Here is a 72,089-nt window from a genome sequence, read left to right on the forward strand (position 1 = left end):
TCCTTTCAAATACAGGTCCCCTTGTGTTGTAGCTTTATTGGAGCTAACCCGTTTAAAGTCAGGGATTTGAGGAATACTTAGACATTTTAACATACTTTATAGCATACTATACTGCGAATCCTGAAAAGTTACATGTATGTTAAAGATGAGGCAACAGAGACTGTAGCTTGGCACAAAATTTAGATAGCTGTGTTAGCTTACACTTGTGTAAATATGAAAATGCTAACTTAGCTTAGCGGCTGACAGCAGAGCAAACAGCTCTCAGCTGGTGCTCCCTGATTTGTTTAAAGCCAACTGTCAGAGCAGGCTTCCTCTGCTAACGGTGCCCTGTGTGGAGCTCATCTTTAGCATAGACCCGGGTCAGTCTTTGAGACCGACACATTAAAAATACAACGGACCTTAGGCCTGACCTAAAGGCTCAGTCTGGGACTGAAAGTGCTCACACTTTACAAGTGAAACAGCAATAGCCTCATCGCTAACACTTGGTCACTGGTCAGGGCCCGGACCCCCCTCTGTGGGGGAAGTGTGACTATGTCGTTGAGACAGGTCCCTTTGAGGCCGACACAGTGACACTAAACTGAAGCACATTGTGAGGCTCGTATAAAGTGGCAGCGTCACAACAGTAATAGGAGGTTCAGGATGATGGAAGTGGCTGCTGTACGTGAAGTGTGCGACACAGGCCTGCTGTAGGAACACACCAAAGGAGTCCAGCACTTTGGACACGCTGAGCTCGGCTCTGAAGACTCCTCACAAAGTCCTGTTACTACGGTCTTTCCTTTGGCATGAACAGCATTAAGCAAAGCACAAACCCCATCCTTATACAACTTAAATTAGCTTGATTATCACATTGACCCTAAATCGGTTTCCAAAGTACTTTACAATAGTATAACTGGGAAGCTAAATACCAAGGCAAAATGATTGTACGTCCAATCTCCATCTGGACTCAGCATCAGGAGGACTGTGCTGCCGGCTGCAAACCACAAAGTCACCTTTACTTTGTTTCACTAGTTTTGTGATTGAATCGTGACTTAGGCAAATATCTTAAAATTTCATACGTTTTAAGGGTCACTTATGATGAAACCTTAGGTTTGCGGCCGGCTGCAGCTTCACTTTCAAACCCAAGCAGCTCTTTTTTCTGGAGTGGAATGATGAGAGGTCCATGTTTGGAGAAACAGTCAGCGCTGCGTTGATGAGGAGTTGAGGAGAGCAGGTAGAGTAAAGTAGGTAGGTCGTTGTGAGTGAGACTGAGAACCTTAGTTATTGGAAATATTTACAGTTACAGCTATTTCTGAGGTCTACTGAGGTGTGTCTCTGAGGACTGGCTCAGACTGAGGGACAAGAGGTATCCGGTGAGCAGGAGAGGACGAGCAGGCTGCGCTCCTTGGCTTGTCTCGAGGTTACGTCCACACGAACTAATGCGCTTTCACTCAATTTACCAACATCCATCTTTTCACACGCGGACACTTCTGTAACAGGCCAATCTGGGACGTTCTGCTTTTGATTCAGAGCTTTTAATGGTGTCCAGTCCAGAATTAATATGTTAATAACACCAGATTTAATAAACAGTGTATGCAGAGGAAAAAGGGCTTAGCTTTACATTATTCCCTCTTGCTTGTATTGAAGTTGGGAAAGGGAGACATGTTTAACAACAGTCTCACATTTCACATCAGATTTTCAGGGGCTTTCCAGGATAAAAATAAGTGTCGCACTGTAAAGAGCAAGTGCTTTTTTAGAAGATGTAAACACACAGACTTAATTCATTAACATGTACTGTCCCTACTAGGGAGGCACCGATACCGCTTTTTCTAAAACCGATACGAGTACGAGTACTTTGATTTAAGTACTCGCCGATACCGAATACTGATACGAGTACAAGGCATTTTCTTCAACGTTCTTACTTTTTTCACAGCAGATTGGTTTGTAATTAGTTCATTTACTCATTTACATTTCCTTAAGTAAAGTAGGCGACACATTTAAGAGCAGTTATATTAGAATTGTGCTGATGCCATTTATTTATTTATTTTATTCTCATTCAAAATAATATTTTATTTTTATGTCTCTGTCCATCATAGACAGAAAAGCCCATGTCCTAAAGCTCCCAATGCCTGAGCTTTATTCATGTATGTGTTTTTATTTAACAATAGTATTGAGATGTTTCTTAAATGGTCTCTTTTCGTCTTTACTTCAGCTCCTGTAGATTTTCTCGTGTGTTTGTAGTAACTTAGCGAGTAGCTACAGCGTTTTCATTGTTCTGCTGCAGCTCATTTTCCCTCAATATAAACATGCTGTATGTCTTTAATTTGGATTTTCTGAGGACTTTTTAGTCGCTGGGTTAGTTTTTCAGATGAATAAACCCCTGGGCTTAAATCGGCGTCAGAATGGCCAAAACTGTTAGCCGCGAATTAGCAACGTTAGCCTGTATGTTGTAAACACTGCAGACGCTGCAGCACGAACAACATTAAGCTCTGGTTAAATCCAGCTCAGACTCTGGTTTAGAGAGCGCAGTCTGTAATAAAGTCAGCTCTATGTGGATTATTGTGTTTACACTAAACTATTCTCCAGTTTGTTGCTTCTTCCTCGTAGGTGCGCTGGCCACACGTCAAATGGTATCGGTTTCTGGTATCGGGACCTCATGAATGAGTACGAGTATGTGGTATCGGCCCGATATCCGATACTGGTAACGGTATCAGTGCATCCCTAGTCCCTACCAAAATAAATCAATAAACAAATAAACAAAAACAAGTAACAAGTGAAAAGCTGACATGTATGATATGGTTTGATTCTCAGAGATGTTGTGTTATTGTATTGAAGGTATTAACAGTGAGCTGCAGATTTGAATGCTTAGTTATTCAGAGAAGTAACAAAAGGCTACAAAAATGTGAATCTGGACTGTGCTCGACAGTTTGAAGTTAAAGATGTCGGTCTCCTCATTCAGAAATCTGGAAAATGAAAACTTTTCACCATTCTCACGAAGCACCCATCCAGACAACACATACACAAGCTTTGGTTTTCGCTTGGCTAATAAATAAATAATGTAAAAACGACCCCTCGCTCATGAGGAAACGTAAAAGTTCATGAAAGCGCATTCGTGTGGACGCAGCCTCGGACTGAACCCGCCGTTTGGAATCGTCCAGTGAGAACCAGAGCGTGTGTGCAGAGAGAGGGAGGTAGAGACGAGAGGGGGAGGAGAGAGAGGTAATCCCGTGGATGAGGAGTAGCGTTGGTTTTTTTTGGACAGTCCCGTTGTGGTGATATCATGACTTGGAGATGTGACTGTTTACATGGGAGTCTGTGGGGCTGGAGCGCTCGCTATTCGTTTACTAAGAGTGGATGAGTCCGTCTCGGAGCCCCCGGGGGATTCGGGCCGAGGTCCTCATTCGTCCTCCAGGGCCTCGGTCTTGATGTCGCCGGGCACGCCTCCGCCCCGGGACAGCGCCAGGATGGTGTGGTTGACGGCTGCCATCTCCACGGCCAGAGAGATGGGGTCCTGATGCTCCGTGTGCGCCGCGTTCTCCTCCTGGGACAGACGGCAGGGTTAGCGACAGTTTTCAAAGCAAAGATACATACAGTAAATGCTCTAATACAGGCCCGGGCCTTTATTTACTCAAGGGCATCTAGGACCAGGCCTTTATTGGAACCAGGCCACAATTAGAGACAGGCCTTTATTTCTATTTGAGCAAAACGGACGACCAGGAAAATGAAGAAAAACGAGACTTGTGTCCATTTGCACCTAAAATATTAGGTTCATTTATTAATTAACATTTCAAACCCTCTCCCAGCGGCTGGAACATTGACGCCTTTTATTTTGTCGGGACAACAGGAAGTGTTTCGTTGCTGTTAGCGGAGCTTTGACATCAGTGTCACTGCAGGTTTCTGTTTCGTTTTTACCGTGGACCGGATTATTTGTTGTTCTCTTGTGTAAAAGGCGAGTTTAGACGGAGCGTTTGTGTTTGTGATTGATCATGAGACTGACCCGAGAGAAGACGAGACGCTCGCGCTGATGGGAGGAGTTATTTTGAGGCGTGGGACTGACCTGCACACGGAGCAGCTGGACGTGCTTTGAAGACGCCATGGAGACTTTATTAAAACCCTGGAGGGTCACACAACATTTGTTGCCCTGTTTCCAAATACAGTCACAGGAGGTTTGAAAAGTGGCTAAATCTGTGTCAAAGTTACGCTCGGATCAGCTCCTCCGCAGCGTCCCCCTCGGCCCGGGTTCCCGTTTGTTACTTCCTGCACGTGAGTTTTCATTTACACCAGTATGAGACAAATTCCTAACATGGGGAATATTTCTACCACTATAGTTTCTGATAAAAGCCCCGGCCTGTTTTAGAGACCGGCTTTAATTTGCCTCCGTCAGCCGCGAACCCGGCCTCTGTCAGAGACCCGGCCACTAATGGAATACAGGCCAGTGTTAGAGAATTTACGGTATTTAACATCCCAGGAACATTTGCTGAATCCGTGTGATTTGAATTTTACTAGTTGTGATACTTTTTAGTTGAAATCTGTGTGTAAGGATGATGGATATGGAAGCACTTTGCCGCACACATGAAGAGAAGCCCAAATGTCAAAAGTAAGTCTGACATTTATACATTTTATCTGTGAAGATAGTCAGACATTTGAGGCTGAAAATGCGAAAGTACTTTATATTTCTGTCTGTATTGTACGTAAACTTAAACTTACAGGCCTTATACCTGATATATCATGATTTCTTACAAACAATGAAAGAAGAAATCACTAAGTTGTATCCAAACACATTCTTAGCATTATTGTAGCATCCCAATTCTTCACAGGAAAGACTTCACTTTACTTTTTGCTAGCTTGCAAGTTCATGAAATGTATCAAAATTCTTTATCTTTAGATGCACAGTGTGGGTTGACAAAATACCGGTACTACCTTTAAGGCGAGACGCTACAGGTGAATAGGAAAAAAAAAAAAAAAAGTAGAGATATCAATTTGAAACTTTTGCTGAACAGATATAAATATGAGAAAAAAAAGGTATTGCATTTTTTCTGTCATTTTATGTTTTCACATAAAAGATAAGGCATTTTGAGCAATAAAATGGCCAAAATTGCCTATATTTTGGGAAACGAAATCAAAATAATGAATTGAGCCAGATTAATGGTTTTATTTTATTGACATATTAGTAACTAAGATTTCTTCAGAGGGGATTTTGGATATTTTGTTTAGTTTTTCAATGAACTAATCGTCAGTGAAAAAATCTGTAAAAACTCAAATTCCGCCTGTTTTTTTGGTTTCAAAGCTGAATAAATCAGGCTTGGAATTAGATATTAAAAAATCCCTCTGAAAAAACCTTCAAAATATTGCTGTACAGTCTCAGACTGTAAAGTTTGGAGACTGTGGGAGCTTCTATAAGGGCTCAGGCTCTGCCCGAGTGCGGCTTCTCTCATTCAGAGAAAACCAGCCCTGAAGTTTTGTAGCGAGTGCGCATGCTCGGCCCGTTCTTCCACTTTTCCGCTCCAGCGTCTCGTAGGAGGAAAAACACCATATTTGGGTGAAAGCGTCATCACGGGGCCCCTTAGCAGGACACGTGGATGTCAAATCTGTCAATATTTATGAATGAAAACCCGCGGGAAAGACGGCCTTTCTACGCGGCGCAGCAGCTACTTCCGGGTTACCTCCACCTCGCAGACAAAACATCATAAAATAAACATCATCATTTTTATATCTGACATGAAAACTAAGATGTAAAGGGAGGAAAATAGATAAAAATCTCCACTTCGACAACTGCGTGAAAAATCAATACTTTCACCTGCCGTGTCTCGCCTTAACTTAAGTTTCCAGTCAAACTTACGGTCTTTTGGTGAGTAGTGACTGATAAAGGCTTGTACCTGTGTTGGTGAAGTGGGCTCCAGTCGGTAGATGCCAAACGGTCGGCTCAGAGGTCTCTTGTCAAAGTATGGCAGGTCACAGGCCTAAAACAGCAGAGACAGTGAGCAGGGTTTACATAAAAAGATCCTACATGTGCCGTTTGCAGACGACATTCAACAACTAAATGATTTCAGCCTTTGTGATTTGCTGATTGAGAACATTCAAAGCCTGATTCTCTGTGCTGTCAAAAACCATCAAACACACTGGAAAGCAGTGAAAGGGCCTGCGGAGGAGGCCGTACTGACATGTTCGGAGAAGTCGTTCCCGTCGATGTCGTCGCTGTTGGAGTGGCCTCCTGGACTCTGGACATCGATCCCATGGCTCTCCAGGATTGTGGCTTCTTGGAGGAACAGAATGGATTATTAGATGCCTCATGGCACCAAAATAAAACACGATCCATACAAGTGTGCAGGCTTTCTTCATACACAGCTTTTCACATTGAGCTGTCTCTTAAAGGAGTGAGAGTGGAGAGGAATGAAGCAGCATTACCAATATTGGCGCGTCTTTTGATCTCTTTGCGGCGGTTGGCAAACCAGTTGTAAACCTTTAGAGAGGTGACCCTCTCCAGATCAGACAGCTTCTTTCCTGAAACACAGAAAATGAGCAAATGTACTCACTTCGTGCACAGTATCAGCAGCCTGAACATAGATACATTTCAACACTATCACTTGACGGTCAAAACCAGAGCGACGCACCGTGAAAACTGCTACATCACAGCTTCACAACTCAAGAATAATCTAATCGTAAATATTACATTCATCGGTTTTTCAAAGTAAAGAGTGACTGTGACTTTAAGGCAGACGCACGTTACACACAGCTAATGCTAGTTTGCTTCTGGATTTGATTTCATTTGATACAACTTTGATACAACTCGTGAAGAGGGTTTTTTCTAAAGGTACAAAACAGCACATGGCTTTTCTGAGTCACTTCATTATGAGGTTAAAGGAATAGGCCACGGTTTTTCCATACTGAGATATGTTCTTACCTTAGCTTTGACGAGTTCTTTAGGACCTGTCTGATCTTCCCCCGTGCCTTCAGTCACGTAAACACAGCGCAGACGGCGTTAGCATTTAGCCTCTCCCTCTCTCCTCTATAGCTCCAGAACAGGTCAAGATAGAAGCTACCGAGCTCTTCCACGTTTTCCCTATTTAAATATGGTTACGTGAAGTGTTCCACTACAAAGTATAATTACACAAAATTAAACAATGTGGATTTTCTAAGCGGATAAAAGGGGGAACTATATTGTAAGGCGTAATAATACCAGGAGTAGTTTGGCATCCGCACAATAAAGTAAAGATTACTGCGCGGATTTCGAACTACTCCTGGTATTATTACGCCTTACAATATAGTTCCCCCTTTTATCCGCTTAGAAAATCCACATTGTTTAATTTTGTGTAATTATGCTTTGTAGTGGAACACTTCACGTAACCATATTTAAATAGGGAAAACGTGGAAGAGCTTGGTAGCTTCTATCTTGACCTGTTTTGGAGCTATAGAGGAGAGAGGGAGAGGCTAAATGCTAACGGCGTCTGCGCTGTGTTTACGTGACTGAAGGCACGGGGGAAGATCAGACAGGTCCTAAAGAACTCGTCAAAGCTAAGGTAAAAACGGTGGCCTGTTTCTTTAAGTAAAAACAAATCTGGTGGACAATGTGAGCAAACAGTGCTAGATACATTACAGTGATTTGTCCAAAAACACAAATAGGTTACTTCACAGATACTTTTTGCATCGTGATGAATTAACTCTAAAGCTAAAGCTCCTCCCGCTGTGCTAACTCGCTGAGGTGTTACCTGGTTTCTGGATCACAGCGTTGCAGGCGTTGGCGATCTCCTCCCTCTTGGCCTCGTCCGGATACTGGTTGTCATTGAAGTAGCTATAAATACCAACAGAGCAACACACATTTAATTAAATATCACAGTGTCCTCGGGCGGCTTTGCTTTATGTGTGTCGTTTTCTAGGACAGTGAATCTCAAAGCAAGTGTTTTCAAGAAGTCCATTCCTTAAATGTGTGGAATTATGACACAAAATCGGGAATAAAGAAGGGCCAACGCAAGGACAGAAGCAAGAAGATTTCATCAGATCACAGTTATGTTTACAGCTCACCTCTCCATGACGGCCAGACACTCCTTCCTCCAGGTGAAGCGGCTGCCCCGGCGCAGGCGGAAGGTGCCGGGGCCCGTGGTGAGGGGCGGCGGGGTCTGTCTCCACTCCATGTCCTCCAGGGCCAGGGGGGCGGGACGCATGTTGAGAGTGGCGCCTGCACACAGGACACGAGTGTATTCCATCAATTCAATAAACTGACTTATATTTGTACAGCCGGATATCACAGTAGCAACGGACTCCGAGCACCTTCCAAATATTACTGATTTGATCTGAGAACAGCAAAGAAAGGGATCAAAAGTAAATGTCAAATGTCCCACAGTCGATAAGTGTCCCCGGGCGTCCCCTGTCCTTAAGACTCTTTCTTGACAAGGACTCAAAAAGAATTCAGATAAGTGGACGGGCTATAGATGTGTCCAAGGCTGACAGGAGTCCATCTTCAGATCAGATATGAGGCCGGGGACTGTGACATCATAATCAGTGTAGAATATTTGACATTTGAAAGGTTTGATCCCCAAATAATTTTTGATTTATTTTGAGTGGAACAAAAAAACAACATGGGGGTTTCTAATTCAAAATAAATCCCTTGAAAAAGGAGTGGAATCAGGATAAAGTATCACATCCCTATTTCATATTAAACCTTCACAAACTATTATAGGATTGGATATTTTAACGGTACCACAGATTTCTCAGGTATTCGTGAGCACCTAACCCGAAACCATATAGTGTTTCTGTAAAGGAAGACCCGGTACTGATACAAGCTGGAGCAGTGTACTGTACATCAGTAACATCAGTAATATACATCCGTGTCACCTTTTAATTGCCTTCCATTCCTACAGGAGCAGAACACTGGCGTAACTCACACGGCACTCATCTTGTTTACGATGCACAGAGTCATGCGCTCAGGGCTTCGCTGTTGTTTTTCAGTATTTCTCAGAAGTGGTGAATACTCTGAGCATCGCCTTTGTAGAAGGTTCATATTGTCTTCTTAGGTTTAGTCTATTACAGTTGTGTTTCTTTTAGTAAGACAGAAGGTTTAGTTTACCTGCTTGACTAGTTTCCATCACTTCCTGTGATCTTCCTCAGAAGCGACACCTGGTGGTGGAGGTGTCGTGTCGTAGCAGCTTACATGGATGTTCCAGTCAGTAGGGAGAGCTTACCCCCCTACTGACCGGCGCCTTCTCCAGGACGGCCTCCCAGGCGTGGGATAAGGTGTAGCTCCCTCGTCCCGGTTCATAGATGTTGATGTTTCCTGATCTCGATGGCTTCTCTGATCCAGCGGTGGTACTTGTTACTTTCGGCACAGGTGACCCTGGCATTGTCCCAGTTCATGATGTGGTTTTCCCTCTTACAACGATCTGATATGGCTGATTTGAGATTTTCTTGCTTGTTCTTTTATTGCTCTTGTTTGTCTGTTGGCCGTCTCCTTTTCGCATTCCTTCTGGTGTTCTTTCTTTCGTGTGCTGAGTGATCGCCCCGTCTCCCCCACATACAGTGGCGAAAAAAAGTATTTGGTCAGTTTCACATAGACATTCTATTGGATTTTGGCCAAATACTTTTTTTTCCCCACTGTATGTTTTATTGCATGATAGGCATGGGATTTCGTAAATGGATCAGAGAAGCCATCGAGATCAGGAAACGTGCACCAACATCTATGAACCGGGACGAGGGAGCCTACACCTTATCCCACACCTGGGATGCCGTCCTGGAGAAGGCGCCAGTAGGGGGGGTAAGCTCTCCCTACTGACTGGAAAATCCATGTGCGCTGCCTACGACACGGCACCTCCACCACCAGGTGTCGCTTCTGAGGAAGATCACAGGAAGTGATACTAGTCAAGCAGGTAAAATAAACCTTATGTCTTACTAAAAGAAACAAAACTGTAATAGACTCTGAGTATCGGTTTGAATCAGAAAAAAATGGTGGATTGATGTCTTTTTTACATGATATGCCTGCCTCTGGTTCAGCCACAGCAGAACTGATTTAGGCGTACACAGTTAGAGCCTGCACTGACAGTAATCACTTGTGCAGTAAGTCCCAGAATATAAATATATGAACCCTACACAGCATTTACAGCATGTGCGTAAAACAGATATGGAGAACTGCGAGAGGAACCCGACGCAGAAAGACGAAGGAAAGTTGCCAACACACGCAAACCGCGGCAGACGGGGGCTCGTGCGTTATTGAAAAAGCTTTGCGATGCCTGATCTGTCCATTCTGAACCAAAATGATGAAATTAACAAACGCACTGACTGTGCAGGAGGCTTGTCCCCGCAGGAGAAATTTATGCGAGAAATGCGCGTCACTTCTTGCAGATCTCACAATAAATCCTGATTATAAACTTAGTGCTGACAAGGACTCGGCCGCCTCTCCCTAAATCATGAGCGCAGCAAAAGACGCCGCACAGAACGGAGAGGCTCCACCTGTGCGTGAGCATCGCACAGCAACACATTTACAAGGACGACAGCGGCGGGCGAACAAGCACTCAGATTGTTTACTAAAAGCCAGACTGCGGAACATTCACAAGAGCAAACAAACCGTCATGAAACTCAAAATGCTCAGCGAGACACAGGCGATGCTGTTTTTAATGTGGTTTAACCTCCGCTTTAACCCAGCGCCTTCTCTCCAGTTCAGCTTTAAGTTTCGCAACTGGAGCTTACAGCCTATAGGCCAGTGTAACGCCTCATTTGAAAGCTAAGGCCTATAAAACTGATCCAAGATTTTTCCTTGCGTTGTTGCCGTCACATTCTTGTCACATTCTTGTTGCTCTTTTGAAGCTTTTTCGCTGCGTTTCCAGCCTTATTTACGTCTCATTTTTGACACTATTTTGATGCTTTTTTTTTGCTGTGTTTTCATCCTCATTCACATCTCGCCTTTGTCACAATTTCGACGCTTTTCCCGAGAAACGCTTAGATTTGGATAGAGCCACAGTGGAGAAAATGTGCTCAATTAAAGGGATGTTTCAGGGTTTTTGACATAGGGCCTCATTTCTTAGTTATCCAGAGTGTTGCTGGTACCTGGAGATATTCTTTTTGTAATTCATGCAGTTCTTCTGTTTCGTGGCGCTAGGCTAGTGCAAAGCTAGTGCATGTCTATGGTATCAGCTAGCCTGCACCTGAGGCAAATCACTTATAACACCAGACTAACCATATAAATGTCTGTGTCCATAGAATCATTTTAACCATTTTGCATTTAAAATAACTTATATTTGAGCAGCATCAGCTTCGAGGTTGTATCATTGGTTGTATAAGCTACTAGGAATGGGCGGATCGATACCAAAGTATCGATATATCGATGCCAAACGGCTATTTTTAAAGTATCGATATTGGGCAAAAAGTATCAATACTAATTTGCATATGTAAAAGAAGGCGGGGCAGCAATTATCAACACAAAAGGATGATTAATTTCTTTGTTCTGAGCCAAAACAGTCACAACAACAAAGGATTGAACTGAGCCAGGCTGATCATTCTGGTTTAGGTTCTGTTTGTCATTTAAGTATTAATTTTAAATGTTGTTTATGTATTTAATTGATTGACTGCGGAATTCTTCCGCAGTCAATTATTGGTTTTCATGTTCTTTATTATTATTCCTCTTCCATCTTTTTCCCGATTTTCTAGAGCTTTCAGCACCTTCATGCTTTGTGCAATTAATGCAAGTTATGCATCAAAATGTTCCGCATGTTGAGGAGAAGGTGCTGTTACTTTTGGGACTTCTGCAACTTACGGTTTTTCCGCAATCGGCCAAAATGTCGGAGATTTTTCCCATTGACTTATAATGGGGCTGCTGCAAATCCATGCTTTTCTGCACTTTTTTCTGCATTTTATGCAATTTCTGCACTTTGTGCATGTTCAGCTTATGCAACTTGTGGGTTTTGAGAAAAAATGGTCCTTCTGCAGTTTTCCAGTTTTTTTATACGGGAGTTTGAAATGTTTGCATTGGTGTGTATGTGGGAATCCAGCCAATGGGGAGACTCCAGGCCTTTCAGCCATTTGTGCAGCTTCTGCAAATCAAGCACTTTCAACAGTTTGACCAGTTTATGGAATATAAAAGTTTATGCAATATTAACAATTTATACAAAGTAACCACTTTATGCATTTTAAAGCGTTTATGCAACTCAAGAGTTTATGCCATTTAGGATTTAGGAATTTTAAAGAGTTTATGCAATTTACATAATTTATGCAAATTAACCCATTCATGCATTTTACCATTTTATGCATTTTACCAGTTTATGCAAATTAGATCATGCAAATTAAGCAATTTATGCAATTTGAACAGTTTATGCAATTTCTGCATTCGCTTCCCGCATTTCCGCAGTCAATCGCAATGGCGCAGCCATTGCATTTCTAGTTTCACATTAGTATTGTTTAATTAACCAGTTAAAGTACATTCACCCATATGAAATGACCGGTATCGGTATCGATATCGACAAAAATGACCCCAAGAGTATCAGTATCGATTCCAAAAAATGTGGTATCGCCCATCCCTATAAGCTACACAGCAGCGGAGTGATCTGCTAGAAAATAGTCCCTCAAAATGCGATCATTCATGTGATGCAGGTCAGTTATATTCCAAACATGATTCTATGGACACAGACGTTTATATGGTCAGTCTGGTGTTATAAGTGATCTGCCTCAGGTGCTCTGTGGAGTCAGACTGTCTTTAATGCAGGCTAGCTGATACCATAGACATGCGCTAGCCTTGCACTAGCCTAGCACCACGAAACTCTTCAAACAGCAAACCAATAGCAATAGCTAGCAAAACTACGTGTATGTTTTTCTCTAAGTCGGCCAAAGAGAGCGACCCAATAGTTCTGGTGGATGAGCAAGCACTACAAGTGGTGCAAGAATACAAGTGTTTAGGCGTCACCATGGATTCACAATTATCATTTAAAAAATATGTTAAGAAATTAAGGAACGACTGATGCTTCAAAATTGTACCTAAATGCCACAATTCTCTCGCATATTAATGAGTGTTTGACGAGCTGGTCTCAGGCCAACGAGACCACACTGTGCCTGTAGACTTTATAAGCAGTAAAAACATTAGACAAAAAGAACAATTCTTATCATTACTGTAAAGTCAAACATAATTTTTTAAAGTGGGAAAATTTGTTAATGTATTCAGATTTAATTATGGTCTATAAAACCCTAAATGGACTAGCCCCGCCCCCATTACAGGAGTTTATACAGCTGAATGTAAATACAAGCAGAGGAGACTGTAAAATCCCATTCAGAAAGACTTCTTTTGCCTTCTCAGTACGAGCACTTCTTTTGGACAATCTGCCTCCTCAGTACGAGCAGCTCACTCCTGGAACTTGATCCCAACAGAACTGAGGAACTGTCCCAATTCAAATAAAGATATAAAAAAAATATATATACATAAGAACTGAAATCAGCAACACTCTGGATAACTAGGAAATGAGGCCCTATGTCAAAAATCCTGAAACATCCCTTTAAGGCGGGGATTATTCATGTTTTGCCACTTCTAGTCTCGGCCAAGAAGAAGCAACAACTAGATGGAGACGAGCTGGTGATGTCCCGCTCCCAGAAAAGTCAAAGTATCGGACATTAAACCACAGGAAGACTCACTTTCTTATTAAGAGGAAAAGGCAACATTTCAATTCAGTCAGATATCGATTCTACGTGTTGAGAGAGAAACATTATTTTCATTCTTAAGGTTATCCAGCTATGGGACAGTGCTTCCGTCTCCCCTTTACGGCCGACACGCGGATGATGCTGAGCCCGTTTTATGCAGACACAGTCACCATGTAAATCAGCGAAACAAAAAGCAGCCTGCGCTCTGCCATTTCGGCGTGTTTGCAGTACTGTAGAATAAAGGCTGCTCATTTTAATGGCGCCCCAAACCTCACGGTAATTTTACATCCGTTGTCATGGCAACAATAAAGGGCGATGTATTTCTCTCTTTTTGTTTTTTTTTAAGGGGAAGAAAAAAAATGATTCTTCGCAAAAAGGTTTAGATTGTGAATATCAAGTGGGCGCCGCCGCAGCGTTTTTCTTTGTCTGAAGTCGACTCTACACGTCCAGTATACGTGTGTGTGTGTGCGTTTTTAAAAGACGTTGGGGAGGAAAAGACAGGGCAAAGCTGGGCGTGACTTAAACCTATTTGTAGATTTCAAACATAGCTGTGATTTGTATGTGTGAAAGCGCGCAAAGACACAAAAGCTTTCAGTGTTTTGCCGGAATGCGTTACGTGTGACGTCGTGCCTGGATGTCAGCGTTCTCCTCAAGGGCAAATTTAAATAACACTTGCCTTTAGGTCAGGTTTTTCCAAAGGATTACAAAGTGATGAAACTACAAATATGCATATGCTCACACAGACGCCTCTTTGAATAAACGGCTCATGTTAAGGACATTCTGTACAATTTTTGGAAACTTTACCAGATCATTTCTACAGCTCTCCACGTAAGGACTTGATGAGCGATAAACATTTAAAGCCAGGACGTGCACTTAAAGCCAGAGTATGCAGGATGTGCTGCACAGATTAAAGGGATATTTCAGGGTTTTTGACATAGGGCCTCATTTCCTAGTTATCCAGAGTGTTGCTGATTTCTGGAGATAGTTTTTTTTGTAATTCATGCAGTTCTTATGTTTGAAGTTTTTCGTGGTGCTAGGCTAGTGCAAGGCTAGCGCATGTCTATGGTATCAGCTAGCCTGCATTAAAAACAGTCTGACCCGCTCCACAGAGCACCTGAGGCAAATCACTTATAACACCAGACTAACCATATACATGTCTGTGTCCATAGAATCATTTTAACCATCCATCCATCTTCTCCAGTTCAGCTTTAAGTTTCTCGACTGGAGCTTACAGCCTATAGGCCAGTGTAACGCCCTTATAGAAGCTCCCACAGACTCCAAACTTTACAGTCTGAGACCTAACAATATTTTGAAGGTTTTTTCAGAGGGATTTTTTAATATCTAATTCCGAGCCTGATTTATTCAGCTTTGAAACCAAAAAAACAGGCGGAATTTGAGTTTTTACAGATTTTTTCACTGATGATTAGTTTATTGGAAAACTAAACAAAATATCCCAAATCCCCTCTGAAAAAATCTTAGTTACTAATATGTCAATAAAATAAAACCATAACATTTAATCTGGCTCAATTCATTATTTTGATTTCGTTGCCCAAAATATAGGCAATTTTGGCAATTTTAATGCTCAAAATGCCTTATCTTTATGTCCATCCATCCATCCATTTTCTTCCGCTTTATCCGGGGCCGGGTCGCGGGGGCAGCGTCTCAGCAGAGATGCCCAAACTTCCCGATCCACACACACCTCCTCCAGCTGTTCTGACCCCGAGGCGACACCAGGCCAGCTCGGAGACATAGTCCCACCAGCGTGTCCCGGGTCTTACACGAGGCCTTGTCCCACTAGGACATGCCTGGAACACCTCCCGCGGGAGGCGACCAGGAGGCATCCGGAACAGATGCCCGAGCCACCTCAGCTGCTCCTTTCGACGTGAAGGAGCAGCGACTCTACTCCGAGCTCCTCTCGGGTAACTGAGCTCCTCAACCCCAGCCACCCTGCGAAGGAAACTCATTTCGGCCGCTTGTATTCGCGATCTTGTGCTTTCGGTCATGACCCAAATCTCATGACCATAGGTGAGGGTGGGAACGTAGATCGATCGGTAAATCGATAGCTTTGCCCCGACTCAGCTCCCTCTTCACCACGACAGACCGATACAGTGACCGCATCACTGCTGACGCCGCACCGATCAGTCTGTCGAATTTTTATGTGAAAACATAAAATGACAGAAAAAATGCAATACATTTTTTTCTCATATTTATATCTGTGATGTTCAGCAAAAGTTTCAAATTGACATCTCTACATTTATTTATTTCCCCTATTCACCTGCAGTGTCTCGCCTTAAGTCCAAACCCTTTTTGGAGTTTTGGTGAATGTCTGGCTGCGGCGGCGCAGTTTGCAAGAACGACAGCGGAGAACGAGGAGGAGCAACACACAGATGGACACAACGACCAAGTGCAGAGCAGAAACAGAAGCACCAGACTGCACCCCCACAACAACCCTGCACCAGAGACCACTGTGAACGAGGAAGGCAAGTCAGGGCATGACCGAGCTGAGGGGAAGAAGCACCAGCGCAAGAGGTTTGGGACAAGAGAGATTTTGCAAACACACATTAGAGTTCACAGAGGAGCGTAAGGTCTCTTTACAGTTACTCAAACGGCAAGAACACATTTAGACACCACTGTGACCTTATCAGAGACAACTCACACTGGAGAGGAACCTTTCAAATGCCCAACCTGTGACCAAGCATAACCAATTTCCCTAAAAAAATACACTTAATCATAGAAGCTTTTCCTTGAATCTCGTTCACCAAAGAACAGCAGCATTTGCACTTTTTAAAACGGACTATCTGCTCGGGATTAAACGCTTTTCATTTTCATTCATGGGTCGGTGGATAAACGTCTACAAACTTATCTCCCGTGTCCCTGTGCGCCTTTTCGCAGTCAGACCCCCTCCGTAATGAACCGGGATCTGCATGTTGTCCTGATATCCTTCGTCGCAAATAGCTGAAGGCTGATTACCTGCCTAATAGGTCTGTTATTAGCGGGTGATTGCTCCGACAGCGGCGCGTTACATTGGGGGCAGAGGACTGGTTCAGGTACAGCGGCGGCGCGCATGTATCGCTTCTATCTCTCAGACACTTCTAATTAACAGTCTGACGGGAAGTAGCAGGTAGACGAGTGAGCGCTCTCCTATTTTTAAGCGATCTAAACATCTATTTTAACACTCAGGTTTTGGCTGCGTCTCCCAAGGCTTTCAAAGTACGGCAATCGAAGCTAACACAATAACAATGTGTTAAATCGCACTTAAAGCTGGGTGTAAAACTTCCTCGGAGTATTTTTATCGGGTCCATAATCTGCTTAACTGACTTTAAGGCGAGACACTGCAGGTGAATAGGGAAAAAAAATAAATGTAGAGATATATCAATTTGAAACTTTTGCTGAACAGATACAAATATGAGAAAAAAATGTATTGCATTTTTTCTGTCATTTCATGTTTTCACAAAAAAATAAGGCAATTTGAGCATTAAAATGGCCAAAATCAACGAAATCAAAATAATGAATTGAGCCAGATTAAATGTTATGGTTTTATTTTATTGACATATTAGTAACTAAGAATTTTTCAGAGGGGATTTTGGATATTTTGTTTAGTTTTTCAATAAACTAATCATCAGTGAAAAAATCTGTAAAAACTCAATTTCCGCCTGTTTTTTTGGTTTCAAAGCTGAATAAATCAGGCCAGGAATTAGATATTAAAAAATCCCTCTGAAAAAACCTTCAAAATCTTGTTGTGTCTCAGACTGTAAAGTTTGGAGTCTGTGGGAGCTTCTATAAGGGCTCAGGCTCTGCCCGAGTGCGGCTTCTCTCATTCAGAGAAAACCAGCCCTGAAGTTTTGTAGCGAGTGCTCATGCTCGGCCCGTTCTTCCACTTTTCCGCTCCAGCGTCTCGTAGGAGGAAAAACACCATATTTGGGTGAAAGCGTCATCACGGGGCCCCTTAGCAGGACACGAGGATGCAACTAATTTTTTTTTTTGTCACTTTTTTTTCATTTTTTGTCAATTTTTTGTAATTTTTTGTCAATTTTTTATCACATTTTTGTCGCATTTTTGTCACATTTTTGTCATTTTTTCGTCATTTTTTAATACAATTTTTGTCATTTTTTTGGTAATTTTTTTGTCAATTTTTTGTCTTTTTTTTTTTATTTTTTTTTTCAAATTTGTGTCACATTTTTTTCAATTTTTTGCACATTTTTTTCATTTTTTCGTCATTTTTTTAATCCAATTTTTGTTATTTTTTTGTCATGCTCGGCCCGTTCTTCGACTTTTCCGCACCAGCGTCTCGTAGGAGGAAAAACACCATATTTGGGTGAAAGCGTCATCACGGGGCCCCTTAGCAGGACACGTGGATGTAAAATCTGTCAATATTTATGAATGAAAACCCGCGGGAAAGACGGACTTTCTACGCGGCGCAGCAGCTACTTCCGGGTCGCCCCCACCTCGCAGACAAAACATCATAAAATAAACATCATCATTTTTATATCTGACATGAAAACTAAGATGTAAAGGGAGGAAAACAGATAAAAATCTCTGCGTGAAAAATCAATACTTTCCCCTGCCGTGTCTCGCCTTAAAGAGCTTCAGGCAGACAGTCATGAGAGAATGGACCCGGTGAGGCTCTGTACCTGGAGTGGTCTTCTCCAGGATGTACCAGCGATAGAAAGCCCTCTTCTTCTGCTCACTCAGGTCCGAGCCGTGCTGCAGCAGCCAATGAGAGATCCTGCTCTGGCTGATGCCTGTGCAGAGCAAAACGGGAACTTAGCTGCAGCTCAGTAGAGACGTTACACCACACGGCAATGCAGACATGTTGCTCAGAAAAACATGTGGGTTTATACAGGTAGCAGCACGTAAATGTAAAAAGAAGGTCTGCAAAATCCCATCATTATTAAAAATTCTAATTGTACACAACTAAAATAATCAAGCCATGCCATTATTTTTACAAGACACTTATATTTAATGCCTGGAATCCAATTTAATTGAATTGAATGCTTTTTAATAACCTCCAAGGCCAGAATAAGACAAACACTAATTGACTCGGTTTTGATAATTGCGAGCTGAACGCTGACCAGTGTTAATTTCGTCGACTAAAATATTTAGTCTTAATTTTAGTCAAAGTGATATTTTTGTGACTAAAATTGGACTAAAACTATATTAAAAGTTTCTCATGAGACTAAAACTGTGACTAAAATGTCCAGATGTTTTAGTCGACTAAAATAAGACTAAATAAAAATGTAAAGGAGAGACTAAAATCAGCCAAACTTCTATTGACTGAGTCTGAAAGAGCCTCAGATCATTTAAATTCTCTGCCAAAGGATCAGCTCTGAGCTTTGTTCATGTGGAGCAGCTCCATCAAGCAGAGGAACAAGATTAAATATGATTATAATGAATATTATCAATGCAAAATCGACTAAATTAGTCTTAAATTTAGTCGACTAAATTTACTTGCAATTTTTGTCGACTAAAACTAGACTAAAATTGAAACTTTTTTTTTTGACTAAATCTCGACTAAAATTAAATTACATTTTAGTCAAAAGACTAAGACTAAAACTAAAATAAAATATGTTGTCAAAATTAACACTGATGCTGACACAATCCACAATTCAACAAAGGAAAAAAAAACTGTGTGTGTACTTTTGTGAGCTCTTTTTACAGCCTCTTTTGTGTAATTATATTCAGTAATTACTCTGCTTCTCAGCTCTACAGAGAAGTCATCCCCAAAAACACAGTCGGGCTGGAAATGTCAGGCCTTCACTTGTCTTACTGCTGTTGGTGGTTATCGAGTTCACAGTGGGATGATCGAGATCTCAGCCCTTCAAGGCTTCATTCCAACACTGGTTTATCCAAAACGAGCCAATACTCGTTTTATATTTATGTTTTACAGGGGATCTGCAGAGTTGGACAAGTCAAATTTAAGACCTTTTAAGACCTTTGTAAGACGACAAAATCTCAAAAATAAGACCTGTTTTTGAACGCACGATATATAAATGGACTGTATAGAAAATCACTGTCACAAAAATCCAAGAGTCAAACTGTTGTTTCTGATTTCACAGTGGGATGTACAAATGTAAGAACTTCATTTTTCACATTTTAACAACCGTTCAAGTTTTAACAACCTTATCCCATAATAAGAATATTGAGATTGAATAATTACTCACAATTATCGACTGAATGAAAGAAAACAACGCTTTGTAATACTTGAGCTGGTTAAACATTCACTGTTTCTAAAAATAAAAGCAGCTTTTCCACTCGTTTGCAAAGAACAAAACACTGTCAACTTTACAACTAATTAATGATCATGATTATTTTAATGATATTATTATTAGGCCAGAATCTAGTCTAGGTTTTCTGTTTTCTAAACTTGTTTGTCAGATGTTTTGATGAACAAAGTGAGAAACGTGTTTCTAAAGTAACAGGACTTTGTCTTTCCTTCTGTCCCTGAGCAGAGGAGCGTTCGCTTTGTGTTTCCCAACATTCGGACAAACTTTATTGTGAATGATGCCGTTCATGACCTTGAGTTGGATATTTACAGTGAAGGATTATCTCCACGTTGTTTCATATTGGACGCATCTTTCCACCGACAGCAGCGTTACGGATCCATCAGCGACACCTCGGTCATGTTTTGGATTCCTAAACTCTGCTGTGGTTTGTTTGGGCGGATAAAGCTCTGAAGTCCTTCTGCCTCGTTGTTTGTGGCGGCGGCCAGTGCGTCAGCGTCGCTTCGCCCTCTCGGACCATGAGCGGCACCGGGCGGCTCCTCATCGCTGCTTCTGCACATTTATTTGTCTGCTTTTTAAACTAAATTGTGCGCAAATAATTGGGGCGTTGAACGTTTATTTTTAAGACCAGTTTACCCTGGATTTAAGACCAAACAGGCCCAATTTAAGACTTTTTAAGACCCCGCGGACACCCTGGTTTTATGTGTGCACTCATCAAACATAATAAGTTGAAAGAATTGACACATTCAGAGAGAGCGAGAGGGACTCACCGGTGACCTGTGCCACTACGGCCTGAGAGATTCTCCGGTTCCCCAGGAAGCCCTTGATCTCCTCCTTCACCAGACTGCTCTCCCTCCTGCAACACAACAACGAGACAAACTTCATTCATGGATTTTTTTTTTTCCTCTGTCGTGTTAATTCGCCCACGTTCTGTAAAACAATTAGCGTTCTTGAACTTTTTATCTGTGAAAAGCACAAATAAACGTACGACTTTCTTACAAAGTGCAATTATGGACGATAGATGACGATGCTGTGCTAAATATATCGTAGTGGATATATACCGTCATGGAGTATGTGACAATTATACTCTTATATGTATCGAGGCAGCTGTATTGTGAAAAGCAGAGGTGGGAGTAAGTCACTAAATGCAAGTCTCGAGTCAAGTCCAAGTCGTGAAGGTCCAAGTCCCAAGCAAGTCCAAGTCAATCGGTCATGGGCTCAAGTCAAGTCAAGTCAAGTCAAGTCTTGCTTTAGCCGACAAGTCACCTCAAGTCAAAAACGCCAGCGTGTCTACTTTTCAAAATGTGTTCAATATTGAAAATAACAAGTGCTTTCTCAAGATATAGCAATTTTGAATTTAGGCTAAAATCCAACTTTTTAAAATCTCATGGATTCGGATTGGTTTTTGGTTGGTTTTTGACTTTAAGCTACACGCTGAGCTTATTCAGCATAATAAAAACTTCCATTTTGTGCACCTATATCCTCCTTTTTGTCTTAAAATTCAGAATATAAATGTATTATGGACACTCTATCATATACACATGAATCGCGATACCAATCGTATTGTGAACCTTGGATTGGGATGCGTATCATATTGTGAAGTTGTAGGCCAGGGGTCGGCAAGTTTGCGTTGAGTCGGGCCGATTTTCATAATCGCCAAAACACCAAGGGCCGAACCTCAACATTGTCGCCTAAAGTAAAGAACTTTTATGTGCAAATGCCAAAGTTTTACATCAGTGGTTCCCAAGTCGGGCCCCAACGTTACCCTTGGATGACCGGCCCAAATAACCCAAATAAAACCTTCATTTGTCATATATCGTACAAAATGTTTTCCCACAAAAGTTTTTATTGAAAAAGCAGTAGATATGCCTTTAAATCTGTAATTCCATGCAGTTTCAGATGGAACATGTTGAATAAAAGTTTCCCATAGACTCGCGACCCACTGAAAAAGGTTCCGGGATCCACCAGTTGAGATTTCCTGTTTTACTGTAGGACTGTTAAAACACTGACACTATTTCTTGCATGTTTAGAGAACTGTAAAAGGAATTTGATCTCTTTGCATAATAATGTTTCTCAAAATCATCTTGGGGGCCAGAGGTTCTGTGCTGGAGGGCCGGATTTGGCCCCCGGGCCTGACGTTGCCTACCCCTGTTGTAGGCAATACAGAGCCCTCACAGCTGATTTGGTGATGCCACGTTTAAGATTTTAGATTAAATAAGTGTTTGATTTTGGCTTTGTCCGTTTTAAAAGGAAAAGAAAAAACTAACATACAAACATAGGGAATAACTAAATAATTTTGTGTCGGTTTGCAAACTAAGAAGATCCCGGCTAAGAGAAGAACAATACAAATATAAATATAATATAAATATATAATATAATATAATATAAATCGAAAACTATTCCAAACCACAATACTCCTGACTTCTTTATTTTCTTGTCATTATCAACAGCAGGTCGGACATTTTGGAAAGCTATCACTTACTCTGCTGCAACTAACGATTATTTTGGTAATCGATTAATCTACTGATTATTTTAACGATTAAACGATTAATCGCTTGGCTGTGAAAGGTGCATGGAAATTGTATTTTTTCATTTTTTTAAACACATAGAGCTAAAGCGGCGCCGCTTGACGACATGTTGATGGAGTAAACTTAAAGTAAACGTTTGTAGGAGGCTCTTTGTGCTAATTCTGCTTTCTGATTGGACGAGACAAAGACATTTATTTATGAAATTTACAATGTACAGAACACTGCAGACCCTAACTTTAAAAACAAAGTAGGTTTTCATCCAAAATACATAATTGTCATGTCTTTTTTGCTCTATTTTAGTCTGTGTTCACTAGAAAACGATTAATCGATTACTGAAACAGTTGACAACTATTTTAGTAATCGATTAGTTGTTGATTAATCGATTAGTTGTTTCAGCCCTAAACTCTGCCCTCCTTAAAATTCACAGAGAAAGCCACAAACCATCAGGGCGATAATATTTCAGACGAACCAAGGCCTCAGCATGTGCATATTTGGGCTGCAGGCACAATACCAAATATTTAAGTGATTTTCCCTAAATCGACCCCTATAATTATAACGGTCCAGACATCGGTCCAGATCAGAGTCGGGCAATCAAACGTCAAAACAAAAAGCATTCTCTTGCTTCTGAATCCCCCTCATTGTGTCTTTCTGCTTTCAGCATCGCGCCTGCATTTCAATAGAAACATTTCCGTGCTGTTTTTTGCTGAGGCGCCGGTGTAATCACGGCGACACAAAAGGCGAAGATTCAAATCAGCCGTAATCATGCGTTTGTCATTTTCCTAAACGCATGTACAATGTGTCGAGGCTGTGCTCCGCTCTCGGGGGCGCGCATGTAAAAAAAAAAAAAGAAAAAGCCGAGAACATGCCTAGACTCGCAGAAACAGTCACATAGTGTACCCGCCCAGCTTTCTGGCACGGCGCCCGCTCCTCTCCCCCTATACATCTATAATAACACCGAGGCGAAACAAACACAACGCACTTATTACAAATCTCGCGTCGCTCCTCGGCCTCTCGTGCAAAGAGCTGGCAGACTGTACAGCTGTCGCACGCAGACGGCTGCTGCTTTTGTCAACGCGCCTTTCACCCCGGTACGAGACGTTTCCACAGGGGGCGAATACGATCCAGACAAGCCCAGTATGGAAACAGGCAAAGTATTGTGTGTTGAGACTCAAAAAACGATGAGATAAAATCAAAAACAAGACGAGAAAGCGATTTTTTCACCCTCCTATTGTGTGGTGCTAAATAAACATGGCTTTCACTCATTTGGTTCACTGCAAAAAAGTAATTAACTAGATCAGTATAAACATCTCAATTTGAGCACAATAATCCAATTTTTTGTTGTTTTGACGGTTAAGATGTTGTTGGGCATTTGTCCTGGATTATTTCATCTGTTCTGAGATGTTTCTGACTCGTTTCGATACATTTCGTCCTTATTTCAGGTCATTTTCTTTGCCAATGGGGTAAGAAAATTGTTCTCATCTCATTGGCAATTTTACTTTCTTATTTCAAGCGAGATTTACCCTAGAACTGGTCTGAAATGTCCTCAAACAAGCAAAGTAAACTTGGTCCGATCAGGAAAAGTGTCTAAATGAGTGAAAACCGCTCAAAACAAGATACATTTCCTCAATTCCAGTCATTTAAGCCAATGCCTGATATTTACTTTTTACAGTGTTCAAGAAAATAGACGTTTGGAAATAAACCTGAGCTTAATGTTTGCCACAGGAAACATTACAGGAAAAACGTTTACTAACTAGTACAGATAAAAACACAGCATTATACTGTAGTCACGGTATTTCTATCCAGTGTTAATTTTGACAACATATTTTATTTTAACTTTAGTTTTAGTCTTTTGACTAAAATGTATTTTAATTTTAGTCAAGATTTAGTCGAAAAAAACGTTTAAATTTTAGTCGACTAAAATTAAGACGAATTTAGTCGACTTTGCATTTATAATATTAATTATAATCATGTTTAATGTTGTTCCTCTGCTTCATGGAGCTGCTCCACATGAACAAAGCTCAGAGCTGATCCTTTGGCAGAGAATTTACATGATCTGAGGCTCTTTCAGACGGTCAATAGAAGTTTGGATGATTTTAGTCTCTGCCTTTCATTTTTATTTAGTCTTATTTTAGTCGACTAAAATATCTGGACATTTTAGTCATAGTTTTAGTCTCATGAGAAACTTTTAATTTAGTTTTAATCCAATTTTAGTCGTCAAAAATATCACTTTGACTAAAATTAAGACTGAATATTTTAGTCGACAAAATTAACACTGTTTCCAGGCGACACGACACACACCGCTCTCAGGAAACCTCCACCTGGCATTACCCAAATCTAAAAGCTTCTTGAAAAAAGGGCGATAAAAAAGAGATGAAAATGCTACACAAAAACGGGTCAAAAATGCAACAAAAGAGCGACGAAAACACTAAACTGACGATAAAACTGGTTAAAAAAAGAGTGACAAAGCAACACAGCAACAACGAGAGGAAAAAGATCTGTTTAGCTCCATTTTGAAGCTTTCAAATGAGGCGTTACACTGGCCTATAACCTTTTAGATTTGTGTAAAGCCGAAGTGGAGAAAAGGCACTCAGTGAAGGTGGGGGTTAAGAGGTTAAAAACATACACTCACAGCCCTCGGCCCAAACCCAATGTATATTTTCCCCAAATGGAAACTACGGTGTGTGTTGCTAAAATCCAAACTATCTCTGAGCAGATATTGATACGATATGAGTAGAGTTGCTTTAGAATAAGATTACTCAAGTGAAAAATCAAAAGCAATGACACAATTAAAGTTAAATTAACTTAAGAAGGTTTGTAGCAACAGGTGTAACAAAATATAACGTCAAAAATACTGTAGCATAAAATAAAATGAAGCTTTTGGTGGAAAGAGTAACCCCGTGTTTTACCCAAGAGTCTGGAGACAAAAAGACTGCAGGGATGCGGCAATTAATCGATCGCCACATTTTTTGATTATCGTGCTTGAAGATCATGTATTTAAGATTTCAATGGTTAGTTCCTCATCCAAATCCATTCTTTGATTACTCACTGCAGATGTAGCATTTTCTGTGTTGAGCTGCTCATGTTTTGTATTGACGACAGTATAGTCCAAAACGTTACACAGTGTGCCTTTAAATACTTACTTTATGTCCCGCTCCACGTGACAGCAGACAATGAAGAAGAAGTAAGGATTAAACAACGAGGAGCCGTGCATTAGACAGTTATAATGCACGACACGGAGTCAAGAACACCACGACGCCACGACCTTATACCAGGGTCCCACAAACGTAACATTTATAATAAATGTGTTTTTCATTGACTAAACTCACTAAATCTGCCAGACTACGGGACTATTTTGTGTGGGTTATTAGCCGGTCACTGAAGGCTGGTCTCAGAGCGAGTCATTCTCCACAGCTATTACGAGGATCTCAGTCAGGCTCAACGACACAACATCAGCACAGAATCACAACACAACAGGACTAACCCGGAAACACTTTTCCGTGGAAGTAAACACCGATATGCGGCACTCGCGGGCAGGGGTTATTTACCTTTTACGCTGTTTAACCTGAAGCTAAAGCTAGCTAGCTCAACGAGCTCAACTGTTTATGGAAACAGCTGCGGTGGAGTCGCTCACACCTGGGCCCCCCCAACTGAAACTTTTATGTTTGACTTTACTAATCCAGACAAATATGCTTCAATGCAGGATCGTTTTATGTACGCCTGAAAATGATGAATAGCCTTAACCGTTTCCAATAGAAATGTAAAGCTCATATGTTATTAACAGTAGCTAACCTAGCTGCTCACTCTCCTCTACAAACATTTAGCAAACACTTTGTTTTGGCCAAAAACGTTGAAATTATCACAAAATCCATCTCATACGTTCCTGTCAGTCACTAATTACGCCTTTATCTGATTCAGCTGTGTCATGCGTTGCTATGGCGACGCCCACAGCGGAGTGATATCCCAGTGATTTAACTACCGGACTACGTGTGCGGTTATACCAAAATAATGCACCAGCCAATCAGAATCCAGTATTCACCCAGACCATGGTATAATATTTAATCATTGTCCAATCCCAATCATTTCTGCAGTTTCAGTGATTTTTATAAAACCATAGGCGAATATTGAGATAATATCGTTATTCGCTCAGTAAACTAATAAATAAATCTACTAAAAAGGCGTACTTGACACGTGTTGTGCTGCACCAATACAATCTCATTCACACGACTTCAGACGAGTTCAGAGGCGAGGCAGGTGAAGTGTCTCGCTCAAGGACAAGCCAGACCTGGGGATCAAATCGACAAAAGCTCGGCCACTGAGCCTAAACATCCCGTCTCCTTCAGCTCAAATAAGACCTGGCGCTAACCCTGCTAACATGTTCTGAAATTTCATGAGATTCTAGTATCGGCAGCTCATTTCAGTCTTCTCTCAAATGTCAATTCTCCAAGACATGTTTTGTTATTCACAGTGGACCGAATCTTAATATTAATATCACAAGTTTGTATTTCCTTTTCCCTTTCTCATATTGTGTCACTCTAAGAAACACAAAATGCGTCACTAGTTTTGACATCCAGCATCAATACCCTCCTCGGCCGTCTCCTGCGGCACGGCTAAAATTAGTGCCTCAAAAGTGCTGCTTGTATCGACACTGGCGAATCAATGTAGCGCAAGCTGCGGTACAAGGACTGGCAAAAGAGGAGCGCGGGGGGGGGGGGGGAGGAGGAGGAGGAAGAGCCTTAAGTGTGCGGCGTGCTCGATGCCCCCCCCCCCCCTTCCTGAACCACGGGGAAACATGCACTTTACAGAAGAACGGCGGTGTCAAGGGCTCCGTGGGATTGTTTGACGAGCCGGAGCGCCGCGTCACGCCCCCGCGAGCTTTAGAGGGGGCTGTACAGGAGCGAGGCGAGCGGGCTGAGTGCTACTTAACTTTGTGCTCCACCATCAAAAACCCGAGACAAGTGCCGTAATGCAAGTGGGACCGCGCTACAGAAGGAAATGATGAGAAACTACCACAACATGACGATGATGTTTGGAGCTTTCGGATGTGTGAGCGCGAAAACATTGAGGCAAAATGGAGCGGCGTAAACTGGTGCCGAGAAATAAAAGTAAAAACACCCAGGGGGTCGTCGACTATTCACCATTTACGAAGCGTTTGCTCATGTGCAAAACGATAGCAGGTGCAAAAGTGGATCAGCCGCACAGCAGTTCACGCAGCGTTCTCTCATTCACAGCAGAGTCAGTGCCAATACTGTAACACAGGCAATTTCAAATGGTGATTATGGTGCAACATGCCCCACAAAAAGCTATATGTTGTTTTCCAGCAAGCACTTCTCTTAATAAATAGCGCCCTTGATGCCTTGATGCCTTTCTTCACCGCACTTTTATAGTGTATCAAGTCCAGTTACCTTTTTGGGTGACACAGCAAGTAAAAAAAGTCACCAAAGATTTTGAGAATACATGTCAATACTGTCCATCCCAAAGCTTCTGTGCGACTAAATTTGCAAAAACAGAATTACTAATCCGGGATTAATTCAAAGGCAAATGAGGACTAAATTTAACCACTTTAGACTTTTAACTGGCAATGTGTGATTGATAAATGTTCAGGTTCTTTTGGTTTCTTTATAGAGAGCAATATACTGTATTAATATGGAGATAGAAAAGTTGTTTACGTAAGAACTCAGGTGTTCACAGAAGAGTTTAGGGCACATGTGCTGCACAAAAATTCCCTCTTACAAAGAACCAAGCAAGCGGTAAACGTTGTATCCCTAGAATTTGATGTTAAAGGAACAGGCCACCGTTTTTACATACTGAGATATGTTCTTACCTTAGCTTTGACGAGTTCTTTAGGACCTGTCTGATCTTCACCCGTGCCTTCAGTCACGAAAACACAGCGCAGACGGCGTTAGCATTTAGCCTCTCCCTCTCTCCTCTATAGCTCCAAAACAGGTCAAGATAGAAGCTACCAAGCTCTTCCACGTTTTCCCTATTTAAATATGGTTACGTGAAGTGTTCCACTGCAAAGTATAAGTACACAAAATTAAACAATGTGGATTTTCTAAGCGGATAAAAGGGGGAACTATATTGTAAGGCGTAATAATACCAGGAGTAATTTGGCATCCGCACAGTAAAGTGAAGATTACTGCGCGGATTTCGAACTACAGGTCCTTAACAACTCGTCAAAGCTAAGGTAAGAACATATCTCAGTGTGTAAAAACGGTGGCCTATTCCTTTAATAAATAGCGCCCTTGATGCCTTGATGCCTTTCTTCACCGCACTTTTAAAGTGTATCAAGTCCAGTTACCTTTTTGAGTGACACAGCAAGTAAAAAAGTCACCAAAGATTTTGAGATGTTGATTTTTGTCAATACTGTCCATCCCAAAGCGTCTGTGCGTTTGCGTGCTCACATCAAAAGTTAACACAGAAGTACTAATCCGGGATTAATTCAAAGGCAAATGAGGACTAAATTTAGCAATTATGTTCAAAATAGGGCTGCAACTAACGATTTTTGTAGTTGATTAATCTATCGATTATTTTTACGATTAATGGATTAATCGCTTGGCTGTGAATGGTGTAGGAAAATTTTATTTTTTCAATTTTTTTATCACATTATAGCTGAAGTGGCGCCGTTTGAGGATGTGTTGATGGAGTAAACTAAAGGGAAATGTTTTTTGAAGGCTCTATTAATGAAATTTACAATGTACCAAACACTGCAGACCCTAAATATAAAATCAAAGTAGGTTTTCATCAAAAATACTACATTTTTTATTTCATATTTGCTCCATTTTAGTCCGCGTGAACCATAAACGATTAATCGATTACTAAAATAGTTGTCGACCATTTCAATAATCGATTAGTCGCCGATTAATCGATTAGTCGTTTCAGCCCTAGTTCAAAACACACTTTAGACTTTTAACTGGCAATGTGTGATTGATAGATGTTCAGGTTCTTTTTGTTTCTTTATGGAAAGCAATAAACTGTATTAATATGGAGATATAAAAGTTGTTTACGTAAGAACTCAGGTGTTCACAGCAGAGTTTAGGGCAAAAATTCCCTCTTACAAAAGAACCAAGCAAGCGGTAAACGTCGTATCCCTAGAATTTGATGTTAAAACTCAGTTGGAGGATATTTATTTTTTCCTCCGTGAATCGGATGTGAAAGAAAAACGACACCAGGTTGTCGTTGCAACTCAATATTGCGGAAACTCTTTCAAATCCGTTTAGAATATGAGCGAAACTGCTGAATGAAAACACTGACCGCAGCTAAAGGCAGTTTGTCCTTTCATACCTTTCACACCGTTTGCTTGCTCTCGCGCCGCTGCCTTGTATTGTCCTCTTTACTCGCGGCTCGTAGAAAGCTTTTATTTTCTGAGAGCCGAAGATGGTCATTTTGCCCACTCGCACAATCTAAAGGCTCTTCGCTAAATCACGTCCGTGCGGATACGCTTCACAACACAAAAGACTTAGAAGAACGATTGAGGATTCCAGTTTCAGCGCGATTACAACCAATGTTAAGAATCTCAGGTTTTCATATTGTTTGGAATAAGAGCAGGTTCAAGACCCACGTTTTTAGTTCAACTTTTCACTAATATCTCTTCATTTGAATTCAATGTATTTGTTTTAATATCATGCAATCATTCACTCCTTATTTTACCTGTTTTTCTGTGGTTTTACTTGTAGCCTTTGCACTATTGATTTGAATCTATTTTTACTTTTATGATCTCCCAGTGTTTCCTCTGAGGGAGCCCTCTGCCTCGGGACTGCTGATTGGCTGTGGCTGTGTGGGCGCTGTCCTGTGGGTGCCTGGATGGCGGTCGGGTGTTTCTCCTCCTCCTCCTCCTCCGGGCGCCCTGTGGTTGTGCCCTGGCAGACGGCTCCTCGGATGGTGTTTCCTCTGTGCTCAGCCTTATGTCCATCATTGTAATCTGTGTGGCTGTCTGTACGCGAGCGAGGGGAGGGGTGTGTGTGTGTGTCTTTTCATTTACTGTGTATATGGGATTTGGGATTTATATAAAGTTTGACTGAAATTGCCTTATCCACAACATCCTGAATGTGTCAAACTGGATGAACGGACACCGAGCAACAGTTTTGGGGCCTCATCAGACGCCACTGATCTCAATTTCTAGTTCACAAATGTCTTTATATACTGTGCTGTCCATTATACCAGTGGTTCTCAAGCTTTTGGCGCCGCAACCCCCATTTTAACAGTAAAAGGGATTCGTGACCCCCGCTCGGGTCACACCGTGAGAAATAGAGATAGTAGCCGACATAATTCTTAACCTCTTAACTCCCGCCTGAACCGAGAGGATCTTTTTCCTCACGTCATCACATTTTTTTTCTCATCATTTTATTGTTGGGCATTCAACTCATTTTTGTAACTTTTTGTATTTTTTTCGTCAATTTTTGTCACATTTTTGTAACATTTTGTCACATTTTTGTCTTTTTTTTTGTAATTTTTTGTCAATTTTTGGTTATTTTTTTTTGTCAAATTTTTATCACATTTCTGTCATTTTTTGGTCAAATTTTTATCATTTTTTTGCAACATTTGTCACATTTTTGTCTTTTTTTTTTATTTTTTTGTCACATTTTGTCAAATTTTTATAATTTTTTTGTCCAATTTTTATCACATTTTTGTCATTTTTTGTCTTTTTTTTTTGTCCATTTTTGTCAAATTTTTATCATTTTTTTGTAATGTTTTTGTAACATTTTGTCACATTTTTCGTCAATTTTTGGTAATTTTTTTGTCACATTTTCATCACATTTTTGTCCCATTTCCATCATCGTTTTCGTCTCAGCTTTAGCCAAACTGGAGAAAATGTGCTCGGTTCAGGTGGGAGTTAAGGGGTTAAAAAAAAAAAAAAAAAAAGGCTAAAATGAAATTCATCAAACTACAAACAAATAATGGCACTCTGGTAAAATAGCACACGCATTCTACAATAAAATATCAGATTACATGCTAATGAAAATATGGCTATTTTATCTAAATGATCTGGCGACCCCCCCAAATTTGTCTCGCGACCCCCAGGTTGAGAACCACTGCATGATACAACAAGAACAACAACAATTTTACACAACAGCCAGCGTGTTTGACCGTTTCCCTCCCTTTCACAGTTCAACCCTTAAGGCTTCATTTCGGACACTTGCATTAAATGAGATCTACATTTAAAAACAAAAGCGCCTTTATGCTTTTCATTCTCCCGCTAATTCACATGATGCACATTATCCTACGGTGTGTCATGTGCTCAAATATAATCAGTTCCTGTTCCATTTTCAGCCTTTACGGTCCACATTTTATTTATTCCATAGCACGGATTTGAAATAATGTCTCCATTCACAAAAAAATCATGAATTTATGGTTGAATCGCTCAGTGGAACTTGTTGACTTTCAAGTTTGAAAACAAGAAAACAATTAAAAACTATTTATCTCATTAAAGCGCTATTTGATTGAAAATGCGTCTACTCCATAAATCCTACACTTCTCATATTTGTTCAAAAACTAATATATAAATAATGAACAAAGCTTAAGTAAGAGGAAATGTTGGTGTATCAGTGTTGATTTTGACAACTTATTTTAATTTAGTTTTAGTTTTAGTCTTATGACTAAAATTTTAGTCGCGATTTAATCGAAAAAATCTTTTCAATTTTAGTCTATTTTTAGTCGACTAAAATTGCATGTCAATTTAGTCGACTAAATTTAAGACTAATTTAGTCGACTTTGCATTGATAATATTCATTATAATCATATTTAATCCAGGTCCTCGACTTCATGGAGCTGCTCCACATGAACAAAGCTCAGAGCTGATCCTTTGGCAGAGACTTTAAATGATCTGAGGCTCTTTCAGACATATAGAAGTTTGGATGATTTTAGTCTCTCCCTTTCATTTTTATTTAGTCTCATTTTAGTCGACTAAAATATCTGGACATTTTAGTCATAGTTTTAGTCTCATGAGGAACTTTTAATTTAGTTTTAGTCCAATTTTAGTCGTCAAAAATATCACTGACTAAAATTAAGACATATAATATTTTAGTCGACGAAATTAAAGCAGTACTAAGTAACTCTTCCCCCTAGAGGCCATAAGCGCAACTGCAGGTGTAGTAGCAAGTTACGATTTTTTAACTTATTAATGGTCTTGGAGAGCAAATACTACAGTGACAGGAAAGGCGAAGGGAGAGAGGGTTACTGTGCATCCAATTATACAATGGAAATTTTTTTTTTCACTCAAACATGGCTGTAAATACTGTTTAAAGTGACGTTAGCCCGCAGTTAGCTTTGCCCGTTAGCATGTTAGCTTCTTCTTCGTGATTCCATTAGTGTGTATTGCTCTCTCCGGACCGGTGGCAGTCAAGTTGCAAACATGGTTTTCTGTCCAGAGACACCAGGGGGAGATGAAAGACCCTCCAATCATCCCATAAACACTTGTGTTACCCCCACAGGGACTACGGAAAGGATTTATTAAGGTAAACACGTTACTTAGTACTGCTTTAACACAAATACAGTAAAAACACAAATACAGTAAAAACTATTACTGAACTGAAGTGATTTCAACAAGGAAGTGCACTTTGACCTGTGACAATCCTACCACAGCTGTGCACGGAGAGTCTGCAGCTGGCTCCAATCAACATCATCCGTCACAAAATCTACCTTTGCAAATGAAACTGTTCTCCGTCAGAATCGAGAGGCTCCACAAACTTGACAACACGTGTATAAAATGACACACCTGACGCGGTCCATTCACACCTGAGGGAAGAGTGCGGTAAATGAGCTTTTTAAATTCTATAATAGCTGGCGGTCTGATTAGTCTGCAGCTCATATCTCGAGTGCTCTCATTCCTCCTCGGTGCTGCTGGCTCCACAAAATATCATCAGCGAAACCACAAATTACCATTTACATTTCCTCGCACAGTCGGTGACACCGGTTTTGAAGGTGCTGCTTTATGTTACTATAGAAACAAAGACCCTATTTCTCGCTGTGCCGCGGGCTACGGCAACTCGGAAACAACAATAATTGAATCTTTTTGAGTCTTTGCTGCATACGAAAAATATGAACCGAGCACAGTTACTGCATAGCTTCAATACAACAGAACGTTCTTTGTTCCCAAATAATTACGTTTATCTTTGGAAGGAAGACGTTGTGAAAGAAGAGATGTCACAATATGAGACTTAAAGCGTCAGGGCTTTTGTTTTCCAGGCTTGGGACTGGAATACAAATATGTCCCAGTTGGATTGGATGGAGCAGTGATTCTCAGACATGAAGCATCAGGAGGACCTACTTAAAGGAATAGGCCACCGTTTTTACACACTGAGATATGTTCTTACCTTAGCTTTGACGAGTTCTTTAGGACCTGTCTGATCTTCACCCGTGCCTTCAGTCGCGTAAACACAGCGCAGACGGCGTTAGCATTTAGCCTCTCCCTCTCTCCTCTATAGCTCCAAAAGAGGTCAAGATAGAAGCTACCAAGCTCTTCCACGTTTTCCCTATTTAAATATGGTTACGTGAAGTGTTCCACTACAAAGTATAAGTACACAAAATTAAACAATGTGGATTTTCTAAGCGGATAAAAGGGGGAACTATATTGTAAGGCGTAATAATACCAGGAGTAGTTTGGCATCCGCACAGTAAAGTGAAGATTCCTGCACGGATTTCGAACTACTCCTGGTATTATTACGCCTTACAATATAGTTCCCCCTTTTATCCGCTTAGAAAATCCACATTGTTTAATTTTGTGTAATTATACTTTGTAGTGGAACACTTCACGTAACCATATTTAAATAGGGAAAACGTGGAAGAGCTTGGTAGCTTCTATCTTGACCTGTTTTGGAGCTATAGAGGAGAGAGGGAGAGGCTAAATGCTAACGCCGTCTGCGCTGTGTTTACGTGACTGAAGACACGGGGGAAGATCAGACAGGTCCTAAAGAACTCGTCAAAGCTCAGGTAAGAACATATCTCAGTATGTAAAAACGGTGGCCTGTTCCTTTAAGAAATCGGCTAAATCAATTCACACTTAATCAACTCACAGCAAATGTATTTTTAAAAGGGATCCATCACTTTCTATGTTTATCCATTACGATCCAACTGTTACTTTTGTTATCATGGGTCATGTTTGCACCATGTGACCGGGGTAGAGTCATCATAAAAGCTACAACAACTTAACCCGAAAGTGAAGCTGCACTGACCTCATGAGCTCCTCCACCTTGTCATCGATGTCCAGATCTTCTTCCGTCGGCTCGAACCCGAAGGCCCGGGCCGCCGCCGCACTGTTCACCGGGTAACGAGGCGGCGACAGCTTCCCATTGGGTGTGGCTGCCAGGCTGTCCCGCCCGTTCTGCGCCAGCGCCACCAGCGACACCGGCGAAGGCAGGATGGCCGACGGCGGAGGCGGGCCCGGAGGCGGGGACGTGTCGTAGCTGTTGCTTAGTGACGGAGAATGCACTCCGCTGTTGGCGTACTGCGTCTGGGTGGAGGTGGAGATTTTGGCAGAGGTCGAGAGGTCGGCGGCGGTGGCTTCGCTGTTGCCGTTACACGCGGATGAGGTGGAGGTGGTGGAGGCAGTGTTGTTGGTGAACGCCGCGGTGCTGTTGGAGGCAGAGTTGTTGGTGCAGCTGTTGGCCCCGCCCACTACACCGTACAAGGAAGAGGAGGAGGAGGAAGAAGAGGTGCGACGGCCAAACTTGTCCCCGTGCTCCCGGTCCAGCCGGTCCAGAGTGTCAAGCGCATGAAGGATCTCTTGCTTGGTCATCCCCGAGCGCCGCAAGCGCTGCAGCAAATCTATCTGTTCAATAGTGAAGCGCGGCTCTTCACTCAACTCAGTCATCCTGCTGCGGAACACAAGACACAACTCACTGTCAGAGGCAAGGAGAAAACAGGAAATACAGGGGGAAGTGAGGCCCAATTGGAGGAAAGTCAAACCCAAGGAGAGGCAGAAGAAGTGGATTCAAAGAGCCAGGAGGAGGGAGGCAGAGATGAGACAGTTTAGAGGCTGGAGGAGGCAGGGGAACGGGAGGATTAAGTATGAAAAGAACATGCGGTAGAGTTGCAGATGGAACAGAGAAAAGCACTGGGGGCGAGTTAGGAATGAAACAGGAAAAACTGCAGGAGGGGGTAAAAAGAAAGACGACGCAGATAAGAAAAGAAGACGCGCCAGAGACACAAGTGTGAAAGAAACGGAGGGAGGGGCAGGGCATAAAAATCTGCTATTTTTGGGAAGCAGCAGGCAACGCACGCAGAGTGCCGGAGTCACCTTGACAGCTGATGCTATCTTAACATTCTGACTGCCGTTCTTTAAGAGCTACAATATATCCCCTGCTCGGCACACCACCCACGCTCATGTTTTTCATAAGCAATTTGCTGTGCTCAAAATCAATGCAACTGGAATCAGACTGCGGCAGATTTTCCATCTTGTGTGCCAGCCCGACCCATGGCGATATGATAAATGCTTTAAAAGGGGTCACTGGCATTTTCTACATCTGTGTTAGTCCAAATCCCACAGAGGACACTTAGAACATTAAGTGAATACAGGCTGTGCGAGATGAACCACTCTATTCTGACATATATTGGGTACAGCATTAGGATGATTTAAGAGCAATTTAGTTTTTCTGCAGCGAAGATTGACACTTCAAAACTAATCTCATTTAGATTCTTTTTCATTTGTATTAAAAAGTGAATTTATAATTAACTACATAACAACTACATGCACAGATTAAGATGGTTTAATTTAGTATGTTCACATAAGAACAGTTTAATTATTATAGTAGTAAACTGCAAAACAACAAGATACACTTTAAACGCTGTGCTTTCTGGTGTAATACAACTGGTGTGAGACGATTATCAGAAGCATTTCCATTAAACACATCAGGTAAAGGTGTCATTTTAGGACACTGCTTAAAAGTCTAGTCTGTGATTGAACAATAACTAGTCTAATAACTTGTAATTACAAATAAAACTAGTCATAACCAGGTTTATGACTTGTTCTCCACTCAAATATAAAATGTTACTCATTCTAAGGTTACTGGTTAAAGCCCAGAAAGGTCACGTCAGAGACACGCTCTGCAAGGACTCCAGATGAACTAGATCCAGGCTGGAAGAACAGAATGTGCCATGAGCCGTGGTCTGAAGGCAGGTCATGATAGTTAAGTCTTTGACACATGTGCTACACATGTATGAGCTGCTGCCATGTAAAGGTAAGACACATGGCACACAAGTCACACAGGAATCCCTCATCCATAAGCAGTCTGGTAAGAGCTCCAAGTCAAACACAACACCTACAGGTGACTCCACAGCTGCATGATAAGTTGTTTATTAGGCTGTAACGTGCACAGACACAGGCTCCTGAATGAGAGCTCCGTGTGCTTTAAGCGCTGCGGGTGAAGCTCAGCTGATGCCAGCCTGCACGCCCTTTGCCCAGAAGCTAACGCTAGCGCATACTGTAGGTGCAGGGGGGCAGTGTGCGCTGGAACACGGGGAAGAGCTGTGTTGTTCATGGTGAACTTGTTCATGCAGCTGCAGACCAAAGCTTCAGCAGCGTGAGCTGACAGAGCAGTCAAAAGCATCTTCACACAGTCACAAAGTTAGCTTTGTCAGCGGTACAGTGCATTAGCATAACAGGCTAGCTGTGCCCGGGCTGACAGTAGCTGACGTTAGCCCGTCGGGGCTAGCAGACGTTTCATATCAATAACATCACTTTCAGCGCCGCACAGACAGAATACAGGACTTACCTCTGTTCCCAGTCTCTGTTCCAGTCACTGAACCATTTAAGTTGACAGTCTGAGACACGAGGCGCGGCGCATCCACTGCAGCGGAACGAATGAGCGATATGAGCCCCGTCCGACCCTTCCAAGGATTTCTGATCAGACGCGAATTATTTGCCTCTCTGCTTTGTCTGTCTGACAACAGCCATATTGACAACTTACACCTCTGTGAGCTGCGAGGGAACTGTAGTTTTCCTCCTACAAAGGCCTCCACCACGCGACTGAGCGGCGAGCTCCAAAAACTACAAGTCCCTGAGAAGAAAGCGGAGGAGCTCTGGTACAGTTGTCAAAAAGAGGCGCAGTTTCTCCTTCGGCCACAGCTGGAGCTGCCGCCGCAGGACGCACGTTCAGCCCCGGGATTCAGCCCCGGGATTCAGCCTGGAGACTGGTCCTCACACTGCACATATCATGAAATATGTGTCCAGCCAAGCACTGCCAGAGGGTGTTAAGCAAAGAAATGATGCAGGGGCGGACTGGCCATATGTCCATTCTGGAAGAGCAGAGGGGCCACTGGCTCTAGGGCCACCGGTCCCCTCAACCGAGCTTTACCCAAATCTAAAAGCTAAAAAGAAAAGCATCAAAATAGCGACAAAAAGAGGATGAAAAGTCAACCAAAACATGAGAAAAACACAACAAAAAATCATTAATGAAACAACAAAAATATGACAAAAATGTGGCGACGTGACCAGTGTTAATTTTGACAACATATTTTGTCTTTTGACTAAAATGTAGTTTATTTTTAGTCGAGATTTAGTCAAAAAAAAACTTTTCAATTTTAGTCTAGTTTTAGTCGACTAAATGTAAGACTAATTTAGTCGACTTTGCATTGATAATATTCATTATAATCATATTTTATCTTGTTCCTCTGCTTCATGGAGCTGCTCCACATGAACAAAGCTCAGAGCTGATCCTTTGGCAGAGAATTTACATGATCTGAGGCTCTTTCAGACGCTCAATAGAAGTTTGGATGATTTTAGTCTCTCCTTTACATTTTTATTTAGTCTTATTTTAGTCGAATAAAATATCTGGACATTTAGTCACAGTTTTAGTCTCACGAAAAACGTTTAATTTAGTTTTAGTCCAATTTTAGCCGTAAAAAATATCACTTTGACTAAAATTAAGACCAAATATTTTAGTCGATGAAATTAACACTGGACGTGACGAAAAGTTTCCATCACTTTTGTAGGTCTTAGCTTTCAAATGAGGCGTCACATTGTTGATCTCCAGTCCAGAAGCTTTTAGATTTGGGTAAAGCCCAGTATAAAAAAACATGAATCTAAAAGGAATTCCGTGGAGTATGGTGCGCCACAAGGTTCAATTTTGGGACCATTATTATTCATTATTTATATTAATGATTTTGCTTCTGTTTCTACGACCACCTTTCCCGTTCTTTTTGCTGATGATGCCGATCAAAAAAATAATAATAAAAAGCCAAACTGGGGAAAATGCACTCGTTAATGTTAAGGCGGGGGGTAAAAGATTAAAATATGTATTTGTGGAAGTCACAATGACGCTAATTTGGGCCAGGCTGGTCAGAGCCCAGGGCTGTTTTTCAGTCCCAGTCCGCCCCTGAAATGATGTATAATTAAAACCGCCTAATATGGCAAATGACCATGAGTACCACCGAGGAACCCCAAGGAAGCTGCAAAGGAAACCGCACGTAGTTCTGCTGCTCATCAGATCAATACTTTGGTTGTTTTGTGCAGGCGAAACGTAATGGGCGACTTTCAGCAGAGAGAAAACAAGAGAGGCTTCACGGCGGTGCAGGTGGCCAATAGCCTACATTAAGCTTCAAATGGATTTTTCTGCTGGAGTAAAACCACGCAAGTCATTAATATTTTCTGCTGTGTTACTATGTTGCTGCACCTGCACTGTCTCTGCAGTTTGCACTATAACGGTTAGTGGTTCTCAAAACTTTCACAAGTACCACCCTATAACTTATTTGACCTTCGAAAGTACCACCAGGTCTCAATCACATGAATCAGAACTGAACCGTTACCGTGCATTACTAAAGCATGCATGGTAATATTTCTCATTAAACCATAAAGCCAACAGGGTATTTTACAACTCTTTCATAGATGGCAGTCTTACTCAGTACTCTTTCATCATCATCATTATTATTATTAGTAGTAGTAGTAGTACGAGTAGTATTAGTATTTCTAGTCATTAGCAGGGGCGGACTGGCCATATGTCCTGGATTCTGGAAGAGCACAGAAGGGCCACTGGCTCTAGGGCCACCGGTCTGGCCTCTCACTTTACCTTACCCTTACCCATGACCGAGCTTTACCCAAATCTAAAAGCTTAAAAGAAAAGCATCCAAAAACCAAAATGTGCTGGAAAAGCAACAAAAAAGTGACAAAAACACAACAAAATGTGACGAAAACGTGACGACAAAGCGATGAAAAAACTACAATAACATGAAGAAAAAAAAAATGACGAAAACACAACGAAAAAGTGACAAAAAAGTGACGAAAACACACCAAAAAGCAAAAAAAAGTAATGAAAAAGCAACAAAAAAGTAATGAAAAAGCAGCAAAAAGCAACAAAAACATGACAAAAATGCAGCGACAACGTGACAAAAAGTTACCATCACTTTTCTAGATTTGAGTTTTCAAATGAGGCGTTACAGTGTTGCTCTCCAGTCAAGAAGCCTCTTGATTTGGGTAAAGCCGAACTGGAGAAAATGCTCTCGGTGAAGGCGGGGGGGTAAGTAGAGCCGCAACAAACGATTATTTTGTTATCGATTATTTTTACAATTAATCAATTAATCGCTTGGCTGTGAATGGTGTAGGATTTTTTTTTTTTTATCACATTATAGCTTAAAGGGGCTGGATGCAAGTTGGTCATTTTATACTCACTACTGCCACCTCAGGTCGTACGTGTAACTGCAGCTTCTATATTAAGCTCGTGCATGACGGCACTTCAGACCCGCAGTAACAACTTTCTAAGTGACAGTGCAGGGTTTTAGAGGCAGTTGTGGTGAACAGGTCTGGGCTCATTCTACACATTAGAACATTCTTGAAACATGTAGGGGGAGGAAAGTACATCATTGTAACATTTTTAAACTCCGTACAGTCCCTTTAAGTGGTGCTGTTTGAGGATGTGTTGATGGAGGAAACTAAAGGGAAATGGTTTTTGAAGGCTCTATTCATGAAATTTACAATGTTCAAAACACGACAGACCCTAAATATAAAATCAAAGTAGGTTTTCATCAAAATCACACATTTTTTTTAATGTAATTTTTAATCGATTACTAGAATAGTTGTCGACTATTTCAATAATCGATTAGTCGTTTCAGCCCTAGTGGTAAGAGGTTCACGTACGTATTTGTGGAAGTGTCGCATCTACGCTTATTTGGGCCAGGCTGACCAGAGTCCAGGGCTGGTTTTCAGTCCCAGTCCGCCCCTAGTCATTAGTACATTATTTATGTAAAATAGAAGGAAAAAAAGAATGCCTCTTTCTTGATACCCTGGAGGGTGAAGGCATCAGTGTTGCTGTGGATCATTGTACCAGTGAGGACAGCAGATCCCAGGAATATCATTAGACATGTCCATCCATCCATTTTCTTCCGCTTTATCCGGGGCCGGGTCGCGGGGGCAGCAGTCTCAGCAGAGATGCCCAAACTTCCCGATCCTCACACACCTCCTCCAGCTGTTCTGACCCTGAGGCGACACCAGGCCAGCTCGGAGACATAGTCCCACCAGCGTGTCCTGGGTCTTCCACGAGGCCTTGTCCCACTAGGACATGCCTGGAACACCTCCCGCGGGAGGCGACCAGGAGGCATCCGGAACAGATGCCCGAGCCACCTCAGCTGCTCCTTTCGACGTGAAGGAGCAGCGACTCTACTCCGAGCTCCTCTCGGGTAACTGAGCTCCTCACCCGATCTCGGAGGGTGAGCCCAGCCACCCTGCGAAGGAAACTCATTTCGGCCGCTTGTATTCACGATCTTGTCCTTTCGGTCATGACCCAAATCTCATAGTAAGTAAGTAAGTAAGTAAGTAATCTTTATTTATACAGCACCTTTCACAGGCAGAGGCCACAAAGTGCTTCACTTCACAGTAAAAGCAGAAATTACATACAATATAAAAAGGGGTCAAAACAACACAGAAATCATAGCAGCCCAAAAGTAGCTAATTAAAAGCTTGAACAAATAGATGTGTCTTAAGTTCGCTTTTGAAAGAATCAACAGAGTCAATGGAGCAAAGAGGGTGGAAGATCATTCCAGAGCCTGGAGCAACAGCCTGGAAGGATCGGTCGCCTCTAGTACGGAAACTCGTACGTGGAACCTTTAGCAGATTCTGATCCACAGACCTCAGAGCCTCACAGGGGTGTAAGGCTGGACCAGAGCACTGAGATAAGACGGAGCCTGACCATGCACTCATGACCACAGGTGAGGGCGGGAACGTAGATCGATCGGTAAATCGAGAGCTTTGCCCCCGACTCAGCTCCCTCTTGTCCACGTCCATCCAGGAAAATGAAAGTTCTAGGAAGAGCAAATAGATACGGCAATGAACCCCCCCAGGCCTAGAGGATCAGAGTCTTAATCACAGTCTTATCTCAGTGCAATGTTTGGCTTTGTCAGATAACTCTCAGTCTGAATGTACAGATTACACGTATGAGGAGAACTTGAGCCTCATCGGCGACTAATTCTATTCTTGCAGCACTAAGAAATTATCATGTCGTTCAAGCATGTGCTAAACAGAAGAATGTAGATATGAATCATGCATTGTCCGTCAACTGTGAAATACTTTCTGTCATTTGATCACAGTCAAGAGTTCTTACACTGCAATCAGATTGTGGGTTTTTTCTGCCCCTTGTGACAGTTGGAAGAAAAAAAAACAAGCGTCTGGATCAGGGGGTCCAAACCTTTTTTTTCATATTGAAGCGAGCACGGGGTGAAGGGCCAGAGATCAGTGGTCAGTGCGACGAAACCTTTGACTGGCAGAGGTTTAAATTGTGCCCCAAACCAGTGTTAATTTTGACAACATATTTTATTTTATTTTTAGTCTTGTAATCTAATTTTAGTCGAGATTTAGTCCAAAAAAACTTCTAAATTTTAGTCTACTTTTAGTCGACTAAAATTAAGACTAATTTAGTCGACTTTGCATTTAAAATATTCATTATATCGACTTCATGTTTCTGCTCCACATGAACAAAGCTCAGAGCTGATCCTTTGGCAGAGAATTTACATGATCTGAGGCTCTTTCAGACGGTCAATAGAAGTTTTTATTTAGTCTTATTTTAGTCGACTAAAATATCTGGACATTTTAGTCACAGTTTTAGTCTCACGAGAAACTTTTAATTTAGTTTTAGTCCAATTTTAGTCGTCAAAAATATCACTTTGACTAAAATTGAGACTAAATATTTTAGTCGACGAAATTAACACAGCCCCAAACCTTTATTTATGCTTAAAACCTTCCTGCCAGATCTATCTCACAATACAATGTTCATCGTTAACTTACAATTGTGTAGAAATATTACATTTCAAACGTAATAATGATGCTTCTAATCTTTATCTAAATGCGATGCTAATCCCGCACTTTCGTTACTGCATGACGAGTTGGTCGCAGGCCTGTAAAACAGCATTAAGGCCCCTGGAATCATTGTACAAAAGTTCTCTTAAAGTTCACGACAAAAAAACGACAAAAGTTATATCATCACTGTCATATTCTTAAAAAACATAGTATATAAAGTTTTGAAAACATAATCATATATTAAAATCTTTGTCTGTTGTTCAAGATAATTAATGGTACAGCAGCTCCTCCATTAAAAAAGTTTATTTCACTGAGCTCAGAAATTTCCTCTCGAGCCACTCGGTCGACTGTTGGGGGCGAGTGTAGGACCCCCCAGTGTAAATCAGGACCCCCCAGTGTAAATCCGCACTCCGCAGCTCCGTTTCTCCAGTGTGGCATCAAACAGTGGAATATGTTGCCAACAGAGCTGACCACATGTGCAAATTTAACACTTTTTCACACCAGGCTAAAAAAAAAAAAAAAAAAAAAGGCTTATTTTAAAACAAACTTGTTCCCATAATGTCCTGTAATTGGTGTGTATGCAACAGTGTGCAATTTAATGCTTTGGAATGAATGAAGTGTGTGTTGATTTTAATGCTGTTTTTGGGGAAATGTATTATTCTGTATTAGTATTTTTATGACTTTGTTGACATCAGTCTGTCCAGGGACACAAGTGCTATAACCTGGTACAGCATCTCTCCCTTTGAGGTTAATGTATATTGTACACTGTCCCTGTTCAAATAAATAAATAAACTAACTAAACTAAACTAATGTGTACCGATTTGGCAAGAAGGCAGACGGCCACCAAAAATGACTCTGAGGGCCGCATTTGGCCCCTGGGCCGCACTTTGGACACCCCTGGTCTAGAGTATCCCTGCAGTGTTTTGAAGTATATGTGCAGTGCATTGGCGAGTCGCGATGGCCACAATTCAGTACAGGAATAATGTGGATCTAATGGGTTTGTAAAGGAGGAAAAGCTTTAGGCCGATGGGTATTTGGATAAACATGCAGAGGTGCTGATGAAGCCACTTCATTACCAAAACACACATTTACAGATCAGGGGAGTATAGGGGAAGCTGCAGACCCGGAGCCGAGACAGAAACACCGTGAAGCGAATCCACCGTGATAGTGCGCCCTCTGCTGGTAAAGACGGATACACGACGGTATCAGGTCTTGGCAAGATTGATTTGATCAACTTTGCGCAACGTGAGACTTTAACAGAGTTATTTCACTTTTTTATTTCTTATGAACCAATTTAGAAATCGTAGATGCTTCTGTTGTTTGATAAAGAAAACATGACACATTAATGTTCTGCTTAAGATAGCGATAGTTGTACTAAATGAGTAAAAACAATAAATAATCCCAGTTTGCTACCCAAAAATGCCATTGCAGGCTGTAAAGTAAATATATAATTCATTCATAATGATGTATTACGGGTACCTTTTACTTTCTGTGGCAAATTATTGCATATTTTAATTTTAAAGAATCTTGGCCTGGACACTCTTGAGATTTTTAATCTCAACGAGTTTCATCCTGGATAAATAAAGGACAAATAAAATAAAATATAATGATTATGGCACCATTATTAATGGCACATAGTTGCATGTATATGTCATTCCAGACTAGTTTTGACCTTATTATTATTATTATTATTATTATTATTGTCATCATCATCTCAGCATTTGAGCTGGTTCTTTCACCAGGGGCCAACCAGGTCCCTCAGGTTTGGCTCAGGTCTTCAGTCCCCAACAGCACCGTCTTTTGTATTTCTTTGGCACTGATTCTGCAAGGGAGTTTGTCCAGGATATCTTGGAGCCCTTTCTTGGCAGTTCCTAAAGCTCCGAAGACAATCGGCATAATTCAGGTTTTGGTGTTCCACATGCGCTTGATTTCAATCTCCAGGTCTCGATACTTTGTGATTATCTCCGCTTCTTTCACATCAGTGTTGATCTTTTGTTTCAGTGAAGTTGACAGAAAGATGCTGCTGAATTTAGGTACAAATGTTAATTTTTACTTTGTTATTGCATCTGCAAGTTAACATTATTAACCCTATGATTTCTCTCCTTTCTTTACTGATCACAGCAATGGCCGTTACCACAATAAACATGTGATTTTGTTCCAAAATATCGTCTCTGTCCCTTATTGAACAAATAAACAAATGGAGGCTCTGTCCTACAAAATACAATGAAAGGAGTAAAACATACAGTTTTAATTTAATAAAATAACCCAAATAATAGTACGTGTCGCCTAAACTAAGTTACATGTCAACACATTCTAAATCACACAAAAATAATCCCAACGATACAACTGTGAAACATGAGCTAAACACCGTCGTGTATCTGTCTTTGCCAGCAGAGGGCGCACGATCACGGTGGATTCGCTTTTCACGGTAGATTTGTCTCAGGCTGTTAAAAAAAGAAAAGAAAAGAAAAGCCCCTGACCCACTGACAGGGGGCAGCAGAGCAAAGGGGGAAATGCTATTAAATAAACATCGGGCTATAAAACATGAAAGATGTGACATAAGGTTTTTTCTTTCTTTCTCCTGAATATTCCATAACAGAGCTTTAAAGTGCACTTATTCTTCTCTATGCCCACTACCCCTTTAATGTAGATCTGATCAGCAGCAACTTTCCAACATTTCTCCCCAGTGGAGCAAGTGCGCAGCTGCCCGGCCAACATGGTCTGAAGCTGCCCGTGTCCGGCACTCACTGGGACGGAAGGATGAAGCCTCTGTTTCTCCTGATCCACATCCGCACTGCTTTGTCTCAAGGTGAGTTCGCAGCTCGTGAATCCGCGGGGAAAGCTCAGTCGCAGCCAGCTGTTTTGGTGAGGTTAGCAGTCGCAGCCAGCTGTTTTGGTGAGGTTAGCAGGCTAGCAGCGGCTAACATGGACCGAGCTGCCCCTGCAGAGAGAGTGAGCTGTGTTAAATCCATCTGAATGAAAAGGAAGCTGATTAAAGACATTGATTATACGATCTGTGTGGAGCGCGTGAGATTTGCGCGTGCACCGTGGGCTGTGATTAGACACGAGGCCATTGTTGTTATGAAGACGTCATAACAGAGGATCACGTAATCCAGCCGCAGTGTTAAAGTTACTGCATTAGTTATAGTTACAGATTCGTATTTTCTTACTACACACACATTTAGGATTATTAAGCTCTTACCACCCGCCTGAACCAAATGCATTCTGACCTCTTTGGCTGTTATATAGGCCTGTGGAGCACCTCATTTGAAAGCTAAGACCCACAAAACTGATCTTTTTCCTCGTGTTGTTGCTGTGTGTCACCTTTTGTATGTTTTTTTTCTTTTCTTTTTTTTTATTTTTGTGACATTTTTGTTGAGTTTTTTGACGCTTTTTGTTGAATTTTTGTCACTTTTTGTTGAATTTTTGTCATTTTTTTGTTGAATTTTTGTTGGATTTTTGTCACTTTATGTTGAATTTTTGTCACATTTTTGTTGAGTTTTTGTCACATTTTTGTTGAATTTTTGTTGAATTTTTGTCACTTTTTGGTTGAGTTTTTTGTCACTTTTTGTTGAATTTTTGTCATTTTTTTGTTGAATTTTTGTCACATTTTTGTTGAATTTTTGTCACATTTTTGTTGGATTTTTGTTGAATTTTTGTCACATTTTTGTCACATTTTTGTCACATTTTTGTCACATTTTTGTCACTTTATGTTGAATTTTTGTCACATTTTTGTTGAGTTTTTGTCACATTTTTGTTCAATTTTTGTCACATTTTTTTGTTGAATTTTTGTCACATTTTTGTTGAATTTTGGTTGAGTTTTTGTGATATTTTTGTTAAATTTTTGTTGAGTTTTTTGTCACATTTTTGTTGAGTTTTTGTTGAATTTTTGTCATTTTTTTGTTGAATTTTTGTTGAATTTTTGTTGAATTTTTGTCACATTTTTGTTGAGTTTTTGTCACATTTTGTTGAATTTTTGTCATTTTTTTGTTGGATTTTTGTTGGATTTTTGTTGGATTTTTGTCACATTTTTGTTGAGTTTTTTGTTACTTTTTGTTGAATTTTTGTCATTTTTTTGTTGAATTTTTGTCACATTTTTGTTGAATTTTTGTCACATTTTTGTTGAGTTTTTGTCACATTTTGTTGAATTTTTGTCATTTTTTTGTTGGATTTTTGTTGGATTTTTGTCTCGTTTTTGTCACTTTATGTTGAATTTTTGTCACATTTTTGTTGCGTTTACATCCTTGTTTTCTTCTCATTTTGGTGCCTTTTCCCCAAGAAGCTTTTTGATTAGGGTAAAGCCAAACTGGAGAAAATGGGATTTGTTCAGGTGGGAGTTAAGAGGTTAAATGCTTTATACCTCACGATAAGTGCTATATCGAATACTATCATTATTTGTTTTTCACTCAACAATGACTATTAAAAGATTGAAGTGAGAACAAAATGACAGAACATTGTTATTATGCTAATTATACGGTGTGGCCGCCTGCAGGGACCTGGTCACGATGTACTGTATAATTATATATATATATGTATATGTATAATGCTTACTTTGGTTATAACAGTGAAATAAAAAATCTCTGTAAACACTAGTAAATGTGATCACTAAATCATCATGCGTCAGTCATGGCCTTCTTTTGCTGTTTGTTGTCAGAAATATTTCTCTCACAAGCATTAAGCTAATCCTGTTCTTAACATCATATGAACGTGATTGCTCGTGTCGGAGCCGACAGAAACTGAAGCTGAGGTTGGAAAACACCGGGGGCTCTGGTCAGGGAGGAAACTGTGCGCAGCTATTTTGCTAAATTTAAAGGGGGGTATTATGCAAAATGGACTTTTTCAAGCTTTCCATCATGTTATTCTGTCATTCCCTCATTAAAAACATGCCTGAAGTGTTGCCTTGGCACATTCACGTATTTCTGAGTAATCTGTAAAAACTCTGATGGCGGCCATTTTAGGGATAGGTTTGCCTGAGTCCTCCTAGGAACGCCCCCACCTCCTGGAGACGCCTCCAAGCTTTCGTCACCAGCCGAGTAACCAACCACTGCTCCTCAGCAGAACCCCCTCCCCACTGATGCCACAGACAGCGTGTGGAGGGGGCGTGTCTAAAGGCTCAGAGGTTCGTGACCTCTTAACTCCCGCCTGAACCGAAAGGATCTTTTTCCTCACGTCAACAGATCTTTTTTCCATAATTTTTTTTTGTTGGGTATTCAACTTATTTTTGTAACTTTTTTGTCAGTTTTTTATCAAATTTTTGTCATATTTTTGTATTTTTTTTGGTAAATTTTTGTCACATTTTTGTCATTTTTTCTTCATTTTTTTAATAAATTTGTTTTAATTTTTTTTGTCAAATTTTTATCAAATTTTTGTAATTTTTTTGTCACATTTTGTCACATTTTTGTCAATTTTTTGTCAATTTTTCGTCAATTTCTTGTGACATTTTTGTGACATTTTTGCCACTTTTTCATCAATGTTTTCTCACTTTTTTGTCACATTTCCATCATTGTTTTTTGTCTCAGTTTTGTCGCTATTTTCAAAGCTTTTTTCCAGAAGCTTTTGGACTAAAGCCAAACTGGAGAAAATGTGCTCGCTTCAGGTGGGAGTTAAGGGGTTAAAGAGACAGAGGGAAATTGTATACAAGGCAGTTATTCTAATTTACTGCATTTACAGACCAACAGAAGGTTTGCTCATCATTGTAGTGTGATATAGACTGGTGCTGTGTGACTGAAAAAAAGCATAACACCCCCTCTTTAAATAAAATGTTGCAGAACTGCTTAAAATGGCACAATGTCGGTCGTGTCAAACGCAACTTACAACATCAAATTGACTCGGAATCATTGTTTCTCTTTACAGATTCTGGAAGTCAGTGCCTTTTCACAAACTTCACAGTGAGTACAAGCAATATCATATCTTTGCTTTGATATATTGTTTGGCGTGTGATTGAGAAACCGTCACTAGAGGTCAGCATTGTGCTTAGTATTTGACATATGGGGAGCTGACAGACACCTGCATCTTTGCGACACAGCATTGTAGATACATTGTTTTGTTGTGTTTGTTTTTTGGACGACAGACTCCGCAATGTCACAGCTGCTTGTGGTCAACGTTTGACTTCTTAAAAGAACTGGACACGCGATGCCAGGGGCGGACTGGGACTGAAAAAGGGCCCTGGACTCTGACCGGCCTGGCCCACATGAGCGTAAATGCAGCACTTCCACAAAGGCATACGTGAACCTCCTACCTCCCGTCTTAGCCGAGTGCATTTCCTCCGGTTCGGTTTTACCCAAATCTAAAAGCTCACCCAGGGTGCTGAGGGCGCTGCAGCAACCCCCCTGGTGGATAGTTTGTGAACTGCAGGCAATATTAACCCCTTAACTCCCACCTGAACCGAGCACATTTTCTCCAGCTTTACCCCCAGTCCAAAAGCTTCTGGAAAAAAGGTGAGAAAATAGCGACAAAACTGAGACGAAAACAAGGATGAAAATGTGAAAAAAGTGAGAAAACATTGACGAAAAAGTGACAAAAAATTTACAATAAATGACAAAAATTTGACAAAAAAGTGAGAATAAAAAAATACGAAAAAGTGATAAGAATTTGAAAAAAAAAATGCGAATAATTTGACGAAAAAGTTACAAAAAAGTCACGAAAATTTGAGACGACTGCCCAACAAAAAAAGTCATGAAAAAAAATCTGACGTGAGGAAAAAGATCCATTTAGTTTTAGGTCTTTCAAATGAGGCGTCACACTGGCCTACAGGATTTGGGTAAAGCTGAACTGGAGAAAATGCTCTCGGTTCAGGCGGGAGTTAAGACGTTAATAAATAGGATTTATGCACAGAAAAAGTATTTTGGGGGTAAATTTTGTCCCTCAGCGCCCCCTAACTAAAATATCTTCCCACGGCTCTGGCTTCTCCACTGGAGAGCAACAGCATAACGCCTCATTTGAAAGCTAAGACCTATAAAAGTGCTTGTACCCTTTTGTTACATTGTTGCAGCTTGTTTTTGTTGTTTTTTCATGACTTTTTTCGTGGCTTTTTGTCGGTTTTTTCGTTGCTTATTTCGTTGCTTTATTGTCATGTTTTCGTCACTTTTTTGTCACATTTTTGTTGCTTTTCTGGCTCACTCGTTGCTATTTCGACGCTTCGCTTTTAAGCTCTTAGATGTGGGTAAAGCTCGGTTAAGGCGGGGGTTTAAGAGGTTAAGGAGAGACTTTAGACCGGCGTGTGTGAGTGTACAGACGAAAGAACTTACTGACTCGCTTCATCGTCCCCTTTTTTAACAAGTTACACAACAACAAACAGCCCAGTTATTAAAAAAAAGAAAGAACATTTCAGCATTTATCTGTAACCACCTGTTCTGCACGATCTGGCCTGATATGAACAGCTGCTTCTCATCTGGCAGCGGCTCATCTCCATAAGGGGGGGATGTTTTCCGCTGTCTGTTTGTTCTGGCTAAAAAGTTCCCGATCATCTTTGTGCTAGCGTTTGGCACAGACGTTATCTAAAGAGACGAAAATGCTTTTATGTCGCCGAATGATGAGTTAGTTTTATGAGCTGACCTGCTCATAAAGCTGATCAGATGAGGATGGTTTTCCAGACCTTTTTTTTTTTTTTTTAAATCATCTGCACGTGTTCATTACTGTTGTTTTTCCTTCCCCTGTTATTATCTTATGAATCCTTTATGAATAACAGTGTCATACTGACTCAGGGGCGGACTGGCCATATGTCCATTCGAGCTTTACCCAAATCTAAAAGCTTCACCTCTTAACTCCCGCCTGAACCGAGAGGATCTTTTTCCTCACGTCATCAGATTTTTTTCCCCATCATTTTTTTGTTGGATGTTCAACTCATTTTTGTAACTTTTTTGTCATTTTTTCGTCATTTTTTTTTATTTTAAATCAGATTTTTGTCTTTTTTTGGTCAAATTTTTATCACATTTTTGTCTTTTTTTTGACACATTTTTGTCATTTTTATGTCATTTTTTTGGGTAAATTTTTTGTCTTTTTTCGTCAATTTTTCATCAATTTTTCGTCAATTTCTTGTGACATTTTTGCCACTTTTTCATCAATTTTTCGTCACTTTTTTGTCACATTCGTCACTTTTTTGTCACATTTCCATCATAGTTTCCGTCTCAGTTTTGTTGCTATTTTCACAGCTTTTTTTTCCAGAAGCTTTTGGACTGGGGTAAAGCCAAACTGGAGAAAATGTGCTCGGTTCAGGTGGGAGTTAAGGGCTTCATATAAAAGCATCCAAAAACAAAAATGTGCTGGATAAGCAACAAAAAAGTCACAAAAAAGTCAAAAAAACACAACAAAATGTGATGAATAACAGTGTCATATGCTGCATGTGTTGTGGTTCCATTTCAGCGGTTTATTGTAGCGCAGGTGCAGCGAATTAAAGGCACATATCTCTGTTATGTGGATGTTGAGAAATGTATTGACTCTCAGGCTTCTATGAATCTTATGCAAAACTTCAGGGTGTGTGTGGCATGAGTGGAGTTATGAGTCTCAGCAGTGAATTTGTGCTTGTGGATACTCCGAAAGATGAACGTTGAATAATAGATTGTGTGTGAATGTGTATGCTTTACATGCACATTACGTCCTTTTCCAAATGCTTTACTTTTATTAGAATACTATCTGAGACCCGGCCGATTCTGAGATTATTCTGAGATTATGAGTTAGTCCCTATAACCCGTCACTCAGTATAGCTGTAGACCCGCACTAAGTAGACCAGTGGTTTAAGATAAGATAAGATAAGATAAGATGGTACTTTATTGATCTCACAGATGGAGAAATTGCATTCGATGAGAGAGCATCCGGCAGCAGCACCCATTCAGTGCACCACTCTTTTTCCACTCTTTTTTTTTCTTTGGTGAAAGATGGTTGTGTCGCGGCCGCCATCTTCACTGTTTTGGTCACAGGAGGAGCACTGGTTGATGGGAAATCCGTAGACGATGAGCTCTTGCGCTTGGCCTCGATGTTCTTGGCCACACAGGTGTAGTTGGCCGTGTGGGACAGACGCGCCTGCTTGAGGATCAGGTTGTGTCCACGGTGATGTAGAAGTTCCTGTCCTCGGCCGGGTCGATGATCCCGTTGTCCTTCAGCCACTCCACCTGCATGACCTTGGAGGATGGAGAAACTGTAGCTGCCCTCTGTCTCCTCTGATCATCTGAAACGGTGCACCGCCTCCTCAGAGCGTGGTGTCCTGCACTGGTCAGCTCCACCTCGTCCTTCCTCTTCCTCCTGCACAGCTCCCTCCACAGTCTATCACCATCTCCTCGTTGGTCCCTTTTGTTGTTTCCTGTAGCTCCTCTTGTGACGCCTCCTCCGTGCTGCAGGTGTGGGGGCTCTTGGTGCCTCTTCACTGTTCAGTGTCTCAGAAGAAGCAACCCATTCCAAAAACTATGGCCACTACAAATGTTTAAAATAATGAATGCTAAAAATAATTTCAAACAAACTGCAATTAGAGTGTTTGATGCACCCGAACTCCTTTCTTATATATTATATTATGTATTATATGTTCGCTAAACTCAGGGAATAGAATTCAAGAGACAGTGGAATATTTATGGATAAATATTAGGGGTTCGGTTCACGGTGCAGGACCCGTGGTTTGGTGCATCACAGTGCAAGTGCAATCTAAAAAATACTAATTTACTGCATTTACAGACCAACAGAAGGTTTGGTCATCATTGTAGTGTGATATAGACTGGTGCTGTGTGATTGACAAAAGCTTAATACCCCCTCTTTAAAAGAATAATCTCAAATAAACATAAATTCACTTTTGCATCGCTTACTGATGCTCGGCAGTTTCCTTGGTGACCACTAGATGGCATGTGACACAAGGTACACCAGTAGTGCTTTACATACACATTATGTCCTTTTCCCAAATGCTTTACTTTTATTAGAATATTGTTGCTGTCTGATCTGGTCATTAGGGGCATGTATGTTTTCACTAGCACAGTTTGGTTTCTCTTGTGACGTAGTGCAACAATTACCTGGAATGTTCCGTAGCGTGGCTTTAATAAAGGTGCTGTCCTTGATGTGACACCTGGTTTTCCCAGCGTGTTAGAGTCTGTGAATAATCTAAATACCAGTCATCGTTTTTTGAATTAGTCTTTGATCATTTCAGTAATCAATAAGTCTTTAAAGGTGGGGTATTATGCAAACTTTTTCAAGCTCTACATCATGTTATTAAAAAACATGCCTGAAGTGTTGCCTTGGCACATTCACGTATTTTTGAGTAATCTGTAAAAACTCTGATGGCGGCCATTTTAGGGATAGGTTTGCCTGAGTCCTCCTAGGAACGCCCCCACCTCCTGGAGACGCCTCCGAGCTTTCGTCACCAGCCGAGTAACCAACCACTGCTCCTCAGCAGAACCCCCTCCCCACTGATGCCACAGACAGCGTGTGGAGGGGGCGTGTCGGAAAGAGTCAGAGGTTTGTGATCTCTCAACTCCCGCCTGAACCGAAAGGATCTTTTTCCTCACGTCAACAGATCTTTTTCCCATAATTTTTTTTGTTGGGTATTCAACTTATTTTTGTAACTTTTTTGTCAGTTTTTTATACAATTTTTATCAAATTTTTGTCATATTTTAGTCATTTTTTCTTCAATTTTATAATAAATTTGTTTTCATTTTTTTGTCAAATTTTTATACATTTTTTGTAATTTTTTTGTCACATTTTGTCACATGTTTGTCCCTTTTTCGTCAATTTTTCGTACATTTTTCGTACATTTTTCGTACATTTTTTGTCAATTTCTTGTCAATTTCTTGTCAATTTCTTGTGACATTTTTGTGACATTTTTGCCACTCAATGTTTTCTCACTTTTTTGTCACATTTCCACCATTGTTTTTGTCTCAGTTTTGTTGCTCCTTTCAAAGCTTTTTTCCAGAAGCTTTTGGACTAAAGCCAAACTGGAGAAAATGTGCTCGTTTCAGGCGGGAGTTAAGGGGTTAAAGAGACAGAGGCCTATTTCAAGACATTCACTACAGCCATTTTGAGAGAGACATTTTATACAAGGCAGTTATTCTAATTTACTGCATTTACAGACCGACAGGAGGTTTGGTCATCATTGTAGTGTGATATAGACTGGTGCTATGGGATTGAAAAAAGCAGAATACCCCCTCTTTAAATTAATTATTGTAGTCAAACCTGGTACATTAAAGTTGGCTGACTGACTGACTGAACACTGCCGTTTCTTCATAAACCTGGTATGTGACACATAGGGGCTGTGTGACCCTGTGACCCCCCCGTGCATTTGCTCCTTTGATAAAGTGCTGTTTGCAGTTGCTGGTGCGCTCGTCCATCTCTGCTGCGATGAGCACTGGGGTTCACCGAGCCTGGAGTGTTCTGCCAGAGGGGCCGCGATTGCACACTTGCCGTCTATATTTCAAACTGTTGCATTGCATTCTTTGATGTTGCCGGACGGAGACGCTGGCGTGGATCGCGTGGACCCCGCAGCACCACCGTCGCTAATCTCCCTCTGTCTTTGCGGAGACTTCAAACTGCTACACAGCGTGGATTTGTGTCTTTTGAGCGCTGACAGAACGGCTGCCCGGAACATCAGCAGACGTCTGACAGGGAGAAAGACTTTTCCCAGCTTTAACAGACAAAGCGCCGCACTATCTGTCACTGGGCTTGGATTTAGATGAGACTGAGATAAATATTATTCTTTCAGTGGAGATGTAATCGGAGCCAGCGCTCGCATTTCAAAGTTGTGCTCCTGTCCTGAGAGAGCAATTTAACACTTCCAGCGTCGGGGGAAGATTCATGGGAAGCGGGCAATGAAGCTGTCAGACTCCCTATGAGTCTCCGTAAACCTATGCACTGCACTGCGAGGCGCCTTCTCTGGCCTTCTTTAAGCTTGTTCAACTTTGAGAAGGATAAGCCATTGCACATTTGTTCCAATCTTTAAAACCTTTACTTCTTTATGCATTTTATATGATTTCCCTATCATTGAAACATCTTCGGGCAGCGATGTGTTCGATGAGGGAGCACAAACAACCTCTATAGATCTTCAAGTTTCAAGTTTAATGGTTTTGTATAGCCCAATATCACAACAGAAGTGGCCTCACAGGGCTGCACCAAACATTAAGGCAATAAAACAGAGCAATACATATGACAATTTAAAGTTCAGGTGAATCCAGGCAAATATAATGTCCAATAGGAGGGAGCGGCGAGCGGCGTGGGCGTCCCCCGTCCTTAGACTCTCCAGCACGGCAAGGAAAAACTCAAAAAACCCGGCAGGAGAAAAGAGAAATCTTGGGGAGAACCACAGAAGGAGAGATCCACTCCCATGGACGGACAGGCTATAGAGACCCAGGGCCGAAGGATCCCTCAGCAGACGGGCCAAGATCACAGACCGTCCAGTCCTCAGATTCCAGAATGCAGGTTCCTCCGTTCACCCGGGTTCCTCCATTCGATCTAGACAGGCACTCCCGAGAGGAGGGGGACAGGAGACACCATGTGAATAGTGATGAACAGACTACAGATAAATTAAATATTGTATCATATTAGAGACAAAGTCTGCAGTAAGAAGAAGAGGACAGCGCTCAGTGGACCGTACTCCCCACAGCAGTGTTCCTCCTAAGGCAGCTTTACTTCAGGCTGTGGGTCAGAGCTTTACCAAACTGACCTGATTATGAGCTAATTCGAAGAGGTACGTTTTGAGCCTAGTCTTAAATGTAGGGACTGTGTCTGCTTCTTTAACGCAAGAAGCTCCCCCCCCATCCATCTTTACCGCTCATATCTCTTTATGGATGTTGTAATTGAAAGCACACTCTCTGATAGCGCTCCGCTGCTCCGTCTTCCGGGCCCGAGATTTGGAGATAGTGGCTGGCTCTCCTCAAACTCCATGTGTGACAGATTAGCTGCTCTGGCCACTGCTCCCTCTGACCAGCCCCTGGGCCTCCGAGAGCTAAACCGTATCGCTGCCTGCGCCACAGCTGTCACTGTTTGTACATTTGATATACTGACGGATGCCGAGAGGGAACAGGTGGTGCGTATTAGTGCCCCCTTACTTTAAAAAAAAAAGAAAAAAAAAAGAAATATCTGGAGCACAGTCAATAGAGATGTCAGGGGGGGGATCATGTCGATATATCACAATCTGACTTGTAAATGGGGCTTCACCGTCGTGCTATGGGAGAGGAAAACTTTGAGAACAGTTTCGTTTCGTTTTCCTCCCCGTAAAGATGGCCCCGTGGATGCTACAGATGCGCCGTGATGCCTTGTTTTGACGTGCACTGTAAGTCACCTGTGTATATTTCCATAAAGTTCCTAAAACATCACATTTGTTATCTGAAATGGTCAAAGGCACTGACCGCAACCCTTTGTGAAGGCGCCCACATCAAAGAGCCGGCCCATGAAGGATAATTGTTTCTGTTAGCGTTATGTATTATCAGCGAAACATTAGTGCTTTGTTAGAAATGGTTTAAAGAGGGGGTATTCTGCTTTTTTCAATCCCATAGCACCAGTCTATATCACACTACAATGATGAGCAAACCTTCTGTTGGTCTGCACTACAAAAAGTAAATATCAAGCATTGGCTTAAATGACTTGAATTGGGGAAATGTATCTTGTTTTGAGCGGTTTTCACTCATTTAGACACTTTTCCCGATCGGACCAAGTTTACTTTGCTTGTTTGAGGACATTTCAGACCAGTTCTAGGGTAAATCTCGCTTGAAATAAGAAAGTAAAATTGTCAATGAGATAAGACCAATTTTCTTTCCCCATTGGCAAAGAAAATGACCTGAAATAAGGACGAAATGTATTGAAACGAGTCAGAAACATCTCAGAACAAGTGAAATAATGTAGGACAAATGCCCAACAACTTCTTAACTAGTCAAAACAAACAAAAAATTTGGATTCTTATGCTCAAATTGAGATGTTTATACTGATCTAGTTACATACTTTTTGCAGTGTGTAAATGCAGTAAATTAGAATAACTGCCTTGCATAAAATGTCTCTCTCAAAATGGCTGTAGTGAATGTCTTGAAATAGGCGTCTGTCTCTTAAAGAACCTCTGAGCCTTTCCAACACGCCCCCTCCACACACTGTCTGTGGCATCAGTGGGGAGGGGGTTCTGCTGAGGAGCAGTGGTTGGTTACTCGGCTGGTGACGAAAGCTCGGAGGCGTCTCCAGGAGGTGGGGGCGTTCCTAGGAGGACTCAGGCAAACCTATCCCTAAAATGGCCGCCGTCAGAGTTTTTACAGATTACTCAAAAATACGTGAATGTGCCAAGGCAACACTTCAGGCATGTTTTTAATGAGGGAATGACATAATAACATCATGTAAAGCTTGAAAAAGTCCATTTTGCATAATACCCCCCCTTTAAGTTGGGTTGTGGACGGTGAGTTTCTTTTAGAAAGGAAACACTTTGCTTGGCTTCTCGCGATGTGTGCAGCTAATACTGTGATAACTGTAATTTGCAGATATTTCCCCATCCCTAATTCTCATGTGATGTTATTGCATGATTTCACAGTACTGTACTGTACGCCACGATAAAATCTTTCAATACCTGCAGCTTTCAGCTTTTGCTTATGGTCCATTCTGTTATAAAATCGTTAATAATAATCGACATTATCCATTGGTCAAGGTCCATATGCTTCTGATAATGTTCTGATCTCTGACTCGTTTAGCCGTGGTATCGATGTCGCCTGAAAACTTTGTAAATAAGATTTGAAATAGGGATTCTTGGGCAAATCCCAGTCGAAACGGCCTCCTCTCCCACAGAGAGCAGCCTCATTAAAGCTTGATGCTGAATTGAAGAATGTGGACTTGCTCCTCCCTGACCCTCAGCTCCAGGCCCTGTCCCGTCTCATCTGGCTCAAAAGCTTTTCTTTCAGGGGGTCACATGTACATTGGCCCGCGATTCTATCAATAAAGCATTGACTTTTTTTTGTGATCTTTTGACATTTGATGAACAATTGGATTGGATTTGGGGATTTTACTTGCCCCTCCTATCACTGCAGGGTTAATCGAATCAAAATCTCTGTTTGGATATCGCACTCAGCAAATCACAATTTCTGAATGTACTAACCATGTTTAGTCCTCGATACACATTTTTATATCAAATTAATGTGTCTCTGAAAAGCTATTGCTCCTCTTTAAACTGTCTATTGGGTTTCAAACAGAAATCCCAAGTTTTATATAGACATTTTTAGAAAGATAATAATTTATTCTACTAAAATCATACATACAAAAATCTTTCGTTTAATTCCTGTACCCATAAACACCAGTCCATACACAGCCTGGTGCTCTGGTGCTGTTATGATAATTTACTCAATTAATCATCAAATCAAATTCCTCGGATTTGTTACTGATGACAGAATTACTTGGAAATCGCACATTAAATATATAACTTCTAAAATCTCAAGAGGCATTTCTGTAATAGCAAAAGCAAAGCACATTTTACACATCAGAGCTCTACACACCTTACACTGTTCTCTTGTACTGCCCTATTTAAATGATTGCTCTGTGGTTTGGGGCAGTACTTATAAAAGCACATTAAAACCAATAATAATGCTGCAAAAAAGAGCGGTCCGATTAATTCATAAAGTTGAGTTTTTAGACCACACAAACTCATTACTTGAAGTTTTGTGACATTGTTGAGTTCCAAACTGTACAAATGTTATACAAAGCAAGGTACAAATTGTTACCGAGCCAAAAACAAAGAAAGTTCCAAGAATGCACTGGTGTTTTTTTTTATTTTTTACTTCTGCACAAATAAACTAAACTTAACTAAATATGAGTCCATTGAACTATCATTTTTGGGCTCAATATTTATTGTGTGTACAATACATTGATTAGCATCCCCCCCCCCCCCCTATTTTTTCTTTGTAAAACTCTGAAGCAGATTGAGTTACATTATATTTCATGTTTATTGCAGCTTGTGTGGTGTTTTAGGATATGATAATGCACTTTTAGAACATTTTTGCTGCCATTTTTATGCCCGAGAGTTGACAGTATTTGTATCGTTTGAGTGAATAATATTGTTTATTGCGATACTTTCCTGCCTCACTATATCAAACTTCACATTTGATATCGTGACAGGCCTATGTGTACGGGTGCTGATCAGTGTTCATTTTGACAACATATTTTAATTTAGTTTTAGTCTTAGTCTTTTATGTAATTTTAGTCGAGATTTAGTCGAAAAAATCTAGTTTGAGTAGTTATAGCAATGACAATGGAGCAACAACAGCAGTTAAAGTGTTGCTTCTATAATTTGGATAACTATATATATATATATATATATATATATATATATATATATATAGCTTGACCCCAGTGTTAATTTTGACAACATATTTTAATTTAGTTTTAGTCTTAGTCTTTTGACGAAAATGTAATTCGATTTTAGTCTAGTTTTAGTCGACTAAATTTAAGACTAATTTAGTCGACTTTGCATTGATAATATTCATTATAATCATATTTAATAAAGCTCTTCTGCTTCATGGAGCTGCTCCACATGAACAAAGCTCAGAGCTGATCCTTTGGCAGAGAATTTACATGATCTGAGGCTCTTTCAGACGCTCAATAGAAGTTTGGATGATTTTAGTCTCTCCTTTTCATTTTTATTTAGTCTCATTTTAGTCGACTCAAATATCACTTTGACTAAAATTAAGACTAAATATTTTAGTCGACGAAATTAACACTGGTGCTGATGTAGGAGTAGATCGGCTCTGTGTGTCAGCCTGCAGGGATAAATGTTAGTTACTCTGGGTCTAACATGGTTATTAGTTTATAATTATTATTATTATTATCATTATTATTATTATTATTATTATTATTATTATTATTATTAATGGTTTCTACCCAGAACCCAGCATTTCTGGCTATGTCCCTGAGAGGGTTGAATGCACATAAAATATGACTCAGTACTAACGTGCTATTTTAGTGAGCACTGCTTCGTCATCTGCCACAGCTGAACACACAGCAGAATGTGCAATTAATTAATTCACAAACAATCAGGGTGTGCGGGAGAGAATCTGAGCGCTAGAAATGAGTTGAGGCAGCACATAACAATCCTCCACAATACGGTCTGCAGAAATATGTGGCACTTTGGTAATTGTTAGTTACTGTGACCTGGCTATCTGTCGTCCCGCCGCTGCCTGGACCGGATGAAAGGGCCGTCCCCACAGGAGCCTGCCCGCTGAGCCCATGTTGAGTAATGCCGGACATATGGAAAATGTAAGTCGCCACTGTGTCTCTGGGGCTCTCAACACTTGCCTGTGATTTCCAACAGACTCTGCCTCAGCCACTTCTCCTCGGCCTTGGACTCTCCTCGCTGGACGTCTGACAATGAAATACCGCGGGGACAAAAAATGCACTGTTTTCTGCTTGTCAAGGATGCAGTCATTATTGCTCATGCACGTAGCTTTGCCTCATATTAATCAGATGAGTGAGGAACAGCAGAACTCCGGTAATCAGTGCCTCAGCATTAAAAGTATGATCTAATCTCACCTGTGCATTGAAATCTAACAGGGTTTTGGTGTTGGGATTGTTTTTGTGCTGTGAGAAAATAGTCGCCATGGCAGTTAGAGATGACGTACTGTATCAAGCATACAAGACTTTTTTTGTTTGTTTTTTACCCTGTTATGCTGTTCCCTCAACAACACACAGTGTGTAATAGTATTTAATTACATTCACACAGTTTTGAGTAATTCTATTCACTTTGCTTCTTCTGCTGAGGAAGGTGCTCCAATCTGTGTTTCTTGGAATTTGTTGCGCCATATATGGGACATGAAATTGTCCTGCACTTTTTAAAGCAGTACTAAGTAACTCTTCCCCCTAGAGGCCATAAGTGCAACTGCAGGTGTAGTAGCAAGTTACGATTTTTTAACTTATTAATTGTCTTGGAGAGTAAATACTACGCTGACAGGAAAGGCGAAGGGAGAGAGGGTTACTGTGCATCCAATTATACAACGGAAGTATTTTTTTTCACTCAAACTTGGCTGTAAATACTGTTTAAAGTGACGTTAGCCCGCAGTTAGCTTTGCACGTTAGCATGTTAGCTTCTTCTTCGTGATTTCATTAGTGTGTATTGCTTGCTCCGCACCGGTGGCAGTCAAGTTGCAAACATGGTTTTCTGGCCAGAGACAGGGGCAGATGAAAGACCCTCCAGTCATCCCATAAACACTTGTATTACCCCCACAGGGACTATGAAAAGGATTTATTAAGGTAAACAAGTTACTTAGTACTGCTTTAAAAATCCATAATTTGCGACCGGAGTCGTTTTGAACAGCTCTGCACTCTGAGGGCCAGATCTTGTGCATCAAAACGGAGACGATAGCGTGACATTTTGCGCTCAGCAGGAGCACTTTGTGATCTTGCCACTCCAGACTTAGCGCATTTAAGTGGGTGGAGACACACGTTTTCCTCCAACCAGATCGACTCCGCGTTCAGGAGAGTGGTTGTGTGGGGTGAACATGTGCTTTTGCTTTGCTTCCCGTTCACGCCAAGCGCGGCCGATCCGCGCCACAGCTCGAGACGTGAACATGGTTTAGCTCACGATGGGGTAAATAAAGTTTTTAGTTTGACCTGTGAGAGCCTAAGGCTTAAGAAAGAACGCAAGACCGCGCAATGTAAACGAGGAAGTGAACGTCAGCCGTGTTTCCATCAGTGCAGTCGCCTCCTCTTGTGACGCCCCCTCACAGTTGGCGGAGGCGAATGGCACATATAGTGCCGCCACTCGGAAAATCATTCGCCAAGAGCCTGCGTCGCCCCGTGCGCCGCCACAAGATCTGGCCCAAAGTGTGTTCATCATGGCACCATGAACTTGATAGCATGCCAATAAAAATCTGCCTGCAGAGGGCACTACAGGCCAATGTCAATTCCTGGCCCATCCAGTCTCTCCTTATTATCTTTTCATTACATAAGCATTTTCTGTGTCTATAATTACCACTGTTTTGTAACACTGTAGTGACAAAACATTGAATTTGCCGACAGAGAAGACATTAAACTTTGCACTGATTTTGTTTTATGAGCATAAACCCATGTGGACGCGCAAAACGCCATGTAATCACATTTTGTATTTAGTCTTAACATGTCTAAATATATGTTACGCAAGTCCTTCCAAACCATCATTAGTTCGTTGCGGCTAACTGAATCTGTGTGTTTCCAATCCGGAGGGGGTCTGGTCTTGTCTGTCTCAATGTAAAACTTTGACGTTGATTTTCCCCATGTGGAAGAACAAGGGTTTATCGGTGCCAGCCTACGGTGCCGTTGCCAGGTGACACTTCTTGGACCCATAGATGCGGTATTATATTTAGTGCTGAGTGAGGAGAAAAGATGGACTCCATTTTCCGAGTAACAAAAAGCACTTTTGGCAGCACCCGGACAAGTGCACTTTGGCATCTGAACTGGATTGACTGTGATCCAGTTACTCGACATGTGTGCAGTGCTCCATGGCGCGTCTTAATCCATATTATCATCATTACTGATCCAAGCTTTTTCATTCTATATCCAGATGCATTTTCGGTGTTTTCATTCCCAAACCTTTTCATGGATTTGAAGCTGATGTGAAAAGGTGAACCTATGAAGGAACAACCTGACTCATGTCCAATAGCACCACATTTACTGGACAACACACACAAAAAAGAGTAATAAAAAGCCTAGCCTTTTCGATTATAGTCGCAGTGAGGCCTTCAGGAGGATTTGACCATCACTGCAGCCTTTGTTCTGGTTCAGAATTGGGCCCAGAGGCTTCATGACGGAGTGTTCTTGGAAAACAAAGTCAGATTTTGACATTTTCCTTTTTCCCCAACATTGGCCTGAAGTTCTTTCTGAGAAGTTCATGACTGGCCTGTCCACTCTGCAGCATTACTAAGACCTATATATTCTCTGCTCTGATCCACAATGGACTGTCATAAACTCAGTAGCTTTTGTAGATTGCGTTGTCTGTCGACGTTTGTTCTGATTCATTCTAATTTAAGATGAGATAAGATAATCTTTTATTGAGCTCACAATGGAGACATTCACTTGTTACAGTCGGCGTTCAAGAAGATCACTCAGAGTTGTGCAAAAACAGACAGGAAAATGTGCAACCAGTTAAATAGAATAAACACGAGGAATCCCATGTACAACAAGCAAGCAGAAATACAACAATAGGTGAACGACAACAATAAAAATAGGATAAAAACTAGAATAGGTCATGTAAGTAAAATATTGGGGTGTAAAGTTACAGTCCTAGTGCAGGATATCAATAAGTGATGCTGGTCCAGGGAATAAAGTGCAGCTGATACAGAGATTATTGCACATGTTACTTCACAGTCTTATTGTACAGTCTGACAGCAGTGGGGATGAAGGCTTTGCACTGAGGGTGTCTCAGTCTTCCACTGAAAGAGCTGCTCAGCTCTTCTACAGTCCCGTGCAGTGGGTGGAAGGTGTTGTCCATGATGGAGGTGAGCTCGGCTAACACCCTCCTGTCCCTCACCTCCTCCACAGAGTCCAGGGGGCAGCCCAGGACGGAGCTGGCCCTCCTGACCGGCTTGTTCAGTCTGTTCTTGTCCCACTCTGTGCTGCCCGGGGCCCAGCACACGGCAGCGTAGTGGAGAGCAGAGGCTACCACTGAGTCATAAAAAAGTCCTGACTCTGAAGGACCTCAGTCTCCTCAGAAGGTGGAGGCGACTTTGGCCCTTCTTGTACAGGGGGTTGGTGTTTTGGGTCCAGTTTATTGTTGAGGTAAACACCCAGGTACTTGAAAGTGTCCACCTCCTCTATGTCCTCCCCCTGGATGTTCAACGATTACTGATTTTCCAACTGTTCTCAAACCAAGTGCCATCATTTTCTTTTATTTCTTTGTCTCCCTGAGTACCACCAACCAGTACCAGGTCTAAACAAGGGCTAAACTTTCACTTCAATGCAGTCTCTGGAGCCAACATGAAGCAAACACAGATTTCCCTGTAGGATTGTCGGGGCATTCACGTTTTAGTTCAGTATTTTAAGTGTTTCTTGAGGTTTGTATTGAATATCACGCTGTAAGGTTAAGGCTGATAAAACTGAGATCTGGAAAAGTAAATCCCTAAAAGTAGTGGCCATTATTTATGTGGTGAATCTTTTCCACCAATTTCAGGTTGACCGTGCTCGCGCTCCTATTTTTCCGCCGTATTCCCCTGAACGGCGTCCAGCAGTCTGAAATCTTAATTCAATAAGACGATGCGATAGATGAGAAAAATGTGCACATGTTAGACATATCTTGGGTTCGATGAGCCGTGGAACATGTTGAGAGTGCATTCTGTCCTCCCCTTTGACTTCACTTTCCCGTTTGGCTTTGTCCCGTGCAGTAAATCGTCCCACAATTCCATCTGCTTTTTGCCCGGGAAGACTTTGGGAGACTGTCCATTAAAGTGACATAGTCCAGAGAGAGAGAGAGGGTCTTGTGGCGGGGCCTTCCCTGGGAAAAGCCGGGAGGAGGGGGAGGAAGGATGTGGAGGAGATGATGAAGTAAGATGGTGAACTGAAGCTTGTCAGATCGAGAATGACCTGGATGTGTTGTATTTATGCCGTCATAAATTCCGTTGACTGTTTCATCCATAGATAGAATGGAGCAGATGATGGAAAAAATGCACTGTGATAGAGCTCAAAGACGATGATTCACTAAAATGTGGTGTTTCTTCTCTTGCTTCATTTAAAATGACTGAAAAACACAGACAACTCGGACATAAACCAGGACTAAACCTTAACTTTGCAAAGACCAAATAGTACCAACACCAGTGATCCACGAAAACTAAACATTGTCTTAGCCAGACCTAAACCAGGACTAAACAATGTCTTCAAAATAAGATCAAAAACTCGAACTTAACCTTAACAAATAACAAATCTGAATAAATGAAATCGAAAATGGCCACTTGAATTATGTAAGTTATTGTTTATTGTTTATTGAAAGGATCCCCATTAGCGCAGCCATGCTGTCGCTATTCTTCCTGGGGTCCCACTAAATCCATTCACAAAAAGTATAAACAGTATTTAAATCCATACAAAATGTGTTTCAATACATCTGTGTATCCTACTAAAATCCTGTAAAAGATGTACCTAAAAGTAGTACATATTTGCATTCAGAAAGGAACATCACACATGACACGTTCATTCGACAAATTCAATACATATTTGTTTGTAAGAGTTTTCTCAGTAAAAATGTAAATCTCTTCTTGTCCTCCACTAGACTATCTGGAAGTCCATTCCCGCCTGCAGAGCTCTGTATGTGAAGGTCCTCGTGATGCTATTCCATCTTACTGTTGGCAAGAGAAATGTTCTGGCCGTTGCATGTCTGGTTTTATATTTGTGTTTCTTGTGGCTGAACAGGAGATTTTCATAGGTAATCTTTGGACATCTAGTCGACATAATACTTCTTACTGAGGATAACAAAGAGTTAGGGCTGTCACGGTATGAAAATTTTACCTCACGGTTATTGTGACCAAAATTATCACGGTTTTCGGTATTATCGCGGTATTTTTTTTAAATGTGTGTTAAGATGTTCAGAAAGCATTGATAGTCCTGCACAAACTGAAATAGTTTCAAAAAAGTTTAACAGTGCTTATTACATAAAAAAATACAGACAAAGCCTTTTCACATCAAAGTAAAGGAACTATAACGATGTGTTGTTGATCATTTCGAGGGTTTTACATGTACTATTTATAGCGTCAGAAACGAAGATAAACCGTCTATATCAGGAAAATTGTTGTTGTTCTTCCAGTGAGCTTTACCTTTGCAGATTTGGGAAAATGCCATCATTATTACATTCATAAAACTGCGGCGAGAGTGAATCTATTGCAATCTGCCACCGGGAGCCCCGTAACGCATTGTGCCATTGTGCGGAGGTATCCGGACACGGCTTATGCTGGCGGTGGCGCTGCAGCCGCACTATGGGGCGACTCGTTACATTCTCCCTCAACCCAAAGTCCCACATCAGCATTTCAGCTAAAACGCTAACGTTAGCTTACTTCTATAGAGCTGTGGGAGACGGTCACGCAGGTGAGTCAAGAGGTTTGGAGTATTGCTAGCCTGGCTAACACCAGACTAAAATCACAAGTGATATTTAGTCTGGGGACACCAATTCATTTTCTCGTAGGAGAGGTGTGGTTTACGATCGTCCATACTCGTTTATTGGGCGATACGAAAAAAAAAAAAAAAAGTCTCATGCGTCTGCACGTAGCCATGGCCAATCATATCATCGTATGAGATGACGTATGACGTACCCGCTGTAAACTTTTGAGCTAAATTATTTAGAACAAGGTCTAAAGCTTGATCGAAAAATACCATCGTGTCTGCTGCTGTCACGTTGGATCCGTAAATAAACTTTTTTTTAATTATCCGTAAATAATCTACAAGCTTCCATATATCGAATAGCTCGTCATCGTCTTGCCGTCCCTCCTCGTTCTGTGATTGGTTCCCAAATCCACCGGAGATTTCGGCCATGCTCCCCAGGCTGTTGTGCAGTTCGAAATAATTCGAGCGCACACAGCAGCCTGGTGTTAGCCAGGTTAGAGTATTGCTGCATTTGGAGACACTTTTTCCTGCACGTTCCGCAAACTGAACTCTGAAGGCTGATCGATCCTGCGCGCTGTCGTGTCGGACATGATTCCAGCTTCGAGAAAGTTTTGTTTGGGTTGCAAACAACAAAGTGCGCATGCGCGGAAACTGCAGCAGATGAGACGGTGGCTGGTGAGGCTCACCGTGCCGACACCGCGGGTGCGGTTATTCACCGAGATAATAATAAAAACACAAAACAAGACGGTCATTTTCACCGGGGTTTACCGCTACACCGGTTACCGTGACATCCCTACAAAGAGTACGAGAGTCTGTTTTTCACTGACAACCATTTTAGTTTACTAAGCATTTCTTTTGTGCTTGTCATGTAGTCACAGCACCATTCGAGCTGCTCGGTTCTGTACGACTTGTAAGGTTTTTATCCCTTCAGATGTTGCACTTGACCAGACTGTTGGACAATCGTCCCAGTAGGACAGCACCAGCGCTTGTGTGATTAGTTTAGATTGCTGTGTAAGACAGTGCTTGTATCTTTTTATCATTGAGATCGCCCTTTACATTTGGTCCAGTTTAATTTACAATCCACTAAAACTCCCAGCAGCTTGGTTTCATATACCTGATTTATAGTTATATCACAAAATCTTGTCCACAGTGTCTTGTTTTGCATCAAACCTGTTGTATTTTGAACCTCGTTTACACGTTCTGAAATGTGTGCGAGTCTTGTTGTAATTTCCATCGCAGTTTATTCTTGTTTCTGAAATGTCAGCGCTCCTGGATTCGCGCCGACAACTCGATCTCTATTTGAAAACTCGGGCGGCAAATCTAATCACAATCGCAATGCTTGTATGAAAAAGCGCAATCCGATACGTTTCCCTCGTTGCGTCCTTACTTGTGCTGCGGTTTGAGAGCCTCTATTCTCCGGTGATTTACTTCCTTCAGCTGTTAATGGATTCTTTTCGTATTAGCAAAGCCATAACTCACCAAAAACATGAGTTGACAGATTGATGACATGTTTGCCCTTCTTGTTGTTCTTTTTCCAGTGGATGTTTGTCTTTCGCATTAAACCTGTTTTAGCTCCAACCAGTAAATTAGATTTGGTCTGTTTTTACTTTGCGTTCTGCTTATTTAGCCTTCCACCAGCGAGCCACATATTTTTTCTTCCTCCCGCCTCTTTATTTCCCCCCCTCCGCGCCGCTGACAAAACGCACGCTCCCTCCACCCTGCATGCCAGTTTGATAAAGCTGTTCCAACACACCTGCACCCTCCTCGCATATGGTCCATGAAGGCATATATATATACAGAGATGTACTCATACCGTCCATGACAACGCAAGCGGAGCCACATTTGGCTTGCATTTCCGTGTCTCCGAGAGCGGGGTAGATTGGAGCCATGAGGCGAACGGGGGGGGGGGGGGACTTCAAAGCCGCGTGTTTAGAGTCCAGTATTCTCATTACGTTCGCCTCTCCTGTGTGGACGTAATGTGTGTGAGAGACAGGGGTGACCCGGGCCATTAGGGACTACTGCAGGTGGAGTTTGTATTTACGGTTGGCACGCGGGGAGCTTGGCAGGGTACGGGGGGGGCGCTCGGTTCTGGGCACGGCCGGGGCGGATGACGCTGCACTCAGCACAGCGCTGCCCTCCTCCAGCACAATGCCCTGCTTCTTGTCTGAAAATAAGGCAATTTTGCAGGTTGGGGTTGTGCCACTTTTTGCATTTTCTGCAGTGAGTTTTGGTCAAGGCTTCCATTTGTACAGGTTAAGTTTACAAGTTTTTCCACAAACTTACAACGGTCCTAAATCGCAAGTATTTTCCTTCCTCTACAGTATATGCTCATAAATCATTATGCTTTATTGCTTAAAGAGGGGGTATTCTGCTTTTTTCAGTCACATAGCACCAGTCTATATCACACTACAATGATGACCAAACCTTCTGTTGGTCTGTAAATGCAGTAAATTAGAAAAACTGCCTTGTATAAAATTGCTCTCTCAAAATGGCTGTAGTGAATGTCTTGAAATAGGCCTCTGTCTCTTTAAGAACCTCTGAGCCTTTCCGACACGCCCCCTCCACACGCTGTCTGTGGCATCAGTGGGGAGGGGGTTCTGCTGAGGAGCAGTGGTCGGTTACTCGGCTGGTGACGAAAGCTCGAAGGCGTCTCCAGGAGGTGGGGGCGTTCCTAGGAGGACTCAGGCAAACCTATCCCTAAAATGGCCGCCATCAGAGTTTTTACAGATTACTCAGAAAAACGTGAATGTGCCAAGGCAACACTTCAGGCATGTTTTTAATGAGGGAATGACATAATAACATGATGGAAAGCTTGAAAAAGTCAATTTTGCGTAATACCCCCACTTTAACCTCTTACCCCCGCCTGAACCGAGTGCATTTTCTCCAGTTCAGCTTTGCCCAAATCTAAAAGCTTCTGGACCGGAGAACAACAGTGTTTGCCTCATTTTCATTTCATTTCTTTTTTCATGGTAATGCAACATAAAATACCACAATAACAATCCAGCAAAGAAAACAATAATACATTCCATGAGAAGAAGAACAGGAGTAGGATGAAGAATGATTTGAAAGCTAAGACCTACAAAAGTGATCGTAACGTTTTTTGTTGCATTTTTGTCATGTTTTTGTCAGGTTTTTTTTTGTCAGTTTCTAGCGTTTTTTTCCCACTTTTTGTGCCTTTTCCAGCACGTTTTTTGTCGTTGTTTTCTTCACGTTTTTAAGGCGTTTTTTTGTTGCTTTTTCATCGCTATTTTCATTGTTTTTTTGTTGCTGCACATTTTTGTCACATTTTCATCCTCGTTTTCGTGGCTCTTTTGATGCTTTTTCTTTTGAAGCTTTTAGATTTGGGTGAAGCCAAACTGTAGAAAGCTCTATTAAGAGGTTAAATTTGGAATACGTAACAACTCTTTCTGATCATTAACATGAGCCCGATCATAACCTTTGTCTGTTTACCATGATGCTTTCTCTTTTCAAAGGATTGTTGGCCTGTTGGCTTTATTGGACGTAACAGAACTGGGTGCAGGGGTGACAAACTAGGAGAGACTTTCAGCAAATTGTCAGAGATGAGACTCAAACCTACGGCGCAGAGGCTGGAACGATTTTTAATCTACAAGAGCAGCAAAAAAGTTTTCTTATCATACTCAGCTTAACCGACTACAAACATTATTACTTTGCTTTCTTTGAATATCACATCTGACTTGCTTTGTTGTTATTGTTGTTCCCCACTCAGCTGATTACAAGAGAAGACTTTTTAATAATTTGGTCTTGACAAGGCTCTGAAACAGGGCTTTTATGGGAAACATTTTTAATTTCTTGTAAGTAAACATAGCACGCTGATTTCCTGCCATAATAAATGTTTTGGACGCTAAATCGATAAAGGATTTACAGGAACAGAAGCAAGAGGTTCATTTGGCATTCCTTTACTAACCCAGAAAATGCAGGCCTTGACTCATTTCCCTGATGCTTGTAAATTAATGCAGGTCTTTTTTTTTCTTCTCCTTCTTGGCAAGAAAACCCGGGTCTTACGTCATGGTGAGGTACTTGGGATTGTCAGCCAGCCCGCTCTCCTTGCGGACGTCCTTCGCTGTCAGGGCCGAGGGCAATAACGTTTTAACCAGTGACGAGAAAAACCAAAGTGTCCCGAACATGCCGTCTGCGTGTACAGGGCTGAACTGAGGAGTCAAGGCCGGCAGAGAAGATAATGGTCGCATTTGGACAAAAGGTTTTAAAGAAGAACTGAGTAACTTGTTTACCTAAATAAATCCTCTGGGGTAATGCAAGTGTTAATGGGATGATTTGGGGGGGCCTTTCATCTCCCCCTGGTGTCTCTGGCCAGAAAACCACAATTGAAACTTACCCTGCTCTGACCTGGATTCCCAATGCACACTAATGGAATCACGAAGAAGCTAGCGGGCTAACGGACAAAGCTAACTGTGGGCTAGCGTCACTTATGTAAGGATTAGACAACTCGGAGCCGTGCATTAGACGGTTATAATGCACGACGTGGAGTCAAGAACACCACGACACAGTGTTGTTACTCCTGCATTATAACGTCTAATGCGGCTCCTCGTTGTTTAATCCGCTTATACCAGGGTCCCACAAACGTAACATTTATAATAAATGTGTTTTTCATTGACTAAACTCACTAAATATGCCAGACTACGGGACTATTTTGTGTGGGTTATTAGCCGGTCACTGAAGGCTGGTCTCAGAGCGAGTCATTCTCCGCAGCTATTACGAGGATCTCAGTCAGGCTCAACGACACAACATCAGCACAGAATCACAACACAACAGGACTAACCCGGAAACACTTTTCCCTGGAAGTAAACACCGATATGCGGCACTCGTGGGCAGGAGTTATTTCACTTTTACAAGGTTTAACCTGAAGCTAGCTAGCTAGCTCAACCAGCTCAACTGTTTATGGAAACAGCTGCGGTGGAGTCGCTCACACCTGGGCCCCCCCAACTGAAACTTTTATGTTTGACTTTACTAATCCAGACAAATATGCTTCAATGCAGGATCATTTTATGTACGCCTGAAAATGATGAATAGCCTTAACCGTTTCCAATAGAAATGTAAAGCTCATATGTTATTAACAGTAGCTAACCTAGCTGCTCACTCTCCTCCACAATCATTTAGCAAACGTTTTGTTTTGGCCAAAAACGTTGAAATTAACACAAAATCCATCTCATACGTTCCTGTCAGTCACTAATTACGCCTTTATCTGATTCAGCTGTGTCATGCGTTGCTATGGCGACGCCACAGCGGAGTGATATCCCAGTGATTTAACTACCGGACTACGTGTGCGGTTATACCAAAATAATGCACCAGCCAATCAGAGTCCAGTATTCACCCAGACCATGGTATAAGCAGTATTTACAGTCAAGTATGAGTGAAAAAAAAAAAATGTCTCCATTGTGTAATTGGATGCACAATATCCCTCTCTACCTTTGTCAGCGCAGTATTTACTCTCACGGACAACTAATGAGTAAAAATGAGTAACATGCTACGACACCTGCAGTGGCGCTCATGGCCTCTAGGGGAGTTACTTAGTCCTGCTTTAATGTGTAAACAGGATTTGGATGAACCTCCTTTCCAAAGCTCGATATATTGAATTGCAAAAGTCATAAGAGGCTTCAGCTACGTGCTTCTGGACATGGGTAGGTGATAAGATGATAGAAAACTGAGTCCAGATCCCCAATTTCTGATCCTATACTTTGTGATTGTGCAGCTCTTTGTTCACACATCTACTTTCCCCCATTCTCTCCTCTTATCGCAGCATCTGTTCTGCTGTGTGAGTGACAGATAACCTCACAGTATAGCCTTTCAGAAGAAGAAAATTTTACTTTTTTACTTCTTAATCCCATAGAAAGCTCAAATCTTTTGCCACTTTTTTTTTACCACTTTCCCCTATTCCTCAGTCTTCCCTGTTTCGGACCGGAAGTTACATTTGCATTATGCTCCCAGAGTTCACCCGGACCTGCTTTGTCTCCGCTGTCCTGACCTGAGCTGCACCATCTCCCCTCTTCTTTAATGTCTCCTCCAGCCGGGCCCTCTGCTCTGCGCATGCTTCTCTGATGATGATTTGTGGACTTTTGGGCTCTGGGGTCGATCTCATTCTTGTTTGTTGACGTGGGGTCGAAGATAAAGTTGTTCCGACATCACTTTGAGAGCGTACGACCCCGGGCTGGGCTATCTCTCCTGTCGCTCTTGTCTCTTCAGAGGAGGGGAAACGGAACCCTCCTCCCGATGATTAACGCAGAGGTGCTGATTTTGATTACGGAGCAACAGCAGACGTCGCAGACTGCAGTTTTCACTTCACCGCTGAGAAAACATTGGCCTTCCTCCGACTCCGACATCTGTGTCTGATTTTGCCGGGGGAATCCTTCAAAACGCCGCACGCCACCGAACGGTAATGTGGTCCACTGTTCATCGAGAGCGGTGAGATATGTTTGCAGCGTTTTCCCTTGACCGTATAGTATAGTGCTAAACTAAGCTAACTAGTCAAAGGGAAGTTGATTTACCTCGAGTCTTGCACCCAGGGGCGTAGCACCAAATTCTGGGCCCTGGGTA

The 72,089-nt window shown here is 41.5% G+C and overlaps 1 protein-coding gene across 2 annotated transcripts; it reads right to left on the reverse strand.

The window, feature by feature from the left end:
* Nucleotides 1-3,193: 3,193 nt before the first annotated feature.
* Nucleotides 3,194-35,422, reverse strand: hmbox1b (homeobox containing 1 b). Of its 2 annotated transcripts, none has more exons than XM_079571822.1 (9): nucleotides 34,498-35,422; nucleotides 20,573-20,658; nucleotides 18,213-18,323; nucleotides 7,996-8,149; nucleotides 7,683-7,765; nucleotides 6,382-6,477; nucleotides 6,138-6,232; nucleotides 5,853-5,936; nucleotides 3,194-3,517 (listed from the first exon to the last, which is right to left on the reverse strand). In XM_079571822.1, the coding sequence occupies exons 1-9, from the start codon at nucleotides 35,133-35,135 to the stop codon at nucleotides 3,374-3,376; spliced, it is 1,491 nt and encodes a 496-aa protein (XP_079427948.1). In that variant the 5' UTR covers nucleotides 35,136-35,422; the 3' UTR covers nucleotides 3,194-3,373. The 2 variants fall into 2 exon arrangements, with proteins under 2 accessions (XP_079427948.1, XP_079427949.1); XM_079571823.1 differs by having other exon boundaries at nucleotides 6,138-6,229; nucleotides 34,498-35,421.
* Nucleotides 35,423-72,089: the final 36,667 nt, after the last annotated feature.

The sequence above is a fragment of the Gobius niger genome (genome assembly GCF_951799975.1).
Source record: "Gobius niger genome assembly, chromosome: 15".
Classification (NCBI taxonomy): Eukaryota; Metazoa; Chordata; class Actinopteri; order Gobiiformes; family Gobiidae; genus Gobius; species Gobius niger.

Coding starts and splice junctions, on each gene's coding strand:
- hmbox1b (XM_079571822.1), bottom strand. CDS start 35,135: ATGACTGAGTTGAGTGAAGAGCCGCGCTTCACTATTGAACAGATAGAT. Junction 5,937..6,137: donor GGAACGACTTCTCCGAACAT/GTCAGTACGGCC, acceptor CTGCTGTTTTAG/GCCTGTGACCTGCCATACTT. Junction 3,518..5,852: donor AGCCCACTTCACCAACACAG/GTACAAGCCTTT, acceptor CGTCTGTCCCAG/GAGGAGAACGCGGCGCACAC.